General features: G+C 36.8%; 1 protein-coding gene across 2 annotated transcripts; it reads left to right on the top strand.

Moving 5' to 3' along the window:
- The first annotated feature begins 11,982 nt into the window (after nt 1-11,982).
- Nucleotides 11,983-53,093, top strand: LOC135673859 (alpha-mannosidase-like). 2 transcript variants are annotated; one of them, XM_065183242.1, is made up of 29 exons: nt 11,986-12,292; nt 12,579-12,662; nt 18,499-18,587; nt 18,665-18,839; nt 19,228-19,347; nt 19,422-19,508; nt 19,592-19,663; nt 19,846-19,959; nt 21,284-21,384; nt 21,468-21,561; nt 21,651-21,818; nt 21,919-22,002; nt 25,569-25,634; nt 25,734-25,790; nt 26,345-26,564; nt 26,819-26,955; nt 40,904-40,969; nt 41,057-41,116; nt 41,201-41,272; nt 42,582-42,629; nt 42,745-42,864; nt 49,257-49,322; nt 50,162-50,274; nt 50,372-50,456; nt 51,594-51,704; nt 51,776-51,871; nt 51,948-51,995; nt 52,061-52,129; nt 52,755-53,093. In XM_065183242.1, the coding sequence occupies exons 1-29, from the start codon at nt 12,077-12,079 to the stop codon at nt 52,944-52,946; spliced, it is 3,030 nt and encodes a 1,009-aa protein (XP_065039314.1). In that variant the 5' UTR covers nt 11,986-12,076; the 3' UTR covers nt 52,947-53,093. The 2 variants fall into 2 exon arrangements, with proteins under 2 accessions (XP_065039315.1, XP_065039314.1); XM_065183243.1 differs by lacking the exons at nt 50,162-50,274; nt 50,372-50,456 and having other exon boundaries at nt 11,983-12,292.
- Nucleotides 53,094-72,089: the final 18,996 nt, after the last annotated feature.

The following is a 72,089-nucleotide window of genomic DNA, read 5'->3' as shown; positions in this document are numbered from 1 at the left end:
CAACCTTCCAAAGAATAAGAAGGATTTAACACTTAGAACAAATAAAGATCATTCGAGCGAAAGCTTAAGTGATGATAAACTTGAACTTCTCTCTATAAAATTTGAAAGGTTTATTAAACAAGAATTAAAGAATAAAAATGAACTTAAAAAGAAGTTGCCAAAGAAGAAGAGAGCACTTAAGGCGGCTTGTGATGAATCAAGCTCATCCGATAATGAGGAGCAAACCGATGAAGACGAAACGACGAACTTCGCCTTAACGGCTCTCGACTATGAGGTAAATGACTCACTCAAAACTCCCTTAATTTATTTTAAAATTACTTGATGCATTTCATATGTTATTTTTAAATTAGTATATAAAATATAATAAATAAATAAAGAAGAGGGGATCATGCTAGTAATTTTGAAAAAGAAAATAAAAATTATATGTTTTATGATAAAGGAATAAAATGTTAGATTTAAATATAATGATAATCCTATGTATATTTTTTAAGAAAAAATAATATGTATCTTTATGATTTCTGATTTTGATTGGAAATGCTTGATGTCTTAATGAAAATGTTAAGAGGTTTGATATCATGCTAAATGTGAAATTGTGCATGTTGTACCTTAAAAAAACTTAAACCATGTTTTGATATTATGCCTAAAGTAATGATGCATAATGATCATGGTTGATAAGTTTATATTTCAAAATTATGCATCATGATTTTTGGGTAATTTATGGTTTATTGATCTTGATAATTTCTATGATGAGATTTACTCTTTCGATTTTAAATTATGATGTATGGTTTTTATACGAAAAACTTGAGCATACTTATATAAAATCAATCACGTAAAATGAAACACATAAAAAAAATGCATTATCATTGGAATTAAAATGATAAATCAAATCTCTTGTTTAAAGAAGTCTTATGTTTAATGTGTTATATTTTTTGTCATGAAAATTTTGTAATGAATCAAGTCTTTATCTTTGTCTTTGTCTTTTGGTTTTAAACGATGATATATATTTTGATTTGGCATAAAAGACAAAGACATACTTGTATGAAACAAACAACTTCAAATGAAACATATAAAAAAGGAATACATTTTCCATCTCTATCTTATTGATTTTTCGATAAAAGATTAATAAATCCATGTATATTATACTTTTATGAATATCTTGGACTATGAAAATGGTTTGATAAATTTGAATAAGTTTTATCAAAATCATAATTTCTCGAGACTTATAACATGAAATCTTTTATGAATCAAGATCGCTTATTTGATCTCTTATGCTTCTTTTTGTCATTTACTAAAGAGAAAAATTTTGTAGATAAATCATGAATTTTTTAGAATTATAAATATTTTTTTTGAATTGAAACATTATGCATGAATCAAGTTCTCATGTGAATCTATCTGTGTTGCCTTCATTGAATTTTCCGAAAAGTGATTTTGATGATAATTTTGGATCTATTTTCATATGACTAATGAGATAATATATCCAAATAAATCATTTATCGTATTTACGACTTGTGGTATATTCAACATGAAACATCTTTCTTGATGCATGTATGATTTAAAAGAATATTTATCAAATCGTGATAAGATAAGATTCTCTTTATATTAATCAAGATTTTTCATGATCTCCTAAGAATTCTTTTCATTATTTATTTAAGAGAAGATTTGTTAAAATGAATCATGGTTTCTCTTGATTTCTTAGAATTATAACTTGAGAATTATTTTTATAAATCAAGATTATTTACTATGAGTCTTTCTTTTTACTATTTGAGTTATCCGAAAAGAATCATAATAGATCTCTTGATATTCACAATTTGTCTTCATGATTTGTATATCTCATCATCAAATTTTTCTTGTTATTTTTCATGTGATGATATGAAATTATACATGAAATGTTGAATCTCGGATTTTGATGATGAAACTAATTGATTGTGTTTAGATGTTTAACTGCATTTTGAGTGATGCAGGTCTACTCGATCAGGATTAGACAGTTAACGCAAGAGGAATTGACGTTGCGCTGGAGGAGATCACGTTAGGATATTGGATGGCAGAAGGCTTCGGACGTCGGGCATCAGGCCAAGAGCGGAATTGCACTAAGGATATCGGGGTTGCGGAGGTCAACCGCCGATTGGGCAACAAGCCGCAAGAGAGGACGATGCGCTGAAAAATCGGACGAAGCGCCAACCAATGACATGCCGGGCAACGTAATGTCGATTCGCGTTGTAATAACTATCTAGATCGGAGTAGAGTTTTGGCTTGCTGTGCAGGATTAACTACGATAACGATGAAGACATAAAGCGAAACAAAGTGCGGAGTCAAGCACGAAGGATTCATTGGGAGTTCAAGAGTTCGACGGAAGTCCGAAGGTTCGTCGGGAATGCTGCCGGAACTAGCCGAGAATGAGTAGGGAGCTTGCCGAAGGGATTTTTGGAAGCTCGCCGGAAGGTTCGTTGGAAGTTCGCGGAGCTCGCCGAGAAAGATCGGAGCTTGCCGAAGAAGCTCGTTGGAACTCGCCAAGATCAAATCGTGAAGTCTAGGAGCTTTCCGGGAGTCCGCAGAATGGTTTCCGAGAGTTTATCGGAAGACCGTCGGAAGTTCGTCGGAAGCTCGCCGGAAGAAGTCTTGACTTACGAACTTTGTAATAGCTTAGAAAATGTCTTTAAATTCGTAGTTAGCATGTTAATTAGGGTTAGGATTAGGTATTAATCCTATAACCTAAGTAGGGGCCAATTGGGCCCGAGTTCGGATTAGTTTGGGCCAAGATTGAAGCCAAACTAAGTAGGCTGAAAACACTGTAGACGGGCTGAAAACACTATAGGCGGTGGCACCGCCTGGGCTGGGCGGTGGCACCGCCCAGTGTCCGAGAGCCAGGCGGTGGCACCGCTTGGCTGGGCGGTGGCACCGCCCAGCACTATCAGCTCGACAAGTGACAGGCGGTGGCACCGCCACTGACAGGCGGTGGCACCGCCAGCATCGGGAACCCAACGAGAATTCAAATTTTGGAGCCCAAATTTGAATCCTCTTGGAGCCTATAAATACCCCTCTATTCTCAGCTGAGAAGACAACTTTTTGAGCAGCAAGAGTTTGAGAGAAAGGTCTTAGAAAAGTGTTAGCTTGTCTTCTTTTCAATTTGCTAGTGTTCACCTCATCTCTTCTCGAAAATCTGTAAGAGAGTGAACCGCTTGTAAAGAGTTGTAAGAGGGGTATTTACCCTTCCATTTCAAGAGACTTGCTAGTGGAAGGTGGGAGCCTCATCGAAGAGGGGCCTCGCAAGTGGAGTAGGTCATTTGACCGAACCACTCTAAAATCGGCGTGATCCTTGGTTTGCATTTCATTATTGCTATTTACATTATTGCAAACCTTCTTATATGCTTTAGTTCCTTATTACTTTTGCTGCGCATATTTAAGAATACGCTTTCAAGACTAAGCTTTTCAAGTTCCGTTCTTATCGTACGAAAGATTTTCTAAAACCGAAGTTTTAATCCGCTGCACTAATTCACCCCCCCCTCTTAGTGCTGCTCCGATCCTAACATGAAATACTCATGAATTTATGTTGATGCATACAAATGAGAAGTTATGATCATGCATGGTAGGATGTAATGTAATTTAAAATTTTGATACCATCATGATTTGGAATGATACATGCAATACTATATTTTTTTAAATGATATTTTATCTTTGTCATAATTTATAAATTGATATAACGGGAAAAGAATTACAAAATTATATTCTTTCCTTCTCTTGCACAATGACAAAGGGGGAGAAAAGTTGCTAGTTTGCACATCATAAAGAGAAGCAAAAAGCATGCTAATCTCAAAATATGCAAAACTTTGCCAACTTTCATATGTGTAAAAATTGCTAGCTTGCATGTTCTAAAATGTTATAAAATTCACTAGCTTGCATGATATAGAACTTGCTATCTTGAGCATCACAAGAATTGCTATCTTGCAATCTCAAGAGAAGTAAAAGTGTTATCTTGCATATCTCAAGAAGCAAAACTTTAACAAGAGGCAAAAATGCTATCTTGCATTCTTTTTCGAAAACTTGCTATCTTTAACATTGCAAAGAAAAGCAAATATGTTAAACTCTACACATCTCTAAAACTTGCTAACTTGTATATTGATAAAACTTGAGATTATGTTTATTATACAATGATTTAAAATTATGTCTAAACACTTACTAGTTGAACTTCTCCTTTTTGTTGATGACAAAGGGGGAGAAGTGTGATGTTATATATGATTTTATCATGATATGTTGCTTGGATTTTTGAATCCAAGAGTTCTTGTTAGGATCAAGAGGTCGGTACTAAGAGGGGAGGGGTGGTGAATTAGTGCAGCAGTAAGATAACGACGGTTTAAAAACTTTCGTATGATAAAATCGTTTCTGATGTAAAACCATTTTCGGAAACTTAACTTGAAAGCGTGTTCATAAAATTATTGAAGGCAATAAGCACTTAAAGATGTTTGCTGAAAAGATAAATTGCACAAATATAAATAAAAACCATATTTTAGAGTGGTTCGGTCAACGTGACCTACATCCACTTTCAGCTTCCTCCTCCGACAAGGTCACCAGTGTCCACTAGAGGCCTTCCTTCAATAGGTGAAGGCCAATCACCTTTTACAACTCAATTCTCCTTTTACTGGGTTAGGAGATAACCCTTACACCCTCACTCACTCCTCTCTCAATCTATTCTAATACTTAGAACGTTGAGAGGAGCTCACACAAGATTGTAGTAGCATTTCTATACTTTTTTACTCTCAATACTTGTGTGTTTTAATTAAGGATGAGAAGGGTATTTATAGGCTTCAAGTTGATTCAAACTTGGAGCCTAAAACTTTCCTATCTCGGGTTCCCCGAGCACGGGCGGTACCACTGCCTACGCTGGGTGGTACCACTGCCTAATGTCAGTCTGACGCTGACATTGCCCTAGGTGGTACCACTGCCCAGGTCTAGCGGTACCACCACTTGGGGGGTAGTGATGGGCGGTACCACCACCTAGACTGGCGGTACCACTACCTGGCACCTTGCTAGGGGCGGTACAATAGCCCAGACTAGCGATACCACCACCTGACACAATCTCGAAGACTATGCCATGATGGTGAAACTTCTTTGGGCTTCTTATTGGGCCCAACATAATTCTTACATAGGCCTAGCTGGCCCCTAATTGGGTTGGCCCAAATCCAAGCCCAATTACGTGCTAACTACGAATCCTAAGACATTTGCTAAACAAAACAAGTCTCTATGTCTATTCTTCTAGTGAGCTTCCGATGAACTTCCGACGGACTCTTGGTAAGCTCCTGGACTTCACGATAATCTTCTTGGTGAGTTCTGACGAGCTTCTCTAGCAAGCTCCGAGACTTCTCGGTTGGTTCCTTCATAACTTCCGACGAATGTCCGGACTTTCGACGAACTCTCGAACTCCCAACGTGATCGCGTCCTTGACTCCGGGACTTTATTTTGCTCTATGCCTTGCCATCATAGTTAATTCTGCACATGTAAAACATACTTCGATCTAGATAATTAATACTAAGAATTAATCAAGTTGTTTGGCATGTCATTGGTTCCTCGGCGCTTCATCCGATCCTTTGGCGCATCGTCCTCTCTTGCGGCCTATTTCCCAATCAGCCAATTGACTTCGCAACTCTAATATCCTTAGCGCAATATCTGCTCTTCTTGGCCCGATGCTCGAATCCATGGCCCGAAGCCTTCTGCCGATATATCGACTGATCCACCAGCTTGACGTCTAATCTTCTGATATGTTCCTCCGGCCCAACATGATTTTTTCTGCTTTAATTATCTCATCCTGATCGAAGCATCATGCGTTACTCAAAACACAGATTAAAATATAAATACATATCAATTGGTTTTATCATTAAAATATGAGATTCAATAGTTCTATCAATATGGCATATTGATAGGGGGAGTTAAGGTTAACTCCATCATCAATTGGTTGTTATTATTAAAAAGGGGGAGATTGTTGAATCTCATATTTTGATGATGAAACCAATTGATAATGTTTATCTTATTTGTGTTTTGAGTGATGCAGGGAGCTTTGATCAGGGAGAGACAATTGAAGTAGGAAGAATCATGTTGGGCCAGAGTGAAACATGTCAGAAGATTAGACATCGAGCCAAAGGATCGGTCAATGTGTAGGCAGAAGACTTTGGGCCAATAATTTGAGTATCGGGCCAAGAAGAGCAGAAATTACACTAAGGAAATCGGAATTATGGAGGTCAACTAACCGATTGGGCAATATGCTGCATTAAGGGAGATAGTTTTGCTAGCTTAGATAAATTGGTGTAAAATTTACTTGATATGCTTTCAAACACTTGCATTGTTGAATGACTCTCCTTTTTGCCTATGATAAAGGGGGAGAAAGAACTAGCTTGCATGGTGCAAAATTTGTTAGCTTGCTTTGATACCAACTGTTAGGAATGAGTCGGCACTAAGAGGGAGGGTGTGAATTAGTACAGCAAATAAAAACGTCAGGGTACGGGTGGTACCACCGCCTACAGCCTGACACTGGGCGGTACCACCACCCAGTCTAGTGGTACTATCGCTTGGGAGACTATGTATGAGTGGTACAACAATCCAGACTAGCGGTACCACTGCCTGACAACCTCGGAGACCGGGTTTTTCGAGTTTTCCAACTCACAGGCAGTTCTACCGCTAATTCTGGCGATGCCACCACCTAGCCTAACATTTGGATAATTGAATGAGCCTCCCAATGAGCCCAAATTACTCCCAATTTAGACTCAATTAGTCCCTAATTGAGTTGGCATTGTTTCACCCCAATACTGACTCAATTAGATCTAAAACCTATTTCGATCTAGACAATTATTACAAAGCTCATCAAATGTTGTCTAGTCTTGTCATTGGTTCGACACTTCATCTGATTCTTCGGTGCATCATCTTCTCTTATGGCCTATTGCTCAATCGGTCAGTTAACCTCCGTAACTCCAATTTCCTTGGTGCAATTTCCACTCTTTTTGGCCCGGTGCCTAAATTATCGGCCCGAAGTCTTCTGCCGACATGTCGACCAATCCTCTGGCTCGACATCCAATCTTCTGACATGTTCTACTCCGGCCCAGTATGATTCTTCCTGTTTTAATTGTCTCTCCCAGATCGAAGCTTCCTATGTCACTCAAAACGTAAATAAGATAAATACTATCAATTGGTTTCATCATCAAAATCCAAGATTCAACAGTAATTATACTGAGTTTAAAAAGACATTCATAAATAAATCCTATTCCAATAAACACATCTTCCTTAGATGTTATAACTTTATATGCTTCTAAAATTAATATTATAGCCTAATTGTAATAAATTAATATTATAGCCTAATTGTAATAGAAAAAGGCACTAGTTAGGTTCCATTAGTTACTTGGTACGTGCATCACATTATCAAGAACAAGTATTTTTCTGTAAGTTAGCTTCAAGTGGATGCATATAGTTCCTAGCACATTCGTAGATGTCCCACTCATGGTCACACTTCTACTTAGATTTGATAAATGGAAAACTAGTCTCGACTAGTATAAACATAGATGATGACACCAAAATCTAATTACCATTTAGAGTCATGATAGGGATGGTTCAGTCAGTCATATTGACTTAAGGTCAAGGGTTGAGGGTCAACTTTTTCGTCTTTTAGTAAAAGTTATTCTCCTAGATGTGGGTTTGCTTATGTTGACTCCCTAAGGTCCATTTATTATACTGACAATGTTATTTTCTTTAGGTGAGTGACTGAGGTCAAGTAGTACTATCTTGATTCTCATCGATCATTTCTTAATTCTCCGATTTATGAGCTAGTGGGAGACTTTTGTGTCGTATAGTATATTGACACAATTGCTCTCAATTGATTGAGAGTAGGGCGACCCACGATAGTGTTATATACCGATGGGATATCGAAAACTAAAAACTTGATCTTCATAGTCTTTAAACAATTGTCAGCATCAAAAGTTACATAGAGGTCAATAGTCTCAAGGGGGATGATAGAATGCCCTATGAAGCCTATTAGGGTTGAAGATATTAGTTGAAGATCTCTTATTGTTAGATCAAATTTTGAAAGGCATCATAATATATGATGTCTGCGGAGCTCTCAATATCAATTAGGATTCTTTTCACTAGGGCATTTACAATAGGAAGGGAGATTACCAATGTCATCGTGCTTAGGATCCAGGTGCTCTACCTTCTCTTCTCTAAACATGATCAACGAGTCCCTGTTGAGGTAGAACCTCTTTACTTGGGACTCCCTTGCATACATCTTTCAAGCGAAAGAGCTAGCCCCCCACCCAACAGCTAGTCCTAACAATCATTCCCACTTGCTACTTGATAGGCTCTCGAGGCTTTGGTGATATCTCTTAGACATTGGAAAGGAGCTTATTAAGGTGTCCCCTTTGGATTAACTCTTCGATTTATTCTTTCACAGTATAACAATCTTCAATGTCATGCCCTTGATCTTGGTGGACGCAATAGAACTTTGCCATGTTCCTCCTAGTTATCAAAGCTCTCAAATGACAAGGCATATGAAAGAGATTATTTTCTTATATTTGCGTAAAGACTTATGTATGGAAAGTGTTCAAGGTGTAAAGACATATCGGGGAGAGACACGATCACTCCTTAGTCGATCACTGCACGACCTTTTTGGAGGGTTCTAATGTGAAGCACTTTCTTCTTTAGCTCGCTTCTTCAACTCAATCTTTCTTTTCCTAGCAATTATAGATTCAGTAACAATATGTTGATTGGATTCTTATAGAAGCTCTAGAAAGTTTAATGGGAGTTGAGTGATGACTTTGTAAAAAAAAATCTTTGAAGGTTGTAAACCAATAATATGAGTGTTTATGAGACCAAAAGGGGTTGGGCCAGCCACTATCTTGACCTCTTCATTAAACCTTCTTGATAACTCTCTAGCGATTCCTTTTCTTCCTGTCATATGGCCAAGAGAAAGGTAGTGGACTTTTTAGAGAGTCTAAAGTTGAAGTTTATTTCGAACTCTCTTGCCAACTGTCTAAATAAGAAAATTAATTCAGGAAGAATCTTTGCAAACCATTCTTGAGCCGCACCGTCAAGGTTATAGGGAAAGTCCCACATATGAGTAAATTAGTGGTCTCATAAAGCATCATTTGAGAAGTGAATACCAATACATGCTCAGATGGCTCAGACTTTTTATCATATATATCTATGTTTGGGGGTTGAATGTCTTAGGGAATTGGCTCATCATTTATGATTGTCACAAAGGGAGATCATATATACAACTCAGCTTCTAATTTTTTTCCTTGTTTTATCTTTTTTATGAATGTCTTCTAACTTTCGATCTATTTCATTGAGGTCATCCCGAACCTTATCTTCAAGTTCGACCAAATGAGCAACTAACTTGTTTTGGATTTCTCGTTCTAATGGAGGATTTGGGATTTGAACTAGTTGTGGAGAGTGTGCTACTTGTGATATGTTCGCTCGAGTTGGACACGATTCTATCATAAAATTAGAAGATGGAATGAGTGATGGGATTAGAGGTAGGAACTGTGAAGTGAATAGAGTAGGTTGTTTGTTAGGTTAATTGGGCCAGCTAAAGAAGGTATGAAACTATAGTTTAGACTATCTTGATTAAACCTAAACTTATTGGACTAGAGTGTGTAAGGTCTCAGTTTAGACTATATTGTGGAAGCTAAAGGAACATATTACTGGGGAGAAAGTGGTTGATTGAAGGAGTCCTAGAAAAGTCATCGAAAGAGAGTGACATTGGGAATCTGGAGAGGAGTGTTTAGGCGCTGGTCGACACCCCGAGTTGCCTAGGTCCTAGGATCATCGGGATCGGGGAATTCGATAATGGTGCATTTGGAGCTGTTGAGCTTGGCCCATTCGAGTTCAAGTCTTTAGAATTCAGTTGAGACGGTCTAGTGAAGTTCCCTTGAGATATTTTGGTTAATTCTCATTCTAGTATTAAATTGTTATGTCCATTTTTAGTTGTCTGACGTGAAAGCCGACTCGTATCCAACCTGGTCTACTTCTCGAGTTTGTCTCAAGCTGATCTCCTCTATCTATCATTTAAATCTTGTAATAACTATATTAGGGTACTGTCAACAATGTTTCTTCAATACTTAAGTCAATAGACTAGTCAGATAAGTTAGATATATCTATTTAGTGTCTTATGATACACATATGAGCCCTTTTTTGCGGTGGGTGATTTGTGCTATTACTTCCTTATGAAGTGAGGCTCATGTAATCCTAAGATATTAATTTTGGATGTATCTACCATCAATTTATGTTGAACTTGGGATTTTATCATCTCTTAACACGTGGCAGCATGGATCGAATGGTGGGGGTAACAAGTTAGCTAAAGAAGGTGAATTTTTAGAAAAACAATATGCATACCATGTGAGATCCATATGTTTCTAGCATACCACTCAACGAGGTAAAGGATTTTGTCATGTGATATTGACATGACAAATTATTATGTCGATGACATGGCTTGAGTACAGCTATCACGTGGGTCTGAGTTATCAACCATATGACATCAATAAGTTGGATGACACGTGGTCTCGATGTTGGTCATGTGGTCTCGACGTATTAACAAAATATTGTTGGTGGTATGGTATCACTGTATCGATCTTGTTATGTCCATACATTGGGCTCGTGATTTATTATTTTTCTATAATATATGATTATAATAAAAATATTTTGAAAATGATCAAACCATCTAGAAGATTTAATTCGACAACTCTTATAAAATTAAGCTGGATCAATTTGACGTACACTAATGTTCGTACTAACATATGGTTTATAAAAGAACTTTATTGCTATGAATTGGATGGAAATCTTTATCATTTTTTAAAATATCAAATTCACCCTATTGAACCGTACATCAAACATCTCAATTTTTCACAAAAGATTGGCTCACATTTCAGCGTGGGCACGTGTTCTATCGAGATGGGAAACGATAGATTAATCATGGGATAGTCTTTTGATCCTGATAGTCATGGGATAGTCTTCCCGTTAATCATCCCGTTAATCATGGGATGACTAAATGGGAAACGACAATCATGGGATGGGAAACGACAAAACAAGGTCATCTCGTTAATCATCCCGTTAGTCTTCCCGTTAATCTTTCCGTTAATCATCCCGTTAGTCTTCTGATAGTCTTCCCGTTTCACATATTGATATGGGAAAAGATAAAAGAAGGTAATCCCGTTAATCATGGGATAGTCTTCTGCTCCTGATCGTAGTCGCATCATTGGTAATTTAATAGGATGACAGATTAACGGGATGACCTTCGATTGGAGTCCCAATCGATCTCCTGCCCGATAATAAATGTCTGAAACAGACTAGCAGTGACATATTGACGGGCTGGCATGAGGTTCAGCTAAGGAAGGAGTCTCTTTCCAAAGCTTGGAGATGTGGTTTTGCCATCGGTGATTCTAATATAGTAAAAATAAATTATATATATTTCTATAAAGATATATCATTTTAGCTAATATTGGTCATTAGCATAATGACATTAAAACTTGAGTTAATTAAAAAAAAACAAATAACTAATAAAAGAAATAAATGAAATATATTTTTAAAAAATAATTTATTAAGACTAATAATAGATAGTAGTTGATGAATGATAATGAGAGCGCGTATGTGAAATATTTAAATATTTGAAGACATTTGAAATTTAAACGAGCGAATTTGCTATTTCAAAAGGATAAATATGTAAAGCCGTAAAATATATTTCCCTTCAGTAAAGGATAACATTTGATCCAAAGAAAACTCAGGTAAATCCTCATCTAGATAGTTTGAGTTAGCTCCATGAATCAAGGGCTGTAAGCGGTTACAACAAGCATTTTACTAAACTCGATCATATATATACTAAAATCAGGAAAATATATGTAATTTTCGAAAGAAACGTAAAACCCGCCCCTCGTTTTATCCTCTTCGGAAGGTGACAAAGAGTCAAAACAAAAGAGACCGGCGGAATTTTCTAATCTTGATTCCGTGCAGTGAGCATCTCCTAATCCCATCCTCCACTCCCACCTTGTCTTTTTCACCACCAACGCCCCTATCCCCTCCTCCCCCATTCGGCGCGATCCGGTGAGCAGCGATGGCGAGGCCTCCGACAGCGTCGGTGTTTCTTTGCGTCTCCTTGATGATTCTTGCTCTCGCTGGAGTCTCTCGGGGCGGATACATTGCCTATAACACCAGCGGTGGCACCGTGGTTGGGAAGCTGAACGTGCACCTGGTGCCGCACTCGCATGATGATGTCGGCTGGCTCAAGACGATCGATCAGTACTACGTCGGGTCCAATAATAGCATCCAGGTGTTAAGCTCTTCTTTTCGGAGGCGAATCGCCAAGTTTCTCTGGGTTTTAATTGGAAAATTTTTTCTTGGTAACCTTCAACAAAATGTGTTGCCAAGATAGTCTGCATTTTAGTGTACAAATAGTTTCTTGATAACCTTTAATGACGTTCTGCTCCAATTCCTTGTTCTTTCCAACATAATGTGTTGCCAAGATAGTCTGAGTCATAGTTTAATCACCTTTACTTAGTAATCTTTAATCTGGTCCGCTCTAATTCTTTCTTTCCTTTGAAATGGAACGTGATTAGGGTGCTTGTGTTATGAATGTGCTGGACTCGGTGGTGGACGCGTTGCTCAAGAATCCGACCAGGAAGTTTATCTTTGCTGAGCAGGTTTTGCATTTTTCATATTTGGTTTTATGATTTTGACGGTTGTTGTTATGTAAAGCGAGAATGAATTTTCTAGTCTTGTTACTTGCAGACTTTCTTATGACATGATCTTGTTGGACTCTATTTTGTTGGTATTATATTAAGAACCTGCTTAGATCAATGGTCTGTTAAGCCTCATATAACTAATTTCTGTAATGCTAACGAATGTTTTTGGAGTCTTCTTGTAAAAGGCGCTTATGCTGTGTTTGGTCGTTGTTAACTCTTTTATTGGTTTTAAATCTTTCATATTCATTGTCATATCTTTGTCATATACTCTTGGGATACTTTGCCCTGAAAAATATAAAGTATAAAACGGTACCATGTGTTGGCTCAATTTTCTTCCGGCATTTCTTCATCTTATCTGTGACACATAGACTTCTTCCATTTAATGTGGTTCTCTCCAGCAAATGCTTTTTGTGGGAGGTATAAGCACGCCTAAGAACACATGATCATTTGCCTTGCAATTACAAGTGCAGATATTGATCCACTTCTGTTTCTATTTGACTTGATTACCGCTGTCACAGAGAAAACACACATTTGTTGATGCTGTTAGTTGCTTTGGTTCTTTTCTCCTATGCATAATTTTTTTGCCATTCTGATGTATTATAATTTTGTACACAAGACTTCAAAATGACATTTAATCTTCTAAATGGAGAAAAGTCCAGGTGAAATTAGAACACTGTACAATAACTAAGACTGCTAAAAATTATTATTCCTAGAGGGAAAATATTCACTGTTTTTGCTACATGTTTGTTGTCAATTTCAAGCCAAATGGATCAATTAAACAGTCAAGGATTGATTGTTGCTAATTGACCCCTCTCTAATTGAGCTCAACTTTATTAGCGTCAACATGTACAACTCTTATTTTTGTAGGTAGTCCTCGTCCTAGTATGCTGAGAAGTGTTTCTAGTATGTGTTCTTTCATGATGAAAAACTTCTCTAGCATTTGCTTTAGGAGGAGGAGCTTTTATACCCAACTGTAAATATTTCATGTAGCAATGTCTTTGTGCTTAATTGAATTTGTTCCAAGCATTACACAAACTTGGAATCCTTGAAAGCTGACAAAGCAGACCCATTGGCTCCGAATCATGGATTTTGACAAGTGCAGATTATTTGCTGCATATTAAATATTCTTTGGTACTACTAATCCTCTCCCTGCTTGATGTTGACATGTTAAGCAAGCTACGTGAAACTCCTGACCTGTGACAGTGAGTTAAGCTGACCATCTAACTAATAAAAAACAAATCTGGTACTACTTATGCAGTAAGTGCCAATAATTAATTTGTGTAGAGCAGGCCATTATCAATTATAATAAAGATCCTATATAATTCTTTAGGATATGTAAAAATCTAGGGGCTACAAGCAAGGATCGGAGGAGCTTAAGTGTAAATGATGGTGGAGGCAAGGTTTACCGTATCACGGTGTACCGCTCGGTATGGGTGGTACGTACCAATCCGATAGAGAACTGGTATGGGTATTACATCGATATTCCCCATATACCATATGTTAGTATGCTTAGTATGGCTCGGTACAACTCGATACATACTATACCGATGGTCGATAAGATAAACCATGGGTGGAGGTTTATATTTTGACTCAAAATATTTCCAACTTGACCTTGATAGATGAATGGTGGTGGAGGTTTTTCTATGGTTTTGTGTCAATTTGGAAGCGGCATATCTCCTTCAAATGCTATAAGAGGAAGCCTCTTTTGGATAACTCCCTAGCTAGTTCCTCCATTTCTACTATCTAGAAGGGCATAACACACATCCAGACATGCTTTCAAAATCTCATGTTGTTTTATCCTTGTTAGTTGACTCCATATTAGGCATTGGAAGGACAATGATTAGTTAGATACTTCTTTTGTAGGCAAAGCCTCCTTTGCTTGCAAAATTTGATTAACAATCCTAATTAAAGTATGAAGTATTGGCCTGATCTCGATAACCTATTGAATCAATAAGATACTGTTGCACCAGGTAATCTACCAACCTGTACTACCAAGTACCAAGTATTATTAAATAAAAGAAAAAAATTAAAAATGAGCGATAACGTATTGGTGTTGACCTAATGTGTAAAAGTACTTGATCAAATTCCTAAATATTGGTCAGTGTGTAACAACCCGATAATTATTAAAACCTTGATGGCTTGATCCCAGAAAGACACTGACTTTCAAACTGCATTTATGTGCCAAGGGAAGGAGGCCCTACTTAGTCCACATTAATTGGTATGTTTGGTAGTACATCTAAACCTGGTCATTCTACTTGTGTTATCAGTTTAGAAGTGAACATTTTGTAGTTTTTGATAGCTTCCTTACACATATTCCTCAACTTTAGACGTTCCTTATATCCACTCTACAAATCTAATAAGCCACTTGCATTCCTTTAAAGTGGTTGACCTTTAAGAATATAGTCAATTCCAAGAAAGTTAATTAGAAAGATTGGCTTATAAAGTCACGTATTCCTTTTGCTCTAAGCCATTGGAGACAAATTATCATTTTCTTCTTCAATGTCTACTGACTCCTTCCATTAATGTCTATTGGAGTTGTGGCACCTTTATTCCTTCCCCTTAAAGTTGTAATGATTTAGTGATGGCTTAATCATGCTCCTACATTGATTCATTTGGAAGTAGCTACAGCATGTGAGTTTTTTGGGTGGCCTTTTGAGGAACCTTAATGAAATTCTAGATGGGTGTTAGTCTGGTTTGCTGATCTTACAAATATAGCTCTTGCCTTGGGATCTTTGATTTTTATAATTTTGTTACTTCAATCTCTCAAAGTTTGTTATTGAGATGAAGTTTCTCTTATTGCTACTTATAATATACTCTTTCTTCTTTATTTCTTTTTTGTTCTCATTTGCTTTTTTTCATCTATATTTAATTAATATTTTAATAAAATTAGTTTGCAGACTCGATGATTCGGCTCGAGAAAGTAAAAAACACAAAAAGCTGTGTTACAGGATTAAAAGATGATGTCCGTGTTACTTCTTGATCAGGAGATCATTGCCTAGTTATTTTGCATTATTTTGGACCACACTATTAATGAGTAGATCAATACACAGCTTTTACTTCTCTTCAAGTGAACCATTGTCGAGGCGACTCAACGTTGCCTTTTATGAAAATATTTATATATAAATATATATATAAATTTTTTTTTTTACTTTTATATATCGTTTTTCTAGATGACATCGCCGAATTTTTATTTTATTATATATGTATATATATGTATATATATGTATATATATATATCGAATGGTATACCGCTCGATATACAGTACCGTACTATACCGAGCGAATGTCGAAACTTCGGCATGGTACGATATTTCAATCCTTGCTTTAAATAATTCATTGGTCGTATTGACAAAAAGTTGACTATTATTAACAATGTTTAACATTCAAGAGAAAGAAAGGAGAGAGGAAGAAGCAAAGAGAAGGAGAAGGGGAGTTTGTCGATTGGGAGAATAGTCATTGGAGAGGGGGGTTATCAATTGGGAAGGAGGGGGAGGGTGGCGACAATAGGGGAGAAGAAAGACAGAGGGAACAACATGAGGGAAATAGAGGGGAGCAATGGTGGAGGAGGAGAAAGAGGGAGGGCAAGAAGCAAAGTGAATGAGAGGCGATAGGAGGAATGAGGTAGTGGGAGGAGGAGGTGGAGGTGGTGGAGGACGAGGAAGGAGAGGAGATGGGTGTTGTGAAAAAAGTGGGCAGTGTGTATAAGTTCCGAGAACAAATTCATCGCTTTATGGTAGTGATTTAAAAAGGTGCTCGGGCGCTTGCCTAGGTGCTCGGGCGAGGCGAGGCGAGCCCCGAGCGCTTCTCTTCATTTCCAGACGCGCGCTTCAAAGAGGCGTCGCTTGGGCGCTCTCCCGAGCCCAAGCGCCGGGGGCTTCGGGCGAGCGCCTGGGTTAAACCAGGTGACCAAACCAGCGTTTGAGGTCTGGTTCAGTCTTCAGTGCTTTAGTTGGTTCAATCGAACCAACTAAAGCACTAATATCAGCGTGACTTCCCCAACCCTAACCCTGCTCGCCGTTCACGCGACTGCCGCCGCTGCTGCTGTCGCCGCTCGCCGCTCTTGCTGTTGTCGCTCGCTGCTATCGCTGTCACTCCCACTATCGTCGCTCGCCGCTCCCGCTCCCACTCCCGCTGTCGCTGCTACCATTGCCACTGTCTCCGCTCGTTGCTTCCACTCTCGCTCCCGTTGCTCGCTGTTGCCGGTGCCACTGTTGCCGCTTGCCGCTCCCGCTGTCGCTGCTGCTACTCGTTGTTTTCGCTGCCACTATCGTCACTCGTAGCCATCGCTCTCGCTCTTTTTAGTCAACACCCTCGGTCTTCCGACTCTTCCCTTACACTCTTCTCCTCTTTCAATAGTATACTATTAACAATATACAATATACTGTTAATAGTATACTGTATGCTGTTAACTGTATACTAGTAATAGTATTTGTATTTATTAGATTAATTTAATAGCATATTTTTATTTAAAAAATTAAAAAAAATATATTTATTAATTATATTATATATTTTTATATTTTAGCGCCTCACTTCGCTCGAGCGAGCGCCTAGCGCCTCGGGCGTTTTTGAACCTTGGTGCCTTTTGACGCCTAGCGCTTTTTAAATCACTGCTTTATGGCTGATCGATGATTACTAGCGATTCTGGCTTCATGTAGGCAAAGTCTAACCTTTAATTCAGCCTCAGGATGGGGTTTTGGGTTAGCTTACCCTTATGGGATCATGACCCTTTATCATAGCCATCGTAGCACATGTATCGCCCAGGGGTCTAGGTGTGAGTAGTCCACATCTTCATAGACATGTCTATTTCACTAAGCCTCTCCTTGAGATAGATCAAGATCAGTGTTCGAGGAGGCTTGGTTAGGGGAGAGGGGCTGTTGGGGAGGCTTGACAAGCAACGACAGTGAAGGAGGGGGAGGAGAAAGAGGGAGAGCGACAATGGGTGGGAAGGAGAGATAGAGTCATCACAAGAAGAAGACGCTGTCGAAGGTCGTCGTGTGAGAGGAGACCACTTGTTGGTCACTCAACGACCACCTTTGCTTGTGTCACGGGAGGAAGACACCACTAATTCATTGCTAGGTTTTCTAGAGGAGAGAAGGATAAGTCTCGTTTGAGGGGAAGTGGGTGCCTCCTATCTAGTTCGATCGAATTATAATCAATGCGAGTGGCTCAAGCTGGTTCAGGCATACGTCTGGGCCATGTGCTATTGCAAGCATTCATCTGAATCCAAATTGAGGCACTTGAGCCTTTCCCAAGCGCTTAGGCAAGCATAATTGTTCTTGGTGACCTCACTTGTTAGCATCTAAGAGTAAGAGGGTATTTTGCAACTGACTTCCTTGTTTCTTTCTGAAATTATTCATTAATTTTTTTCACATGCGAGGATTTAGTGAGCAATAAATTACTGGATGCAGATATATACTTGTTCATTAAAGGTGGTAGTTGCAGCCAAAATCAGTTTTTCTAACCAAACATGTAAATATGTTTGAAGGTGATGCATTATACTTTATTCTAAAGTCAATATGCCCAGCTCAAAAACCTGGGTGGAAAATTCTTGTTTAAAATTAAAATAAATGATACTTCTTATTGGTCAAATTTTATGTTGAGCACATTTTGGATTATGTAATGATGTCTTAGATGATCTAATATCTAACTAAAGTTCAAGGATCCTTTCAGATAAAAGAGAACAATGTAAATACCATTTCTGACTGAACACAACTTCAAGAGATTTGGGTTTGTACTTGTGCATTCATCCAAGTTTCAGGACTGATAATTATTCCTTTGCCTTTCACCTTTTCAGGCATTTTTCCAAAGATGGTGGATAGAGCAAAATGATAGGACTCAAGAACTGATGAGAAAGCTTGTAGATTCTGGGCAGTTAGAGTTCATGTACGCACTAATTACTTAAGTGTTGCTTCTGATTATCCTAGTTACAACTTTCATGTTCTAAGACTCTATTGATTCAGAAATGGTGGCTGGTGTATGCATGATGAAGCCACAGTTCATTACATTGATATGATTGATCAAACAACTCTTGGTCATTGGATGATTAAGAACCAGTTTAACAAGGTTCCTCGAGCTGGATGGCAGATTGATCCTTTTGGGCATTCTGCTGTACAAGCTTACTTGCTTGGGGCAGAGGTGATGCAAAACCCTACCTCTTTGCTCTCTGTCTATCTATCCCTCTCAATTTAGTTAAAGTTTAATAAATGTTGGTTGTTGCACCTTCTAAGATGTTAAAGTTATCAAGTATTGGTTACTCCAATGATATTTCTTTAGGTGCTTGCTGTGGAAAATGACTATATTTTCTAGAGCTTGAGATCATCACTTACTAAAATCTGTTGATAGTATAACCTAATAAAGAATTGATCCTGTAATTTGTCATAGACAAAGATCAGTAATTCATTTTGTTATTGTTATGAACTTTAGAAATTGCTACTTGAAGTTGTAGTTTCTTTACTATTAGTGACATAAAACTATGTACTGTCATCATCACACTTTATTTATTATGCTTATGCAAAATTTGCAGCTTGGTTTTGATTCTATGCATTTTGCAAGAATTGATTACCAAGACAGACAAAAACGCAAGTTGGACAAATCTCTTGAAGTTATATGGCAAGGGTCAAGAACTTTTGGTCCTTCCTTGCAGGTTGTCAACTTCCTTTTTCTTGCCCCTTTTTCTTTTTTGAAAGTTCTCATTTCTTGACATAAATATTGGTCCAGATTTTTGCAAATGCCTTTCCGGTTCATTATAGTCCTCCAACTGGATTTGGCTTTGATATTACTGATCAAAATACCTTGCCAGTACAGGTAAGAAATTTCAGGTCCAAGAACTTCATAGTGAAGTTTATAGTTAAATAGTAATTTCTAATTATTTAGTGGAAATGTTGCAGGATGATCATCTTCTTTATGATTACAATGTACAAGAACGTGTAAACGACTTCATTGATGCTGCTATGACTCAAGTAACCTAGGATACTTCATTTTTCCCATTATAAAATCTTCATTTTAGATTTTCTATTTTCTAAAAGAAAAGTTAGGTTCCCTATTTTCTTACAGTTCTAGTTTCTAATTAAGTATGCATCTTCTATTATTTTTCTCATCTGCTTAATTTCTAATTATCCTGATCTCAAGATTCATGTATTAGGCTAACGTGACAAGGACAAATCATATAATGTGGACAATGGGTGATGATTTTCAGTACCAGTATGCAGAATCTTGGTTCAAGCAAATGGACAAGCTGATCCATTATGTCAACAAGGTACAATTACAATATAAGCACTTTTTCAGGATATCAACAATAAACAAACTTGCATTAATTAGTAAAAAATGCTGTGATTTCTTTATTCAAGACAGTGAGAAATAAGCATGCATATTTTGTAATACTGAGAATTCAGATTTGCTCTAATTTTATATTATTTATTAATTAATTGTTTTGAGAATACATTTCTAGTTGATACTTGATTCATTAATTTTCTTATATTAGCATTCCAGTGTTTCATCTGAAAATTGTATAACTATTAGAGGTTTTGAGCTACCTCCACTTAACTGTTCAGCTTATGCAAGTGCTGTGATACTGGAGACAATTAAGCAAACAACACAAATTTTACAGCTAAACCATATTGGCATTTCACTACATTGTTTCAAGTTGGCACCTTGTTTAACTGCTTTGTCAAGGAGAAACTATTGCAAAATTGACATGATAATAATTGATTTGTGTTTTTCTTCTTTCTGTTTGTTGCTGTTGTTAAACTGTTAATCCTGGTTGCTTTGCAGGTTCAATAATTTAGTACACATTTCAGTGTGCACAATTGGCACAACTTGTACAGAAAAGATAATAATTGAAATATGGGTGTTGAGAATTACATTGTAATGATTACTAGTAAAAGTTACTTAATTTGGGTTGGTATGATATAAAGAAGCTTGGTATTTAATGTTTTACTTCTATAAGTATATCAAACAATGAATAATAGTTCTAACAATAAAATGTAACAAAATATTTACTACAATGAAATTGGAGTCCCCCAAAATCTCTTAACCTATGCATTTGTACTATGTCAAAATTTTGGCATGTGTACTTTGTGAACCATGCTGCAGCATTCCTAAAGGTATCATGTATCCTATTTGTGTAACTGTGTTGCAATACAAATATTTTGTATTATTAAAATTTTAAAACAATTAAAAAATATATGCTGTTCCCACAAACTTAAACAACCATGCTATTCCTAACAATTTTAAAATGGTAAAAGTAATCCTTGTGTGATTCATGTCATTAACTATGTATATATTGATGTTCAAGGATTGTTGTTTACATGATCTACTTTTTGGCAAAATCCTAGTACTTTGATGGTTAATTTATGGCTCGGCTATGTGGGATCATAGGGATGACATATGTTATAAGGTGTTGAAACCTTGACTTTAGTGATTAATCAAGTGTCTGGAACATTCCTAGCTGGCCTATATTGTATGGTTTATCTTTCTTTTAAATCTATCTAATTTCTCATTTGTTTATATAGGTCCAACTGTCAGAATTAGATTTCTGACAATTTGGTTTAATGAAACTATGAGTTATATTGATATTACAGGATGGTCGTGTCCATGCACTATATTCTACTCCGTCCATTTATACTGATGCAAAAAATGCTGAAAATGAGACTTGGCCACTAAAAACTGATGACTACTTCCCGTATGCAATCCTCACTTCATTACTTTGATAAAATAAAATTAACATTCTTATAAGTTATTAATAGCTTGCTCGACTGCTTGCAGATATTCAGATTCAGAAAATGCTTATTGGACTGGTTACTTCACGAGCCGACCAACATTCAAGCGTTATGTCCGCACACTGAGTGGATATTATCAGGTAGGCTGGTTACTTGGGTTACACTGCTTATAATATTTGATAACTGGTCTTGTTCCTTATTTGCTAAAATGCAATATATTTGTTGATAGGTAGCACGTCAAATTGAGTTCTTGGGAGGCAGGACACTATCTGGTTCATCTACCTTCAGCTTGGGAGATGCTTTGGGCATTGCTCAGCATCATGATGCTGTTTCTGGCACAGCAAAACAGCACACCACAAATGATTATGCTAAACGTCTTGCTTATGGAGCTTCTGAGGTTTACAGCTTTTCGAAAATCCATCTTTTTGTTCCCATTTTCAATGTTAGTTTTTTATTATAATTCTTCTTACTTTTATATGTTGGCTTGTCTTTTATAGGCTGAAGCAGTTGTCAATTTAGCTCTTTCATGCTTAACCAGTTCGAGCAAATCCTGTGAACCTACAGCGACAAAATTCAGCCAGGTTTTATCTCGTTATATTGTTGCCTCTATCTATTTCTACTAGCCATCATGGGCATTTCCATGGAAATCTTTATTGATTTGGTCTATGGACATGTACTCTTGCTTAACAGTGCAAACTAAATGATGTATAAATATATGTAGATGTCCTTAATAGAAAAGACACTGGTAAGGTTGCCTTCTTGTTAATGTGGGTAACTTAAAGGGCCTTAATATGTGTTATAAACAAAACTTTGGTATCTAATTTGGGCAGAACCTAGACATGATCTGATAGATGACAATATCAAGTTATCAACAAGATAAAAACACAATGAAAAGTTAACTAGAGTGTTCAATGATTGGTCGGGAAACAAAACTTTAGTTTGAGATCACTCTATGTGTGCATTTAACACAATGAGTAATAGATTCATATCATAGCTATTGAAAGTTAACAGAATTGACTTGAGAACTACAAAAGAAAAACAAGGTAAAAATTTAACATTCCATATTCTTGAGATAAAGACGCAAGTCTCACAACAACTACTATTAGTCAGTTGCTTAGGCCAATCATGCAGATGCAGTTGATCTCAAAGACTGCCATTTCATGAACTAGCATATATTAATTGGTGTAAATCACAGGCCTTTTTCCACAAAGATTGCCATTTTGTGAACCAGTACATGTAAGTTGGTGGTAGGTCACATGCATCATTTCAATAAGTTCGATATTATCAAATTGTCAATGGTTTGTTTGTAGGCACAACCTTGATATGATATGACATCCAATTTGATAACCAGGTGGACTGGTATGGTGCTCAATGTGTCTTCATAATTTAACATGATTAGTTGGTCGTACATGATTAATTTCATATAATGAATAATGAAGGATGGACCTTTCAATAATTTAACATGCAGCACCATAGAGGAACAACTATTTAGTAAATAGCATTAGAATAAGTGCAACTATGAAGGATACTTGTACAGTCATTTAGGTGTAGTTTATACTTGGGTCTAAGTGCTAAAAGTTGTTCTTGGCAAGGAATAAATGTTGAGCAAAAACTTGTTAATAGCAAGGAATAAAAACTGTCAACCTTCAAGTTAGGTGGCTTTCCAGGGGTTTGAGTACGAAAATCTCATGCACTCATCCTTGCTACTAATAAATTTATCACTTTATAACGCACATTCATATATAAACTTTCTTTCTATAAGTGGCTGATGTTCATGGTATTGGAGTCACTCCAATGGAGTGGTAACAACAATTATAGGGTGAAGTACCTTCACAAGTTTGGGATTTGATCAATTATTTGATAGCTGAAGTTGTAACTCTAGAAATTTGGATCTTGTAGCAACAAGAATGATTCCTTCTGCACCTCTTTCAAGAGGACAGCATCTACTGAAGGCTGGAGAATATTGGCACTATCTTAATATGTTCCTGTTAGAATGGTCTTTGATGCTCCCTTTGTCGTCATCTTTGGAGGATCCTTACACCAAATGAGATCCTTGTTATCATGTGGTTGGTCCTTCACATATGATTCATATTGGAAGATCTCCACACTATCAAGTGTCAACCATTGGCTGTCAGTATGATCAACATTGTTATATCCGCCTCATTTCCTAATAGAATGTCAAATCCTCACCATTGGTGATCAGTGCTACTGAGAGTAGAGTATCCGCCTCATTTCCTAATAGAATGTCAATCAAAAGCGGAAGTGATGCGAATCTACTTGGAAGTGACAACTAAATGAAAAAAGAGTCGATGAGCAAATTTTGTGGAGGAAGGACCAAATACTTTGAAAGTTTACGAGGCGATGCTCTTTAAAGCTCCAATAAGCATCCACCCAGTTCAAGCAGCATAAGGCATTTGAGAGACTGGCGTATAGTAAGGATGGTCTTTTCCTTCACCTGGAGGATCCGTAGGAATTAACAAGGATCAACACAACTCAGCCAATCCCACACCAGAGTCAGAGTCATTGGTGAGTTGAAGCAGCATGACGGATCAAAGGTTCGATGGTGTTCAATGGAAATAAATTGAAAGAATGGTGTTCGATGGAAATAAATTTAACTAATTCTTCATTTATTTTTTCAATAGAGAAATAGAAAGAACGATTAGTAGGGTACCCAAAAATTTGAGTCTGGCTTTTGTCTAGATTGGCTTGTGTGGGATGTTTCACCTCAACATGCTTTCTAAACATTCCATACTCACATCCTTTAAATTTGTAAATTTGAGAGCACTAGTTGTAAATCACCTGAAACGAGTCATCAGAATTTTGGATCTTTTTGTAATGAAGCTTAAGAATATCTGACTTTATTGCTTTGGTTGTTGTATCGGTTTCCTCCAGCTCCATTGTGAAGTGTTGTCTTTCTTGAGTAGGACAATCGGGCTTTCGAAGTTATCCTCGGCCATGAATATCGAGGTTGGGTGCATTGAGCTTCCACTTACTGTTGAAATTAGAAAGAAAGCTTAGGAGAGGGGGAGAATGCTATTGTAAAGAATATTGCAATTATAGAGCTTATGAGAGTATTATGATTGCTTGGTGAATTGGTCTGAGGAGGAATGAGAAGTTTAGGGTTATTTATAGATATTTTGAGGTTTTTTCTTCCCAAAATGCCATATGACTAGCTATTATTTAGCTATGAAAAGGCAATATTTGTCTTTTTCTCATTTTTTTGTATTTTTTTGAATTATAAAATGACTAAAATACCAGTGAAATAGCCATTAATTGCATTATGATTGGGTAAATTCATCATTTGCCACCCCTTGGTCCAGTGCTGGGGCTACTGGGCCAACTGGTTGATGGCGTTGGGCCCAAAGGATAAGTTAACTGTCAATTTTGACCGTTGGCTATTTTCTTTTTATAATATGGCTAGTTTGAACCAGAATTGGAACCGAACTGGAACTACCAGTATTGGTTCTACTTTTATCCAGTTGGAACCAGAACTGAACCTCCTAGGCCTGGTTCCAGTTCTGTTCCAAATCGTCAAACTGCCAGGCTGGTTTGGTTCTGATTCCAACTCAATTTGGCTCTGGTTCGAATCAAAGTCAAGCCCATCTCTAGCCTTCCTCTCTCATCAAATCCATTTTCATTTTCCTTTACAGTTTTACCACCTTGCTGAAATTTTTTTAGTTCTATTAGTGAAATAAAGATTTGAGGCTATCCATTTCAAGGATTTAAATCTCAGTCCAATACCAGTAATGGTAACCTATTGGACTGATATGGTACCTGTATACCGTATGATACTGACCTGTACCATCTGGTCTCACTGAGAAAAATAAATGCCAACTGATACCAACCCATATGGTCCATAAATGGTCCTAGGTTTGATAAATAAATATAGGCCTGTTCTGACAGGGACAATCAAAATTTGATTCTTGGTCCAGACTCCAGTCTGCTCAATATATATACACTGTACATGAGATTTCTAAGGGATTACATGATTGTCCTTTTGATCATTAAAATTAAACCTTTGGGGATTCAATGTGCCTATGCTGAAAGAAAAATTGTATATTCTATTATTTTCTCTGTTGTTCTGTGTACGAGATTTTTTCCTCAGATCCTGGATTCCCTTTATTAAGTTTGGTTGTTACTTCTGCAGTGCAATTTGTTGAATATAAGCTATTGCCCAGCAACTGAGGAAGATATATCAGCAGGGAAGAGCTTAGTAAGTCAATTTCTTCTCTTTTCTTTTTCCTTTATCATGATATCAGAGACAATTTTAGGTTTCTGAAGTCTTGTAAGTTATTCTTGCTGTTCTCTCCAGGTGGTAGTGGCATATAATCCTCTGGGATGGCACCATGATGACTTTATAAGAATACCAGTAAGTAAGATTGGTATTGATGATCGCCTAGGTTATTATGTAAGCATTTGTAGTAATATAGAGATTTACTAACTAAATAGCAGCAAGTTTATAAAATTAAGTTGAATCAGCCTTTTGTCTCATCAAGCTATCTTCATAATCAGTATTCTCATGATTCTGTTGCTCAAATATAACAGTATTCATGGACTTTGTTCAGTAATTTCTGACATGTTATTTTGTACTTGTTTTGATGCATCATTGATTGTGAAAAATATTCATTTTTTTTGCTAAAGAGAAACTTGTTAGATGTCATTACTATTCTTCATTATTATGTTGATGTAATTGGCCAAAACCATCATCATCCTGATTTTGTCTCCTTACAAGTATATCTGAAGAAAGCTGTATGTGGCTAATAGCCTAATTGAATTGCATGAAACACATAGAAACAGTATGTGCTATTATTTTATTTTTTATTTTTTTCCACATTTCATTTGTTTTTTTTATTAGATGCAAATAATTTCATGGTCACATATGTATGCTTTATGTTTTGTTGTTGAGTTTCTCTTTTTTGTCAGGTCAATGATGACCAGCTTGTTGTGAGGGATTCTGCTGGAAAATATATTGCTACACAATTTGTAGAGGTGGACAATATTACAAGTAATTTGAGGAAATTGTATGTTGAGGCTTACCTTGGAGTGTCATCAAACAAAACTTTGAATTATTGGCTTGTATTCCAAGTATCTGTGCCTCCAATGGGTTGGAACTCTTACTTCATTTCAAAAGAATCTAGAAAAGGTGGATTTCTATCATTTGGGCTTTATATATTTTTTGCCTTTGCTTTACATTGTAAATATTTTCTCTTTATGCAGTAAGCTTTTTCCTAGGGCAGATCAGAAAAAAGATGAATTCCTAACTTATTATTGACCTTGATTCTTGGTTTTTTGATTCACAAGTGGTTAAACCTTTATCATAAATACACATATTTAACTCTGTTAGCATGAATGGTTAAGATAATTTCTGATTGTCCATTTTTCTTCTTGTGAACACAGTAACGACTCCGAATGCAGACACTTCTACTCATGCTGTTTTGGAGAATGAGACAATTGAAGTAGGGCCAGGACCTTTTAAAATTCAGTTTTCATCGATTAATGGACAAATGGAAAGAGTGATTAACCACAGAACAGGAGTGAGTTTGCCTTTTCTACATTCCAACTGTTTTAGTTTTAGCATGAGTTGTTCACCTGTCAAGTTCTTCATTATGGTAAATGTTAAAATGTGTTTATTTGTTACATTTCTTAACCATGGTTTTCTTACTCATTAATTTGTTTTCACTATCTACTTCCATCGATGTCACATAACTAGTGATGTTAGTAGGGCCCAAGAACCTAAAAAATCTAGAAGCAACTCAAAAAAATCTGACACCTTTCCTGAATCTGACTTGAAGTATGGATATCATGTGGATTTACAAGCTTATTGAATTAAAATACAGATCCTAGGTGGATTCGATACATAGCCAATCTCTTTGTAGAAACTGACTTGGTATCAGCGCCTATCTTTTTTTCCTCATCTTTTTTATTCTTCTAGCACATCTCTCTTTCCATGTCCTAACCATCATCTTAGTGGTGCCTAGTATATATATGAGAGTTTTAAGTTGCTACTTAGTTGATGTATGCTTCTGTAGCATGGACAAAGTGAGCATGTTTGAATACCATAAATAGTGTCAGAAATTTTAGAGCATGACCTCTATAGTTCAAAATATCAACTGGATCCATATGTGCTGGTCTGATCACACACCATGATGGAACCATGAGCTCCATGCCACATTGTCTATCATTTTTTTGGGTAATTTTCTAAGAAAAACATCAAGTTTTGGGTTTTTTCCGTATAGTGCACCTCACCAAAATGTCTAAAGCGAGCCCCTATTTTTAAAAATAATAAAAATATCCTTATTGACAGTTGATATTTAGTTTTTTGTTTCCTAACTAGTTAAATTGTTTCAATGTTAAACCAAATCAGTTACAGTATTTTTGAATAGGGGGTTAGTATTTTTGAAAGAGATTATAATATTGTTTTTGGTTACTGGACTACCCTAATTGTAACTCTTAATTAATTAAAATGACCAGGTTTAGGATAAATTTTGGTTAAATTTGACATAAAAATAATGAGTGACAATGAATCAAAACATGTTAGGAATATGGATTACAAATTGTATATACAGAAAAAAGCCTAGAGGTACTTTAAAGTCTTGAACATGACATTTAACAAAAAATTAATGTTATATCCCAAAATGATAACCTTCATCCAGGAGAGATTGTTTGAAATCCTTGAGTTGATTGTGTTAGGATCAATACGGCACTAATTAGTGCAGCAATAAAAGTTTCGTTGATTCAGAAAATTTCTTTCGATACAATCGTTTCGACAAAGCCCGTATCGGAAAGTAATGAAAATAATGATTTAAAGTAAATGCAAAGTGTAGAATGCAGCTAAGTAGTGAAAGAAAGCAGTAAGGAAAGAATACACCAGATTTATAGTGGTTCGGTCATTGTGACCTACATCTACTTCCGATTCCTCCTCCGTTGAGGTCACCGACGTCCACCAATGGTCTTCCTTCAATAAGCGAAGACCAACCACCTTCCTACAAAGTTTTCTCCTTTTTATGGGTTTAGGAGACAACCCTTACAACTCTCACACTTCTTCTCTAATGATTACAAAGCTGAAGAAATAGGAGGACTCTTAGCTCTTTTTACAACAATTTTACACCCCAGCACTTAAAGATTTTTTCACACTTTATTATAGCCTTTGTTACCCTTTCATGCAGAAAGGAGTGGGGTATTTATAGGCTCCAAATGTTTCAGAATTGAATCCAAAAAGTATCTCTTCCCGGTTTTTCGGGGTACTGGCGGTATCATCGCCAGTATTGGGTGGTACCACCGCTTGACACTCTGACACTAGGCGGTACCACCGCCTGACAGAGCCTCGGAGATTGGGCTCTAGCGGTACCATCGCTTGATAGAACAATACCATCGCCTAATAGCCTTTATGGCTAGCGGTACCACCACCCAGTCTGGGTGGTACCATCGCTCAGTCCTCGTTGGAGGCTGAGCCTCAAGCGGTTCCACCACCCACCCTAGCGGTGTCACCGCCTGGCATGGCTCCAAGTGGCTAAGTGGTCCTTCCATCCTGCCCAACTCAGCCCTGTCTTGGGCCCAATTGGCCTCTAACTGAGTTAGTGGGATTACCTCCTAATCCTAGCTCAATCTAAGTTCTAAGTTCTAACTACGACAATTAAAGTATTAGCTAAGCAATCTTTGTTCGGTATGTCAATCGTTCTTTCGGCAAAGTCTCGATGAACTTCCGATGAACTTTTCTGTATTCTTTTAGCAAACTCCTGACGAACTCTTAGCGAACTCCCGATGAACTCTCGGCGAGCTTTTGACAAACTCCTGACGAACTCTCGGTAAACTCCCGACAAACTCTCGGCGAGCTTCCGGCACATCGTTCGAATCTTCGCCATATCATTCGATCTTTGACTCCGGCCCAATATCTTCTTTGCCTTATCCATTATCGTAGTTAATCTTGCAACACTTATCTCAATACATGGATTAGATTATTAATTTATCAATTGATTTCATCATCAAAATCCGAGATTCAATAATCTCCCACTTTTTGATGATGATAACCAATTGATGATGGAGTTAACTTTAACTCCCCCTATCTATATGTCACATCGAGATAAAGTAAACTTAAATTTATAAGAAATCACAACCTTTGAATTCAAGTTAAACACTTTCGATCATAGTGATTCAATGCAATATATCATATCAAAATATCAATATGTTATGCATTATTAAAATATACACAAATTCAAATCATTACATTTCATCCTCACTTCATGCATGATAACAAAAATAAATCAACATCACTTTGGGCATATCATACATGATACTAACACATTAAAAATTTAAGCATTTATCACTTTATACATTAAATCAATATTTTGAACATGATACCATTCATCATTTCATGATACCAAACATTCATTATTTTTCATACTTAAATCAACATTTTGATACCAATCATCATTTCTTCCCCTTTGCCATTAACAAAAAGGAGCAATTCAACAATACAAGTGTTTAAAAATATATTAAGTAAGTTTTATACCAATTTATCCATGCTAGCAAAAATGAGAAGTTAAGTAAAAACTTTGCTTTAGATGTGCATGAGTTTTTTGGTTCTTCTTAAGATGTGCAAGTTTCTTTCTTCCTTTGTTATATAAAAAAAAAGAAGAACAGGAAAAAGAGTAAGGGAGGGATTCATTCTAAAAAAAATTAAGAACAAAATTCATGAAAAGATTTGAACCAAATGAAATCGATAATAAATGAGTTTCATTGAATCAAGCCTCTACTATCGCAAGGAGAAAGGATTCATTATAAAGGAACAAGATATGTTTTTTAAAATCAAATCCCTATTTTTGCAAATGATTATCACAAACTGAAAGTCCATGAATAAAAATTCTTCTTTCGTGAGTAAAGTAAGGAAGAATTCCTAGGAAAGGATCATCAAATGAAGAATCAAAAATCCATGAATAAAACTTCATAAATCAATTCTCTTTTCTTGTAAATAGAAGGAAAAAGGATTCATAGGAATTTATAAAAGATCAAGTTATTAATAAAAAATCCATGAATTAATGCTCTTCTTTTGTAAATAGAAAGACGATCTCGATTTAAAAAAAAAATTCAAGTTATGAAATGCTAAGAAATCCGAAAAAGGAATTCATGCATTTGGAAGATTTAGCATGCCTAATTCTCTTCTAATGAAATCAAACTGTTGTTCATTCAATGGTTTTGTAAAAATATCTGCTAATTGATGCTTTGTATCAATAAATTCTAAATATATATCATGATTATTAACATGATCTTTAATAAAATGATGCATAATATCAATATGTTTAGTTCTAGAGTGTTGAATGAGATTTTTTATTAAATATATTGCACTAGTGTTATCACATTTTATGGGTATGTTTTTCAAGTGAATTCCATAATCTTCTAAAGCGTTCTTCATCCAGATAACTTGTACATAACATGGACCTGTTGTTATATACTCAACTTCGGTTGTAGATAATACAGTCGAGTTTTATTTTTTGGAAGGCCAAGAAACAAGTGCATGATCTAAGAGTTGACATGTACCAAATGTAGATTTTATATCTATTCTACATCCACCAAAGTCGGCATCGGCATAGGCCATTAATTTAAATTTTTTTGATTTTGGATACCATAATCATAGATTATGAATTCCTTTTAAATATCTTAAAATTCTCTTAACAGCTATTAGGTGAGATTGTTTGGGTTTAGATTGAAACCTAGCGCGTAGTCCAACACTAAACATGATATCGGGTCTAGTTGTTATGAGGTATAATAAACTATCTATCATCAATATAAATTTGAACAATAAGAAAATCATTTTCAAAATATTTTACAAACAATAAAGTATCGATCTTGCCTTTCATAAAATTATTCTTAATTAGAAAGAAACTAAATCTCTCGTACCAAGCCCTCGGAGCTTGTTTCAAACTATAGAGAGCCTTAGACAATTTAAAAACATGATTCGGAAAAGTGATATTTTCAAATCCAGGTGGTTGTTTAACATAAACTTCTTCGGAAATAAAACTATCAAGAAAAGCACTTTTAACATCCACTTGAAATAACTTCAAATTATTATAACTAGCATAGGCAAGGAGAATCCTTATAGCTTCAAGACTAGTCACAGGAATGAAGGTTTCTTCATTGATACCTTCTTCTTAGTTGAATCATTTGGCCACTAATCTAGTTTTGTTTCTAACCACGATACCAAGTTTATCTTGCTTGTTTCTGAAGACTCATTTAGTACCAATTATCAAATGGTCACTAGGTTTAGGAACAAGCTTCTATACATAATTTCTCTCAAATTGATTTAATTCCTTATGTATTACAATAACCTATGAATTATCTTTCAGGGCCTCGTCAATACATTTAGGTTCAATCTGAGATAAAAAGGCTGCATTCGCATAAAAATTTTTAAGAGAAGAACGAGTTTGAACACCTTTTGAAGGGTCTTCAATGATTAGCTCCTTAGGATGAACACCTACATACTTTCAATCCTTAGGTAGGATTCTTTGGAAGAAGATGCATCCAATTTGCTAGTGAGAGGAGTGGATTCATTCAAATTTAAACCATCAAAATCAAAATCATCATCAAAATTATTTTTCTTAGATTCGAAAATCTCATTGAAAATAACATGAATAGATTATTCTATAACTAAGCTTCTTTTATTAAATATACGAAATGCTTTAGAAGTAGAAGAATAACAAAGAAAAATACCTTCATCGGATTTTGCATCAAATTTTCTTAAGGCATCTTTTTCGTTTAAAATAAAATATTTACAATCGAAAACTTTAAAATATAAAACATTGGGTTTTTTGTTATTCCACAACTCATAGGGAGTTTTGAAAAATAATGGTCTTATTAGAACCCTATTCATGACATAACATGCCGTGCTAATGGCTTTGGCCCAAAAATATTTGGGTAGGGTATGTTTGTTTAACATGGTTCTTGTCATTTTTTGTAAGTTCCTATTTTTTCTTTCAACTACTCCATTTTGTTGTGGGTTTCTTAGAGTAGAAAAATTATGGTTGTACTCATTTGATTCACAAAAGTTTTGAAAATCACAGTTTTGAAATTTACCACCATGATCACTACATATAGATGCAATCATAAAGCCTTTTTCATTTTGAACGAGTTTACAAAATTTTAAAAAATATTTAAACAATCACTTTTGTGTGTCAGGAAGTATGTCCAAGTGTATCTACTATAATTATCAACAATTATAAAGGCGTATTTACTATCTCCTAGGCTTGTTGTATCAATTGGTCCAAATAAATCCATATGGATCAATTGCAATGGTCTAGATGTGCTTATTTGATTCTTTGACTTGAAACTACCTTTTATTTGTTTGCCTAGTTGACATGCATCACATCTTTGACAAACTTGATGTTAGAGATTCCTCTTACAAGTTCTCTAAATGAAATTTGAGAGATTAGTTTTATGCTAGCATGACCTAACCTCCTATGCTAAAGCCAAACATCATTGTTTAAAACTGAAAAGCCAGTTTCATTACAAAACTCATCAAGATCAATGGTATAGACATTGTTGGTCCTTAAGGCAATTAAAGATCTATTCATGTATGATATTTCTATAATGTAAGTATTAGATTTGAACTTGATATTGTAACCTTTATCACATAATTGGCTAATGCTTAAAAAGTTATGCTTTAAACCAAGAATTGAAATATCGAATCATATCGGTGTTTCGAGGTAGGCTCGGTATAATACGATACCGTGTACCGAGTGGTACGCCAGGGCGTATCGAGCGGTACACCTATATTAGGCGTAAAATCCTCCGAAAATACCTAAAAAAAAAGTTAGGATAGGGTTTTTAAATTAGAAATAAATATAGTAATAATATAAGTTTAGCAAAATCAATGTAAATTAGGTAAAAATAGTATCATATATCTTTTTCGGACTTTGAGAAATAGTTTTGTGCAAGATTCGTATTTCAGTCCGTTACGAATTTTTCTTCTGTAAATATTGAAATATCTATATAAAAATCATTTGAATTATTAGACTATTTTATTATAATATAAACTCTAAAAATTAAATAAATTAAATAATCACATATGTAGATGTACCTGATTGTTGATTCTATCACCAAAATGAACGACGAGCCTCCACAGTTGGTGGATTGGGGTCCTCAATCCTATACATCTACATATCAATATGATATGTTTGTTGGACCCGATCATGAAATTGATCCCACGATATAGTGTATTGATACACTATATGCCATTGGTGCATCAATGTAGTGATGATTGTAGGCTGATCATCATGAATCATATTTGTTTGAGGTAGCTCCTGAGGTATATATTGGTGAATATCAGAGCTTTTACTTTCGCTATTGATCTACTGCTCTGGATCATACTATTTTTTGGAGAAGTATGACCAACTATCACCGTACTGCGATTCTTCATAATACGATTAAATTTTGATTAAATCATCATTAAAACGATTAATCGTAGCATTCAATAACTTTAATAAAACTTAATTAAATTTATTTTACTATCATAAATATCTTTCAATATTTAATATATATGGAATATAAATATTTGAGTTATTAAGTGTCTAATTTCGAATTACTCAATATTAAATACACTAATCATAATATTAAAGATATTAATTGCTCTCTAATTAAAGAAACTTCTTTCTCTTAGTCTTCCTAAATTAGCCTTCATTCAATTTACAAATCGTTGTTTTCTAGAGTTTAGAGAGTGTAAATGTGATAAAAAAAGAGTTTGAGATAGTTAGTATGAGAGTGAAATAGAATAAAATAATAGTGAAGAAGAGTTTAAAAATCTATGAGAAAGGGCTCCAATGATCAACTAATTGGTTGAAATCGGCCGTCAGTAAGCTGTGTCGGGCGGTAACGATCGAAATTTCGACTGTTACCACCCGATATAACCCTGTATCGTCTGATATGGGGCGATATTATGTGTTCCGCCCGGTAGCGGGCGGTCCGTGTACCGGTATCCTATCGTTCTGGTCCATCCCGCCCGTACCAGATGGTATTATTCGAAACTGTATTCTTTGCTTTAAACCATCTACTAATAAAATATTTTCAATCAAAATGTTTGGTTTGTCATATATATTTTCTTTTTTAATAATTTTTCTTTTGTTGTTGTCTTCGACGGTGACAAATCCTTCGTCTTGGCTAGTAAGTTTAGAGAAGTATGTTGGATCTCCGGTTATATGCTTTGAGCATCTATTATCAAGGTATCATCTCTTGCTCCTAGTTTATGATTGTAAACATATCTACAAGAAGGAGGGTTTTTTTTTAGGTACTCATTTTACCTTAGGTTTCTCATAAATAGATCTATCTAACTTATCATTTTTTATTGAGTCATTTAAGGTTCCTTTAGGGACCTAAATTAACTTATATGGATTATACCTCTTAAATGGACATTTATGAGCATAATGTCCATATTTGTAACAAAAATTATATTTGTTTCGGGGTGAAACATGCAAAGTTGGGCCTTTAACAAAGATGGTTAGGTTTTGGAGAGTGTTACTTACAAAGTTGATTTCATCTCTTCTATGAACATGATCCCTTTTTACAAGGATCATGTTTAAGGATTTGTTTCCTATTTCAAATTTTTCTAAAGTTTCATGTAGTAGCAAATTCTCCTTTTTAAGCATATTTAATTCTTCATATTTTGTACAAGTAGGCAATATTACATTATCATGCTTAATGTTCAATCTATTTAATTTACTAACAAGAGAAGAATGCTCATTTTTTAATAATTTATATTTTTTACTAACTAATTTACATTCATCAAACAAATCATTAAAAGTATTAGGTAATTCAGTATAAGATAAATGAGATTCGTTTAGGCCACTTACCTCGTCATTGAGTGCCATTAGAGCATAATTTACGACTTCTTTGTTGGTTAGCTCATCGTCTTCGGATGCGCTCGAATTGTCCTAAGTAGCTTTTAGTGCTTTCTTCTTTTTTGATTGCTTCTTCTTCACTTGGGGACATTCACTTTTGAAGTGCCCCGGCTTTTTGCATTCATAGCAAATTATTTGATTCTTTTTAAGTTTATTTTTATTTTTAATGTCATGTTTAGTTTTGTTTCTTTTTATGAATTTTTTAAATTTTCTTGTTAGAAGTGTCAAATCATCATCATCATCACTTGAGTTTTCTCTCAAGTGGTCTTCTTGAGTTCTAAGTGTCAAATCTTTTCTGTTATTTGGAAGGTTGTTCTCAAGTTTTTCATGTGCATTGTACATCATTTCATAGGTCATCAAAGACTAGATAAGTTCTTCGAGTGGAAAGTTGTTCAAGTCCTTGACTTCTTGAATTGCGGTTACTTTAGGATCCCAACTCTTTAGAAGGGACCTTAATATCTTGTTAACAAGTTCAAGGTTAGAAAAACTTTTACCAAGTGCTTTTAGACCATTGATGACATTCGTAAACCGGGTGTCTATGTCTCCAATGGTCTCGCTTGGTTTCATGTGAAATAATTCATAACTATGAACTAAAAGATTGATTTTTGACTCTTTAACTCTAGTCGTGCCTTCGTGTATGATTTCAAGTGTATGCCAAATATCATAAGCCGTTTCGCAAATAAAAACTCGATTGAATTCATTTTTATCTAATGCACAAAACAAAACATTCATAACTTTGACATTCAAAGAGAAAGTCTTCTCCAAATCATTCTAATCGTTCATTGGAAGAGAAGACTCTTGAAATCCATTTTCGACATAACGCTATAACTCGAAATCAATAGAAATCAAGAAAATCCTCATTCTAGTTTTCCAATAAGTGTAGTATGTTCCATTGAACATGGGAGGACGTGTGATAGAATGACCCTCATGATTGTTGACAAAAGCCATCTCTCTTGGGTTTAAAAATAAATTGAGAGTAACCTTGCTCTGTTATCAATTGTTAGTATCAATACGACACTAAGAGGGGAGGGGGGAGGGGGGTGAATTAGTGCAGCGATAAAAATTTTGTTGATTCGAAAAATTTCTTTTGATACAATCGTTTCGACAAAGCCCATATTGGAAAGTAATGAAAATAATGATTTAAAGTATATGCAAAGTGTAGAATGCAGCTAAGTAGTGAAAGAAAGCAGTAAGGAAAGAACACACTAGATTTATAGTGGTTCGATCATTGTGACATACATCCACTTTTGATTCCTCTTCCGTTGAGGTCACTAGTGTCCACTAATGAGAAGACCAATCACCTTCTTACAAAGCTTTCTCCTTTTTACGGGTTTAGGAGACAACCCTTACAACCCTCACACTTCTTCTCTAATGATTACAAAGCTGAAGAAAGAGGAGGAGGACTCTTAGCTCTTTTTACAACACTCTTAAACCCCAACACTCAAAGATTTTTTCACACTTTATTATAGCCTTTGTTACCCTTTCATGCAGAAAGGAGTGGGGTATTTATAGGGGCCCTAAAGGTTTTAGAATTGAAGCAAAAAAATCTCTTCCCGGACTTTCGGGGTGTTGGAGGTACCATTGTTTGATACTCTTGACACTCGACGGTACCACCACCTAGTTTGGCGGTACTACCGCCTGATAGAGCCTCGGAGACTGGGCTCTGGCGGTACTACCGCCTGACAACCTCTATGGTCGGTAGTACCACTGCCCAGTCTAGGCGATACCACCACCCACCCTGGTCGGTGCCACCGCCTGGCATGGCTCCAAGTGGCCGAGTGGGCCTTCTATCCGGCCCAACTCATCCTTGCCTTGGGCCCAGTTGTCCCCTAACTGAGTTAGTGGGATTACCTCTCAATTCTTACTCAATCTAAGTTCTAACTACGATAATTAAGGTATTAGCTAAGCAATCTTTGTCCGGTATGTCAATCATTCTTCCGGCGAAGTCTCGAAGAATTTCCGGTGAACTTTTCTGCATGCCTTTGGGGAACTCCCGACGAACTCTCAGCGAACTCCTGATGAACTCTCGGTGAGCTTTTGATGAACTCCCGACGAGCTTTCGGTGAGCTTTTGACGAACTCTCGATGAGCTCTCAGCGAACTCCCAACGAACTCTCGGCGAGCTTCCGGCACATCGTTCGAATCTTCACCATATCATCCGATCTTTGACTCTGGCCCAATATTTGCTTTATGCCTTAACCATTATCGTAGTTAATCTTGTAATATTTATCTCAACACAGATTGGATCATTAATTTATCAATTGATTTCAGTATCAAAATCCAAGATGCATGAAACTCTTCTTATGGTATTTGATGCTAGTAAATAGTGTGTTATTAATAGAATAACATGTTAGTAGTCAATAACCCGTGTTGCATCAGGCTCCTATGGCAAAAGCAACTATGCAAGTATGACTCTGCAGGATGTACTGCTGTAAAACTATGATTGTCATAACTGTACTAGTGTTGTGCCAAATGACATATCCGACTCCAAGAAAAATAATCAATTATCACCATGAAACCGTTAGTTATGAAATCCGTGCTAGTAGAAAGTGTGAATATGAGTGTAAATTTTCATTTGAGGTCATATGAATTCTGTCTCATCTTCCATAGTCATCCATTGTCTTCCTCTTGCCCTTATCTTTTTGGCCATAAAAAAAGTCACATGGATCCATGTGCACCATGATCTTCATCGTGGATGATTGACATACTGTTCCTTAGGCCAAGCTCCACTTATCTGTCTACCGATAGTCCAAAGTATCAATTGACTGTGAGGAACAAAATTTTCTCTTACATGATGGCTAAATTAGTGATTTAATGTGCTCTGCCATGAGCCATGGAGGACTGATTTATATCATGTCCACAACCTGACATTGGATGTGCTCTTCTGTATCCTGAGCAGCCTCCTCCTATGACCTTGTCATTCCTCTTCCTCAATTGCCTTTGAAACAAAATGAGATGGACAATAGAAGTGGATCATTGACACTCTCTACTGCACATTCAATCTGTTATCAGTTCAAGTCATATACTATTAAACTCCTATTTCTTTGTCCAGTTCATGGGAGTCCAACTTGGGATTCCTGATAAACAAACATATGCAAGTTTCTCCAAGCATCTTTAAAAAAACCAGATGTTAACTTTGGTGTGCATCAAGGTGAACATGTGTCAGTTATATCTTGCATCTGCTGATGAAGTGGTCTATGATCGGATCCACATTGCTGCTTTCTTTGAGTTAAATATGGATCATCTAAGTTTGAGGCACCACTCAACTTCAAAAGGTAATTATTAAATTTATATTTGATATTCGATGTTAAGGTCAGATCCATTTAGATTAGGCCTCTAAATGCATAGGTATAGTTCAGATCTCAGCTGGGATTATATGGATTTTAGTTTGGATACACATGGATTTGGGCTAGATTAATGTGGATTGAAGTTAGATCTACTAATATATAGGTCCAATCTGTGCGGATTTTAGTCTAGATTTACGAATATCAAGGTCACATCTATGTGGATCTAGGTAGGATCGACATTTAATATATGTTAGATCCGAACAGATCTAGACAAATTTTTAACACATTCCTAATGAATGCTGATTGGATCCATTAGATATTGGCCAGAACTAAATGAATTGTCCTCAAGTTGCAAAAAAAAATCTCATTTCACATATGGTATTCATCCATAAAATTAACAAAAAACCTAAAATTCTAGTCCGAATCCACGAAATCATGACCTTAAGGAGAAGCTAAGAAGCATGGACATGTGATTTTGGTGGACGTGTCTGTGTTTGACACGTGTTGGACACATACATCATCGACATGGTTGGACACGTGTCCGTCACATGTCTAGTCATGACTTTTTTTATTTATTTTCATTTTTATTTGTGGGACACGACACCGCTCTCGTGCACTTCGTCGTGTGACCCTCACATGCAGTGCTATGCTTGTGTGGCCCTCATGTGAGGGCCATCTGCTTTGGATTCTACATGGAGACGGATCATCAGCATTGTAAGGAAACAAAGGTTGAGATCATTGCAAGGAAATATATATCTATTATATCTAGAGATTGTAAATATTATTTGAGGTACTCAATCTTTATTTTGGATACTTACATTTAGATGATTTTAATTGTTTTGATTGTATGATGATATTTATTTGTTCAAATTATTGAGTTTAAAAAAATTAAGTATAAATACCATAAAACTTATATTAATAGAGTATTATATATATAGATTAAAAAAATCCATGTGTTCTTGTCGTGTGATATCTTAATTTTTTTTAAAATGATGTGCCGTCATGTCCATGCTTCTTAGGAAGAAAATACATGAATATAACTTTACTCAACAAAATATAAGTGAATAATTTTAAATTTTGGATTTTGATTTACCTTTCTTGGGATAAAAGTGAGATGATTTCTTGAGAATGGATTTTCAATTGCTTGAGACTGGCCTCGAATTTGATAACTGAGTATGAAAGTGCGATTGAAAGTATTTGATGAAGAAATCAGAAAAGAAGAGGCTGAAATTGAGATGGGGTAAAAAGACTAAGAAAAGGTTTGAAAAGAGACTTAATGGCTGGAAAGATGGATTTGGAAACCAGGTGATATTCTGACTGTCCAGTTTCTTGGCTCTAATAGTCAAAAACTGGACTGTATGCATGGTAGGAGAAGCATATCTGCTGGCACACCTGGTATAGTAAGTATACTATGCGGTGTGCTCAGTTTCTTGTTGGATGGCATGAAATGGCCCAATCTTTATGCCTCTCCTTTGACGGATTGGTAAAAAATGGACTGTAATGGTGGTGCAGTTGTTATTTGAATCATTGATATTTACAGCAATATAAACAAAAACTTTAGATGCATAATTTCAGAACTTTCTCCAACTCTCATATTACAAATACACTTAGTAGAGCACTAATTTTGCTAGTACTGATATGTTCATAAAGCAGCTAATCTGGTTGTCAGTCCCTTAGCACATGTTTGTTTTATGAACTAGTGAGATTGTGCATACCAGACATCATCCAGTTAATTATCATTCTATAATGGACAGGCAAGAACTCCAAAAGTATTACTGAAGCCAAGAGATATAATATTTAGTTCATGGATTTTTCAATCAGGAATTCTAGCATTGCATCGTAGTTCACATTGCCTTGCCATTTAATTCATGCAAGCCATCTTTGTTCTAGATGGAAAGTTGGAGTTACTATGAAAAGCAATTTAATTTTAGCTATTTATATGCTTAAAACCTCAATAAAATCTCAAGTGGTTCTGGAAAATTTTATAGGATCCCCTCTTACATGATGCTGAAAACTAAATGTTGCAAAAATGAGAATCTTAAGGTCTCTTAGGTAGCTATTCCCTTATCCTAATCTAGACAAAAAATCTTTTATTTGGTTATAAGAAACTATATTTGCTATCCTGATAGCCAATAAATCTATTCCTTATCCTTTTTTTTTCATTGTTTATTGTATTAATGTGAATGTTTATTCCTAATTCCTTGATACATATGTATTCTCAGGTAAAGCTTCATTGTGTTGTTTGAAAGTTGAAACTTCAGTCAAATTAAATCTTACTGTTTGTACTTTGTCCAATGTTTTTTTCTACATAAGGTGGATATATCCATACAGCAAAACTATCTGTGGTATGGAGCAAGCAGCGGGGACACAGATCCACAAGTATATTACTTGATTTTATTGATGTTGAGAAATCATGTATGCAACTTAATTGTTTGATATCTTTCACATGCATGATGATCTTTTTAGGCATCTGGAGCATATATTTTCAGGCCAAATGGGGCTCCACCGGTCCCTTCATCAAGATCGGTATTTCAATTTACATATGCATTTATTACCAAATATTTGTTAATATACAAAATTAATCATGACAGATTTGTATGAATATTTTAGGTACCATTAAAGATTATGCGTGGACCATTAGTGGATGAAGTCTACCAGCAATTCAATTCATGGATATATCAGGTAGTAAAATTTCACTTTCTTTTAAAGAATACACTAGTGAAAAAGTTTAGTTGCTCAATTAGACTCTCCCATGATGTTACTATAATCATTGCTGAGTATCCAGATCAACTCTATGTATTTTTCCAGATCATTTAATAATGGAATTATGGAAATATGCACTTATGACTTATCTTACCAAGCAATGTAGTGAAATATCATAGAATTTTCAGTACACATGCAGAAGCCAATCACCCATAGAGCTGCATAAAAATATTTTGCTTGCAAACAAAATTTACAATATAGAGACCAACTTTTTAGATGGACTGACTCTTAAGGTGCACTTGCTTCTCAATGATTTTAGCAACTTGAAGTCTTGAAGATGTCTACACCGCTCACCCAACACTCATTCTGTCTCTTGCTTATTTACAATGATTGCAGAAATAATGTCACTTGATCAATTTTTAAGCTCCTAATAGAAAAGCCCAAGTACTTAAAATAGTCAACTTATCAGGTCATGATAAGTATTATGCTTTTGTTTGTCACTTATTCAACCTGTGAAAATATTGTTTTTAGGAACACAGTATGTCAAGCTTATAAAAAAGATGACAAGAATTGATAAATAAAGTAAAATGTCTTTCCATTATAGTCACATGTTTAATCCAAATAACTTATGAACAATCTACCTAATTATATATCCACCTGTACAAGTAAAATAACAATATTAAATTACAACAAAATTCTTCCAGAAAGTATGAAAGAACCTACTGTCCCCGAAGTATCCTAAAAGTATCTAATATTTTTGAATGATTATTTTAAAAAATTGAATACTTCAAGAACATATCTGATGTCTCTAAGAAGTATCCTAGAAGTATCATGATTTACATGCATTCAGTATGAATACGATAGGTAATTAGAATCATTCATGCTTCACTGTCTACATTGTACAGGATTCAAACGGTGATTACTTATGTTGTTTAATTCATTTTCTAGAGCTTTAAGTTATTTATATATTTACTCAAAAAGGAAAATGTCAAAAATTACTATAGTCACAGGTGCAAAAATACTTGATCTTGCAGTTGGTTAAACCATGCTCCCATGCATGCCCAAAAACAACCATGCATTCATCACTTTCATCAGTTGATCCCAAAAATGCACAAAATTGTTACCACATCCAGGCATGCCCACCATAGTTTAACTAGTTATAAAGAATAGCATACCTAGTATGGCTGATGTATATCAAGGCTATCACAATTTGTTACCCTTTTTTATCATACAAGTTGGATTTTATTGTTTTTCTTAGTCGAAATCATTAAAACTCGATTTATTTCAGGTTACCAGACTATATAAAGACAAAGAGCATGCAGAAATAGAATATACGGTAAGTTAAGCAATGGTACTTTACAGTTTCATTACAAAGGTAATGTCTATTATATTCTAATAAATGTAGTATATATTTATGTTCACTACTGAGTTATCTACTACTTCTAATGAAGATTGGGCCAATTCCTACTGATGATGGTGTGGGAAAGGAGGTCATAACCCGATTGACAACAAATATGGTCACAAATAGGACATTTTATACAGATTCTAATGGGAGGGATTTCCTAAAACGGGTACTTCTGATCCTTTACATATAAAAATAAATATAATGCATATTGTTTTTTGTGATTCTACTCATTTGTGTTTACACTGTCATTTTGCCTAAACTAGATTACTCAGTAAGAATGGTTTTTGCCTTTTTGGTACAATAAATATTTTTAATTGGGACTTATGGCGTTGTTGTTGCATATATTTTTAATTGTAAAAACTTATTTCTGGAGTGGCTGGTTTAACATATTCTCAAAGGTTAATTTGGGAAAATATGGGTTTGCTTGGGCTGATGCTTTTGAACCATTTCTTAGTAGCATTTCTAGTATTTGCACATGGGTTCTTTCTTACTAGCATTACTGGTCTATTTTGCTTAACATAAACTCATGTCTTATGCTACATGTTTTATGGTACATGGAACAAAATTACAAAACAAGAGCCTCTAAGAAAATAATGAAGAACAAACTGCATGGAAATGCTTGGGAACATAAGTATTACCAAGGTTAGCAACATTTTATGATCTAGCTTTAACCATTAAGTTTGTATAATTTAGATGTTTTCTTAGAGAAGAAATATTCATGGTCTGCCATACCGGATCGTACCGCCCGGTACGGGTGGTATGTACCAGTCCGACAGGCCAGCGGTATGCAGACCGCCCGGTACCGGTCCGCACTGTAGCAGTGCTACAATGCTCGGTGCACCTGAGTGTACCGCTCGGTACACCTGGGTGTACCGTTCGATACACCGTACCATACCGGTACCGAGCCCGGGTCGAAATGCTGGTATGGTACAGTACGACAGACCCTGAAAATATTAGTGAAAATTGTGGGAAATAGGAAAACATCATTTGTCATGATCATCGCATCCTTATTTTTTGAAGTTACTAGAACTTCTAGAACTAAAGTTGATAAGATAAAGATTGACAGCAGGCCTACCATTGTCTATCACTTCATCCCTCTCCTTCCAGTAGGACATTCTTCGCTGAAGTGTTTAGGGTGTCACTTCATCCCCAAAACATGATCGTGATTTTACTGCTTCCCTTTTAAATGGCATAAATACTCATTTTGTTGTTGCCTTGTTGGTTAAATTTCATTCACCATTTTACCTGACTCTTAGTCACCTTGAATCTGTTGAGCCAATTTACCATTCTAGCTCTTTTCCAACAGACTCCTAAATTTCTGTTCGATCCCCATCATGATCTATCTAAATTTATTTTGCTCCCTCTGAAACCATACATCTGTTAACATCAAATATGAACTTCCACATCTGGGTTCATTAAGCTCACTTTCACATTTTAAAAACATTTACTGATTGTGATTAATTGCCTTTTCTAGGTTCTTTGTTCAAAAAGCTCATGTAGATCCAACTTTTCGAGAACACTTGATGTTCTTCTAGTCATCTTTTTCTACCTTCTTAGCTTCCTCTTTATACCCACTTTCATGTATGCCTTGCTGTTCAACATCACATTAGGTTACTGTCCTATACTTTTGCCACTTAAGCAATATGCACATCATAACTCATGTTTTCCTTCGGCCTCATCAGCTCTGTTCATGCTTCCCAAAGACATGTTCTTTGGGAGCCTTCTTGGATTCTCCTTTTCTTCACTTATATACATAAAGTGGACTTGGCCTATTTATCCAGGATTTGTCAAATCCTATTCCTAATGGACTTGGGTCAGGCTCCATTATTGGAGGATGCTATAGAACAAACAACTTAAATGGTCCTAGCTCTCCCATTATGACATGTCAATACTAACAATGAAGTGGAACACAATTAATTGGGTCTTAGGACATTATCCATTAGATGCCCCTCATTGTGCAAAATTTATTCTGGGTGATTTGATTGACTCTTAAAAGTTCTGCCAAGCACATATGGGTCACTGTTCATATTTTATCTTTCTTCTTTCCCCCCAGATGTTTCATTATCCTCTTATAAGGGCTCTATCTTTAGTTTTGTAAAGCCTTTTTCAACTTCTCAATGAGCCAAACCTATGATTTCATAAAGATTTTCTTGGAATGTTGAAGGTCTGAAAGAGCAAGAAAAGGAAGGCTGTTGGGAAAATGTTTATTACACTGGAGAAGCTTGATATCATTTCCATCTATGTATCCCAACTAAATCGTTTGAAGCTCTCTTTTCTTATGTCATAGCAAAAACATATATTTATTTCTATATATTGCACTGTGGAACCAATATAATGACTCTCATCAACTACTATGAATTATATGGCTAAAAATATGATACATGGGCCACTTCTCTTGGGAAAACATTAACCTATTGAATCATGAACTACCTAGTGAGTGTTGGTTGTGAGGTTTTATATTTTACACGTGGGTTGCATGCCAGTGATGCCTAACATGATACATGCAAGAACAATGCCAAATTCCTTCTTACTGCATAGACAATTATATAGATACCATATCATCATGATATGATACAATTGGCAAGTACTGATATGGATCGGAACTCAAATCTGTTGTTCAATGTTCTTCAAATTATTGGTGGTTGCAGGTTGCAACATCAATATAGTACCTCAAAATAAAAATGGAAATTTTTAATATTTTCAATAGATAGGATGATTTGGTCGACCTTTGTATTTTTAGCAGGACCTATATTAGAGAAATATAAAAAACAACTGTTTCTCAATCAGATCACTGCCATTTGTCATTTGATTAGAAAATATACACAATGACCACATTCCAATCTCCTTTGCGCTTCCAAGTGTTTTAAATTATAAAAAAAGGCAAACTCAATGTACGTGGCTCTCACCAATATGGGGTCCCTTCACAATAATCTAGTAACTATTATTCATCTATAAGTATTTGTTAGGATCCCTTTTATTTTCTGAGCTTTGAATAATATTTTATTGAGTTTATCTAGTTTAGTAAGAATTAGATAGGGGCTTATTTGAGATTTATTTATTTATTAGGAAGTCCTGATGCGCTCAAAGGTGGAACTCTATAAATATGGATGTATCTGATTTTTTTCATCTATCTATAAAATATTATTCCACCTTTTGGCTTCCTTGATCACTTCCAAGAAAAATTCCAAGAAATATCAACCAGGGTTGATAGTCATTCAATTCCAAGCACCACTTCGAAGTCATCTAATGGTAGCAAAAAGAAATCCACAAGCAACTCTTGGCCCTGTATAATCAATTTTATCTTCAAACAGTTGTTATCACAAGTTAAAATCTGTCCATCAACGACTTTTACTTCGAATTTGTCATAGCCTTCAATGTAGTAGGCCAATCGGTCAGCAACCTTACTGTCCATAAAATTGTTAGTACTACCGGTATTAATCAAAACTGTAACAGGCTGATGTTGGAAAATTCCTACAACTTCCATTGTTTACGGGTTAAAGTAGCCGACTAATGCATGCATTGTATGTATAATAGGCCCAACATCTTCATCAGAATCCATACCTTCATGATCAAAGTTCACATTATTAGCTTTTGGTTTCTCCTCGATTGGTTCAATCATCAGCAGTTGCCCCTATTTACATCGGTGCTCCTTACTCCACTTTTCATCACATTGTCAGTACAAACCCTTCGCTGATCTTTCCTTGAGTTCTTCTTGGGTTAGTTTTTGAGTGTTAGGGCCTCGGTTGGGGATAGATGGGGTGGGTGGCTTGCTGATCATCTGTTTGTTGTCACTTCTGTTTCGATAATTCTCTCTATTGATTTTTTCGTCATTCAAATGTGTAAATGAGATTGCGATTGTTATAATGTGTGGTTAGCGAGCTTTGGCTTCACATTGGATATCTGGATTAAGTCCTTCGATAAATGTTCTCACCAGTTATCGTTTCAACCAGTCTCTGGCTTGATTTGACAATTGTTCAAATCTGCATTGATATTCTAATATTGTAGAAGTCTGACGAATTTTAACAAGCTGCCTATCAACATTCTCATATTCAGTCCTCTCTTGAATTGCTCACATGAGGGGACTTCCTGACAGGTTTCATACCAATCATACCATTGGATTGCATCTCCATCTAGTTAGATTAAAGTTATTTTCACCTTGGATTCTTTTAGAGTTCTTTGAAAACGAAAAAAAATTTTCTGCCCTAGAGATCCAACTGGTCAGATCTCCATCTTCCCATCTTGGGAATTTCACCTTCGTGCGGGGTTAGCTTGTATCCTATTCTTGGTTCCTTTTTTCGGTATCTCCAGATTGGTTCAACGTAAGACTTGAACTTTCATCTTGTTGAAGCTTGCTGAAGCTCTCCAATAGGCTCATTTTGAAATCATTAAGTGTTTCTTGCAACTGGTTCTGAAATCTAGTTTCCAAGGCTTCTAGTTGAGCTTTCACTGAATTATCGGCAGCTATTGCATAGGATTGTAGATCTGTAATCCCTGATTCTTATTTCTGGTGTCTAGTCAAGGCCATCAGCACTGCCCTATTCGGTGTGGCTGCTGTGAAGTTTGGCCCGAGGCAACGTTAAGGGCGTGAGGGATCGCGAAGCTGCCGAGGAAGCGGATGCCGAGAGTAGCATGAGGGCTCGCTGTGGTCACTGCAAGGAGGACACTGCAGCCAAGGATAAGAGGCAGCGGTGGTGGCGCAGCTGGGAGCAGCATTGTGGGCATGAGGGATCGCTGAGAGGCTGCCGAGGAAGCGGACGCCAAGAGCAGCTTGAGGGCTCGCTGCGGTTGCTGCGAGGAGGATGCTGCTACTGAGGCTGCCCTGTTTCTGTCAGTGCATTAAGGAAAGGCTGTTGCCGAGGCTGAGAGGCAGCGGTGGTGGCATGGCTAGGAGCAGCAAGAGGGAGGTCCGCTGGCTGGGAAACAGCGGCGATCGGCGTGGGGAGTTGCCCTGTTTCTGTCGCTGCGTGAAGGAAGACTGCTGTTGAGGCTAAGGAGAGAGATGGTGGTTGTGGCGGCTGGGGTGTGAAATGGTGACGGAGAGGGTTGTAGATGCCAATCGTGCACGGTCGCTGCATGCGCGGCTGCTGTTGCGACCCAAGGGGAGGTAGTGAGGGTCGCGGGCGATGCTGGGAGTTACTGGCGGTGGCATCTTTGGTGGAAGAAACAGTCTCCTTCTCCGCACCGATCGCTTGGCAATAGCTGAGAGAGATGGTAGTTGCGGTGCACATTATTCAAAGCGCAGAAAATAAATTGGATCCTGACAGTATTATCCAAGAAGATCTCTTTTGCAACTGCAGGATCACTGAGATTGACAGGCTTGAAGGGAGCTTTGGTTTCCTCACTAAAAACCATATAGAGGACCTAGTTCACAAAGACAGTTGATGTAGAAAGTGGTCCATGATCAGCTGGTTCAAAATAGGATTACCTCAGCACTGAATTCTTTGGGTGAATTGGGATTTTTTTTTTGTTTTTTGTTTTTTAGGCAAGGGAAGGAGAATAAATTTATTTTAATTTTTTTTATTTCTACTATGATGATAATTGTCCATTAAAGTCATTATCTATAAGCTCTTCAAGCCTCCTGAAGTTCATTGGTAGCTGATTAGGTCTCTTTATATTTTTTTTATCACATCCACCAGCTCCTATACTTGAAAAAATCTGTAGGTCCTGAGCTTTTGCAAAAACAAAGCTTTGGCCCAAATGATTTGGTCTCTTCTTCTTTCAACTGTTCAAGATTGCAGATTTTTGTTCTTTAGAATGTATTATTGACTATGACAAACGAATAGTGGACGTTATTAAGTTTGACTGCTCTATCAATCTTCTTCCTAAATTCACATTCATTTCTAAGGCCTTACATTATGCTTGTTGTGAGACTTCTCTACCTCTCTTTTCCTTTGAAATTTAACTTTTTCTCAGAGGAATTTTGAATTACATGGTGGCATTGTGAATTTCTCTGAAGATTAATTTTGAGCTACATGGTGGCATTATGAAATTTCTCTGCAGATTAATTTTGAACTACATGGTTGCATTATGAAATATCTCTGTACAGCAGAGTTGCTCCAGTATCATTCATAACAATGATCTACTAAATAAATGTCATGCAATGAACTGGTCTAGTCACTTGCCATAAATTACTGAAATACAAGTAATTGAACATAGTAGAAGCATTGAAATGCCATAATTTGTCCCCATTAATTCTTTAAGGCACCAGTATTGCACCACAGGTAGCTTAGAATTGTTCTTTCTGGTTGGTGGAGGATAAAAACCTCTTTGCATCAGAGTCCATCCTTATTCTTTGAATGATGACACTACTTAACCTGCATTGAATTCATATCTTTGGCTTCTACAACATGATTGGATTAAATATAATCTAAATGTTAATGTGATACATAGTTGCAAGTGCGAAGATTCTACTCTCGTAGGCTTACTTTTATTTGTTTTTGTTACATGCATAGTAAAACCAAGTGTCATTAATGATGTAGTATGAATAATTTTAAGTTTAGCATTATACTTACCTTTTAAAGATTGCTCAAAATCATGGTTTACTAAAATCTGTTTCAGGTCCGAGACTATCGAGAGGATTGGAATCTTGAAGTGACTCAACCAGTTGCAGGAAACTATTACCCGGTATTTCTTCAGTGCAGGAAGCACTTCTATACTGCAAAGAGACTATTGGTGCTGATGTGAAAAACTACAAACTATATGTGACTGCTAGTAAAGTTTATCAAACAACCTAAATCCAGAATAAGTAAATCCCTTTAAGAACCTCATGTTTAATAATGTGACATGTAAACTGGTTTAGCTAACACATAATTTTATCATAATCATAAGGTTTGTCCCAGCATTTTGCATTAATTCTAAAATTCGATCCAACAGTTAAGCCATATAAAGTTTGCTCCAAAATTTAATGTTGACAATAAAGTTCTCCCCAATATTTAACTTGGCCATAAAATTTTCTAGTTAGTTTTCCCACTTGATTAGGATTAGGGTATGAGAGTCCTGTTTTTCTGACCATTAAGGAAATAAAAGAGTCTAAGGTTGTTCATCTAGATACTAGGCCAAATGCAGGCGATTTATCTCTTTAAAACTTGCTTCATAAAGGAATAGTCTGTCAGTCAGACGTTATCTACTCTAGGGCCACTGCCAAGATCTTTTTACTGGATTCAAAACTCATTCATCTTTTTGGGATTTTCTAAATCATTTTTTTTTAATATGACTTCACACTCCATTGACACACCATCTATTCTTCTTTATATTGCATGTTGACAAGATTCTGAATCATGGAGTCTTTTGATCATTTGGTTCAAAGAGAATTGAAGAGCTTTTATATTTTTTTTACAACTTGTACTGGCATAATTTAGCTTATTTACAGTTTACTATGTTAGTTTTTTCTTGATTTTCTTGTGTGAAGTAGCTTGGAACTTGTTTATAGTGTCTATTAATTATTATTATTTGTTAAATTACAGCTGAACCTTGGAATATATATGACGGATGGTAAATCTGAACTCTCTGTTCTTGTGGATCGTGCTGTTGGAGGTTCCAGCATTCAAGATGGGGAAATAGAAATTATGCTTCATAGGTTCTAACCTAATATATGTACATTGGTTTCTTGATCAGTACTTGTTTGAACTTCTTTTTTTCATCTTCTGTAGTCCCCTAACTAATTATTTTTTTAGGCGCTTATTGTTTGATGACTCTAGGGGTGTTGGGGAAGCACTTGATGAACAAGTTTGTGTGAGTAATGCTTGTGAGGGCCTTACGGTATGGTCTACATTATTATTTAGTTACTATAGGATATTGTTTTGTATCTTTGTCTGCTCTCTTTCAACTGTATGAATTTTTGTTTTCTAAATGTAGCCATCTTTGTCTCCTTTGAGTGTTCAAATTGTCACCATTGCTCTTAACAACAGATACAATTTTATGTCAAGTGGAACAGCTATATAAGTTTAGAAGTCATAAGATGGACAATTATAATAATACAAAGTCATAAGAAAAAGGGAAATAAGTTGAGCAGATTTCCTTAGTTCTATCTCATTTCAGAGGGTTCTATTACATGTAGATGAAAGAAGTCATTAATCAGATGACCATCTTTGAGGTCTTTTATCATGGTACCTTTGATATTAACAGGCTTAACAACTCTTTTATTTCATTATTCCCTGAAAGAGAGGAGCCAACACTATCAAAGACTGCAGTCTGGTTAGCTTTTTAAGTTGCTTTTTCTTAACATTGTTTGGAAGATTGGTATCAACACTAGGATGGGGGAATTGACAGGATTAGTCAAACTATAGAAATCAGTTGAATTAATAAGATGTGAGTAAAATGTCCAAATCAGTCAATTTGACTGCTGAGAAATCTTTTTAACAGATGAATGATTCTGCCTAAGTTGGGTTTGAGGCAGAGAGATCCTTTATCTCCCTTAGTTTTGTATCCCTCAACTAGGCTAAGGTAATCTCTCTGGGAGAGAACCATGTACCTCTCCAATTGTCTCCTTGCACTTTATAGATGATCCATTACTCTTTCGTGTAACTAAGTTACAAGTCATTTAAAATCTTATGGCAATCTTCTCTAGTATCTGGGTTTTCCATCGACTCCAAATGTAAAATTATATATTTATCCCAAATAGGGACTTTAGCTAGTCCTTGGCAAATGTTCTTGATTGTTCATTTTGTGACCTTCCTAAACCTACTTGGGCTTTTCCACCTGCTTGGCCCACTAGTAAAACTCCAGGTCAATTGATTATAAATAACTAATATTTTAATCATTATTTCTTATTGTCCTTATATAAGATTTAGCTTTTATTCCTTTTTTTTTTTTGGCTTCCCTCAAATTAATTTTAGGAATCAGATACACTAAACGGTATCCATGCTTAAGTTTATGCTAATATGAAAAACATAATAGGCACGAGGAAATTACTATATAAGTGTCAACAAATTTGGTAGTGGAGCATATTGGAGGCGAACATGTGGACAACAAATTTATTCTCCACTTCTTCTGGCATTCAGTCAAGAGGTACTCTAGGTTTTGATATATGCTTATGACTATAATTCTCTCCGTCATTTTGTGACATCAGGATTTTGTAGGATGAGGAAAGTTGGAAGTCATCTCATGTGGCAAAATCAACTTCAATGGACGTTGGGTATAATCTGCCTCCGAATGTTGCAATTATCACACTTCAGGTATCATTATATTTTCTTGAATTCCCATTTGATCTTCGAAGAACACTTTTACTAAACGAATGAGATTGATCTTCAGGATCTGGATGATGGAACTACCCTTTTCCGTTTGGCACATTTGTATGAGGTATGATGTGAATTAGTTGTAGGATATATTTTTCAACACATATTGAATCCTTTGCATTTTCATAGGCTGCAGAGGATCTTCAATATTCAACGATGGCTGTGGTCGAATTGAAAAAGGTCTTCGCAGGGAAAATGGTATATTCATCACTTTCCTAATCATATAAACTATTTTGTATCATCCATAAACACATAGGTTCTTATCAAAGGATTATAGTCTTTAATGTCTCAATATTAGATTTAAGTAAAAGGATTATAGTCTTCAATGTCTCAATATTAGATAGGTCCTTATCAAAGGATTACTTACCTTTTTACAAAGGTAAGTAACAAATAAGGGATTCAATCCCAGTACCTTCCTATTAAGAGTCAAGATCTTTAACAGACAAACTTGTGAACACCATCACATTCTATTCCATATATTATTCATTTAAGCTTTCTTAAGATTTGATAAAAAAAGAATTTTTCTTCTCGGATTTTAGAATGAAATTTTGGTTTGTCAGATATCGACATAAACATCGGTCTGTTAATTATAGGATATATCTGCCCTCTATTAGATTAGCTATTGGAATTTGATTAATAATATCAACAAAGGATTATTTTAGTCCAGGCATGATGTATTAACTGTGATGGCCCAATATCTCACAATCGAAGATACAAAGTGTTGGTCTCATACCATAACCAATAAAGCAGCTTCCATCTCTTCATACGCCACTTGGAAAATGTTAACTTTAGATTGTTGACTTCAATGTTTTCTGGATTGCAGATCAAAGAATTAAGAGAGACGAACTTATCAGCAAACCAAAATAAGACAAACATGAAGAAGATGAAATGGAGAACCGAAGGAGATGTTGGAACTGTTTCAGCTCCTATCATCAGGGGTTCCCCAGTCGACAATACTACACTTGTCGTTGAATTGGGACCGATGGAGATTCGTACCTTCTTGATAAAGTTTTGATTTACGATTTCCCCTATAAATTAGTCTCTTATTTGAACTTATCAGTTGTTGGTTGTGCTCGAAAATAAAAGAATAGATGAATCATTGTGTTGCATTCAACCTCATTGTAATCTAATTTTGTTTCTAGTTGGGAAGTCTTTCTTTTAATGCTTCTTCTGCTTCTGCTTCTGCTTCTTTTAATGAATACGTTATTTAATAATTTTGATACTAGATAATGTTCAATTTTCATCCTAGAGTGAGTATTAATAGTCTCCCTCAAACTGCAGGTGATAAGTTATTACGAAAAGATCCCTTCCGTTGACTAATGTTTTACTTGGTGAGTTACTAAGTAGCGGGTGATATGAGTTGAACTATATGATTTACGGGCTTGATGTTAAAGCTTACGTGCAACATGCATTTATAGGATATGTTGAGACCTCGAAAGCAATCCCATGACGGTCTTAATTTCCAATGTTTTTTTTTGTTTTTGTTTTTGTTGACACATTCATCTTCGGTTAGCTTTGCCTTTCATCGAAGGCTCATCATTATCTTTCGTTCCTGTGTATAATTTTGCTGTTTTACTTTCTACAATGTTAATTTTCTTTTTTTCCCCCCTCTTTACTGGGTTTTTCGCAAGTTGTTCTGCTGTCGGCCGGCCCATCATTATCTCTTTGGACTTTCTGCCTTGTGGAAATCATCGATGCTTTATTAATTTCTCCAATTGATAATATATTAGATGTTCTCCATCTTAAGGAACATCTTCATTAATTTAAGGATTACATCAGGTATCCCATCCCATCCCATCCCATCCCATCTCATCATATCATGGATCAACAAACTCTCTAAATGCAATAATGGAGAGGAATTGACTGTCAACGCCCTTCTTCAAGTGAACAAAGCCATCAAATGCAATAATGGATTCAAATGGCCAAGCAACGTACATGGACAATTACTTGCTATTGCACCAACACAGTCTTACCTAATTAATCAATGGAACCAACACCCATGCAATGCAAAGGCATGGAGATCACTCTGCAAGAGGTTATCAAATTAATGTAATCTTTTTATAGAAATGAAATTTAAATGACAGGTAAAATTTGACATGCTTCATAGAATTGTTGTAGCGTGTTGGCTGTGGCTACTAAAGGGCTCTACAAGTCAAGATATATTGCAGGTATATTCAAATAAAATAAAACCAAGGCATTTTAATTGTCGTAATATTCATACGAGCTCGAAATCAATAAACTTTATGGTGTTAGAGATTTGTTTCATCATCTTCATTATCGGCATACCAAAACTCTACAAGAGATTGGAACACGTTTCAAGGAAACGGTCTTCCTTGAAATCCTTGTATAGCAAGTAACAATCATTTGTGTATTTGCAAATAAGTTAGTAGTTGGATTTTCTTTATATATATATATATATATATATATATATATATATATATATATATATATATATATATATATATATATATATATATATATCAATTTGAAATGATGTACGTCAACTTTGAACATTAGTTTGCAATCCAACTTAGATTTGGTTTTGTGCAATATTTTTTCACATGTCGCTTTTTTTTGTCATTCTCTACCTTAGTCTATACAACTGTCATCCAAAATTCCACCTCAGTTTATAATTATCTACAACATAATACCCTTAAAAGAAAATAATTTAATATGCATTGCCGCTGGAATTTAATGAGTCATAATAAAACAATCATATTGAATGAAGTTTAAGTCTCATTAAAAGTTCGACGTAGTTTGTATTCATTAATTTAATATGCTAATTAAGTTCCTTCCCTTTATGGTTATTGGAATAACTTTTAATATAATAGGATGGTATTTTTACGCGTGACGGTCTCTCCCTCTCCTCCCCACCCCCCATGTTCCACCGAAACCTCTAGATTCGTGAGATGGCCATTGGAAGCCGACTTTTTATCTCTTTCATTTTAGTTCTGATTCAAACGCCCGATGGCCCTTGGAATCTCCGAGGGGATGTACTGCAGTTAACTCCATGGAAGCTAAACTTCCGACTAACGGCCACCAAAATTGATACAACCCCTATTTGGGTTTGTAGTTATCGAAGTTATTTTGAGGGGAGATTATAAGAACTAGATTTAAAGGATATTCTAGAGAGAATATGAAAATGAAAAAATATATCTTATAATCACATTAGAGTCTTTGCGTGTCAAGCATTTATTCATATTCCCAAAATGAGAGGTCCAAACTTGATAATAAGGGAAAATCATGTATCTTCTTAGGATATGATCATGAAGAGTTTGAGTATAGATTATGGGATCCAATGAACAAGAAGATTATTAGAAACAGAGATGATGTGTTTCTTGAAGTCCAATTGTTTGATGTGGTGATAATGTTCAGAAGCCAAAAATCTCTATTTATATTTCTTGGAGTTTGGGTCCAGTTCCTTCACCTGTAGTTTATGATGATTATGGGGAGATGAACAAGAAGATTGTGGTGAGAATGCCAGTAATGATACTCCTATAGTTGATGATATTGAACCAACTAAACAAGCACCTCCACCATCAGTTGAGATTCCATTGAGAAGATCCAAAAGAGAGCAATAACTATTACTAGATATCATCCACATGAGTATGTTATGCTTACTAATAGGGAAGAACCAAAAACTTACCAAGAAGCTATTCTACATGAGCATAAGAATGAGTGGGTTAAACCCCTACAAGAAGAGATGAGATCCTTGCTTGAGAACAACACTTATGACTTGTAAGTTACCTAAAGAGAAGAAAGCTTTTAAGAATAAATGGGTTTACAAATTAAAAATCGAAAATAATAGTTCACAATAAAGATACAAGATACGACTAGTTGTAAAAGGATTCAGTTAGAGAAAGGTATTGACTATAAAGAAATATTTTCTTCTATGATGAAAATATCCTCTATCAGAGTTGTTCTTGGTTTGGCTGCTCACTTGAATTTAAAAGTTGAACAACTTGATGTGAAAACAACATTTCTTCATGGTGATTCAGAAGAAGAAATTTATATGGAGTAATCAGAAGGTTTTAAAGTCTAAGGGAAAAGAAAATCTAGTGTGTAAGCTTACAAAAAATTTATATCGACTCAAATAGATACCTAGATAGTGGTACAAGAAGTTTGATTTCTTTATGATGAGCCAAGGATATAATAGAATCACATCTGATTATTGTGTATTTATGAAGAAATTTTCAGATGATGATTTTATTATTCTCCTACTATATATTGATGATATGCTGATTGTTGGCCCATGATGCTGGTAAAATTAAAAAGCTTAAAAGAGAGTTAAGTAAGTTTTTTATTATAAAAGACTTGGGATCGGTGAAACAAATACTTAGCATGAAGATTCTTTGTGATAGGAAGAAAAGGAAGATTTGGCTATTTCAAGAGAGTTACATTGAAAAGATTCTTGAAAGATTCAACATGAGTAAAGCCAAATCAGTTTGTTCTCCACTTGTAAGTCATTTTAAGCTTAGTTCGAAATAATGTCTTACAAGTGAGAAAGAAAAAGAAGAAATGTCCAAAGTGTCTTATTCATCTGTAGTAGGAAATTTGATGTATGCTATGGTTTGTACTAGGTCAGATATAGCTCATGTAGTTGGAGTTGTCGGTCGATTTCTTTCTAATCATGGTAAGGAATATTGGGCAGCAGTGAAATGAATATTACGATATCTAAGAGGTACTTCCAGGTTATATTTATGTTTTGGCAGTGATGAACCTGTGCTAGAAGGGTACACAGATGCAGACATAGCAAGTGATACTGATTTCAGAAAGTCCACTTCGAGATTTTTGATGACATTTTTAGAGTGAGTAGTCTCTTGGTAATTTAAGTTACAGAATTGTGTTGCTGTATCAACCACAGAAGTAGAATATATAGTATTTATTGAAGCTTGTAAGGAAACTTTATGGATGAAAAAGTTTCTACAAGAATTGAGCTTGAAATAGGAAGAATATTCATCTCTCCAAGAATTCAACGTACCATTCCAGATCCAAGTATATTGATGTGAGATATCACTGAATTCATGATGTGCTTAAGATAAAAGAATTATAGTTAGAAAATATGCATACCAATGAGAATGAATCAGATATGTTGATAAAATCTTTACCTAAGGAGAAGCTTAAAACATGTAAGCAAAGAGCAGGCTTAGTACAACCCATCATATGAGCTAGAATGGGAGAATTGTTGGGTCCAACCCATACGTGGGCTTGGACCAGACAATTGAACTTTTTAAGCCCAAATCAATGATGAAAAGAAAAAGGGGAAGAGACGTGCACAGTGCATGTAGTGAGAAATAGTGAAGGGTTTTGGTGCGTTCAGCGAACGGTGGCGATAGATAGAGAGAGAAATAGGATTTTGAGTTTTTTGACGATCGGTAGTCAAACATTATTAATTTTAGCCCAAATTATATGTGGAGAATTCTTGCAGTAAGCTCTACAATCCTAACGGTGCTGATTTGAAGTTTATTCTCTCTGAGGTATTTTTCTGCTATACCCACTTTGTGAGACCTAAACTTTTTTTTTTATGAGATCCATTCATGTGATGATGATATAGTCAAGATCTGTAGTCTTGATGTTATTATGATCCTCTTGTTATTTTAGAGAAGACTTATTGTAAACATCTTATCATTAGTATTGATAGTGAAAGTTTGAGGTGGACTATGGTCCCGTGATTTTTCCCGAATTAGGTTTTCCACATTAAAATTCAGTGTCTCATTTTATGATTGATTCACTGTTATACGGTTTATGTTTCTGGTTCATATATGCTTTTGATATTAAGTTGATATTATGTTGAAGAATAGATAAAGAGGGAAAAGAATTATTCCGCTTTAACATGATGATATTATTAAAAAAGATTAATTCTCACTATCTTTCCCAGGCGAGTAGACTTGTCTTAATTAAATCTGTTCTTACCTCTACACCAATTCATACCTTGAGAGTCACTTGGATGCATGATTCAATTATCAGAAAGATTGAATCCTTGATACCTTGTAATACCATTAAGCTAAAATGACAGAAACCAACTGTGGGTTGGTATAAGCTGAACATGGATGGTTCTTCTTCTTTGCAAGGGAGAGCTAGCTGGGTTCGTGCTACAGGATTCTACGGGAAGCAACAATGTTGTTGGACTGAAATATTTACCAAATAAGATACCTTTTTAGTGTGAAGCAATGACAGTGGAGGCTGGTTTGCTGTATGCTCTCAACAAAGGAAGGCATCACAAAGCTGCAAATTGAAACAGACTCTTCAATCCTAGTTGACTTCCTCAATTCAGATAAGCAACCTCATTGGCTGTGAAGCATCTTATTTCAGATATCAAGCACTTATTGTTACAGCTTGGTTGTTTTATAATATTGTAATTGGTGAATGTAATCAGGCAGCCAATTGGGTTGCCAAAAAATTCAGGATGGATAAACTTACAACTGTTTGGGAAGATTCCTTCTCCGAGGACCTCTGTAACTCTTTAAAATGACGACTTCTTCAGGTCTTTTGATAGAGTAATAAGATCTTAATGAATTTTCTTTTGCAAAAAAATAAATAAATAAATAAATATATATATATAGTAGGATGGTCAGAAAATTAGATAGTAGAGCATATGATAACTAACAATAACGAGATTAGACAGGGAGAAACTAAAATATTTTTTTCAAAACAAAACTCCAACCCAACACTCTTTAACTTTGAACCTATTTTCATCGATTATAGAGAGTACGTCTTCACTATTAGGATACAAATCCATAAAATTATTATCACAATGCAATGCATGAAAAGTACAAGCATGAGATGAGGAGAGGGAAGCCAACCATCCACTTCCCTCGAGCCATTTGTTGCACCCACCAACACTTGACCGATGAAGTATAACAGTATATATAACTCCCCGCATGGATTGGAAATGGCAAATTCGGATTTAATGCATCGAATCTGTCTTATATATTTATATCACTAAAGTAAAACAGTAAAAAAAGGGAAACCGAATTGAAGAGAGAAGAAGAAAGATTACTTCCTTTTTCTTGTTCTGAAGGTGGCATTACCTTGCAGTGGCGGAATCTCCTATGAGCACAGAAGGCAGCGTCACCATAGAACTGGCTGAATATAAGATTGGAAACGGGCCTGCAGTTTCTTTCAGAGTGAATTTTAAGCTGAGTAATTAGTCATTTTTAACACATCATTCGTACAGAAGAAAGTTTGACATTCTTCAAAAGCACAATTATTTTAGCAGTATTTTGCTGGCATTATCAAAATAAGATAATAATAAACATATTTAGTCCCATATGAGAAATAGTGAGAACCAATAACTTAGCCATTATTGTTGTTGTTCCATTTGATGCGCATCCTACGTATTCCACTAGAGTTAGAGGAGGACTTGATCGGCTCAAAGGATTCTCCCCAATATGACGGGAGGAGCCTGATCGTCAGCTTGAGCTAGTGAGGTTGCTTCATCAACCCGTCAACATTGAGTTGGTGGTGGTGGTGGTGGTGGCGCTAGAGGATCCGATCAATATTTGTTTGCAAGAAGAGCCCTCTTCTCTTCTTCAGGATGGTTCCCGATCCGAGGGATAAAAGTAGTGATGCTACTCATAAGGTTAGTCACTAGCCAAGCAATAATTAATTTAAACTTAATTAGAATTATACATAACCTCCAGATGTAATCTAGGTCGAAGGCCAACAATGTGTCTAGCCTACTATTCATAGGGGACCCTCTAATTACTCTGAGCAAGGCCCTTAAAGATATTATGTAAGGAGGGTGTCAAAGTTATCATTGTGAAATGTGAGGAATCAAATTTGGGCAGATCCCATGGAATGGCCAAAACCACATGCATGCCAGTGAAGATGGTGGTATCGAAATATCATTTTGGCATGATGAATAAGGGAAACTACTTCACTTAGAGGGACACATGCACCATCGAAAGGCCAAATTGAGTTAGAGAATTGGAAGTTGTATCGAAATATCATTACGTCAAAACTTAGATGTCGAGCCAAAAGATTAGTAGATGTAGATGTCGAGCCAAAAGATTAGTAGATGTACCAGATAATATACTTTATGCTAGAGGTTTAAACATTATATCAGAAGGAACAAATATAATGTTAGAAGATAGGATGTCATGATAAAGTTGACATGCTAGAGGATTGGATGATATATCAAAGGATAAGACGATATGTTGAAGGTTTGGATGAGATGCACTAAGATTAGATGACATACCGGAAAAGTGGACAACATGATGAATACTTTAAAAATGTGCCAAACGAGTGGTTATGAGCCAAGATCTTAGTTGAGATCATTTTGGAATAATTTGATTCGGTATCAAGTTGAACTAGAGCCCAAGTTTGTAATGGTTATTGGGCTTGAAGTTGAACTATTATTAGACTTATTAGAAGGCCAAATATGTGGTCTAAAAATTTCTAGAGTAGTGGTACCACTAGGCTTAGGCAGTAGTACCACCTGAGTCACCCGACAAGCATTGCTTATGTTTTATTAACATTTATAATAGTAGTACCATCTGTTGAATCTCGGATTTTGATGATGAAGTCAATTGTCATTTGTTATCTAATCTATGTGTTGAGATAAGTGTGCAGGATTAACTACGATGAGAGTAAGACAAGCAGCAGGAGTTGCGCCGGAGTCAAGATCATGATCACGTTGGGAGTTCGAGAGTTCGACGGAAGTTCGGACGGTCGTCGGAGGTTCAGAGAGAACAGATCCGAGAAGTCCAGAAGCTTGCCAAGCGAAGCTCGTCGGAACTCGCCAAGTGGATCGTCGCAAAGTCCAGGAGTATGCCGGATGTCCGCAGAAGGATCACCGAGGGTTATCGGTTGATCGACGGAAGTTGGCAGGAAACTCGCCGGAAGAAGCGATTGACGCATCGGAGCAAAGCTGCAGAAGTTGTCTTAGAGTTAATCGTAGTTAGCATGATGATTAAGCATGAAAATGGGAGGTGATCCCATTAGCTTAATCTTGGGGCAATTGGGCCCCTGAAAAGATTCAAAGTGGGTCGAATGGAGTGAACCATTCGGACCCTGATTGCACCAGGAGGTGCAACCGCCCCAGCCAGGAGGTGCAACCGCCTGGGCTGTGGGGTTGAGAGGTGCAACCGCCCCAGCCAGGAGGTGCAACCGCCTGGGCTGTGGGGTTGAGAGGTGCAACCGCCCCAGCCAGGAGGTGCAACCGCCTGGGCTGCGAGGCTGGGAGGTGCAACCGCCCCAGCCAAGAGGTTGCACCGCCAGAGCTCAAGTTCCGAGCTCTGCCAGGCGATGCAACCACCAAGCTCAGTCTTCGAGCTCTGGCAGATTGGTGCATCAGCCTGAGCTCAGTCTCGAGCTCTGCCAGGTGATGCATTCACCAAGCTCAGTCTTCGAGCTTTGGCAGAGAGGTGGATCAGCCTGAGCTCAGCTTGGAGCTCTGCCAGGTGATGCAACCACCGAGCTCAGTTTCGAGCTCTGCCAGGTGATGCAATCACCAAGCTCAGTCTTCGAGCTCTGCCAGGTGATGCAACCATCGAGCTCAGTCTTCGAGCTCTGGCAGAAAGAAGCAATCGGCAGAGCTCAGTCTTCGAGCTCTGCCAGGCGGTGCCACCTCTCCAGTCGAGAGGTGCAACCGCCTGATCCCAGAATTCTGGGATTTGATCGATTTGATCGTTTTGAGCTCGAATTTTGAATTGGGTTGAGGCCTATAAATACCCCACCCATTCAGCACTGAAAAGATACAGACCTATACCGAAATCATGATCTTTTCTGTGATTCTAAAGAGCTCAAAAGTGTTGTAAAACCTTTAAGTCTCCTCCTTCTGTTCTTCAAGTTTTCAATTGTAAAGTGAGGAGAGAAAGGTCTGTAAAGGTTGTCTCCTAAGCCTGCCAAAAGGAGAGAAATTGTAAGAGGGAAGTTTGGCCTTCGCCCATTGAAGGAAGGCACCTAGTTGACGTCGGCAACCTCATCGGTGGAGGAAGCCAAAAGTGGAGTAGGTCAAGGCTGACCGAACCACTCTAAATCTCTGGTTTGCGTTTATTTTCGAGCACTTTATCATTACTGCAAACCTCCCTCATCACTACTGCTCTCTGCGCTTTCACGAACAAGTTCTAAGTGCTGTTCTTCCAATCTGCATTCAGACGTAAATTCGTATTTTCATACATTACAGTTTACGTTTACGTTTGATTCTGCAGAACTGTTTTCCGTGCTTTTACGAATGAGCTTCTTTGCAGTTTACGCTTACATTTTAATCCTATTAATAACTGCAATCTGTCCTCTACGATTTTACGAACGAGTTTCAACATTTAGACGTAAAACTGCATTCAGACGTAAATCGGCTTTCCTCGCTCAATCATCAGATTTCAGTTCACGTTTACGTCTTGTTTTCAACTGCATACTGCCTCCTGTGATTATACAAACAAGTTTCAAAGTTTAGACGTAAATCTGCGTCTAGACGTAAAACTGCGTTTAGACGTAAATCTGCGTTTAGACGTAAAACTGCGTTTAGACGTAAAACTGCGTTTAGACGTAAATCTGCGTTTAGACGTAAAACTGCGTTTAGACGTAAATCTGCGTTTAGACGTAAATCTGCGTTTAGACGTAAATCTGAGTTTAGACGCAAAACTGCGCTTAGACGCAAAACTGCGCTTAGACGCAATCTGCGCTTAGACGCAAAACTGCGCTTAGACGCAATCTGCGCTTAGACGCAAACTGCACTTAGATACAAACTGAGAATTTGCTTTTGCATCATAATAGTTTTTGAACGAACGCAGCTTTTGGTTTATAAATTATTATAAGATTTCCGCTGCACTAATTCACCCCCCCCCTCTTTGTGCTCTTGATCCTAACAATTGGTATCAGAGCAAGGTTAACTCTCTAAAGGATTAAAACCCAAGAGAGATGGCATACGCCGGAAACCAAGAGGGGCATTCGATTACACGTCCACCCATGTTCAGTGGAACGGACTACACTTACTGGAAGACCCGAATGAGGATCTTTCTTATTTCTATGGATTTTGAACTGTGGAACCTTGTTGAAAATGGATTTTCAAAATCTTCTCTTCCAATGATCGATTGGAACGATTTGGAGAAGAAGGCTTTCGCTCTTAATGCAAAGGCTATGAATGCCTTATTTTGCGCTCTTGATAAAAACGAGTTTAATCGTGTTTCAACTTGCGAAACTGCTTTTGATATTTGGCACACACTTGAAGTGACCCACGAGGGCACAAGTAGAGTGAAAGAGTCAAAAATCAATCTGTTGCTGCATTCTTTTTAACTTTTCCGAATGAAACCGAGTGAAACCATTGGCGACATGTTTACCCGTTTCACGGATGTCGTCAACGGTCTAAAAGGACTCGGAAAGAGCTTTTCGGATTTTGAGCTTGTTAATAAGATACTAAGATCCCTTCCTAAGAGTTGGGATCCTAAAGTCACCGCCATTCAAGAGGCAAAAGATCTGCAAAATTTCCCTCTTGAAGAACTAATCGGGTCATTAATGACCTACGAAATGACCTGCAAAGCTCATGAAGAGCAAGAAGACATCCTTCCAAAGAACAGGAAGGATATGGCACTTAAAACTTCTGAATGCCACTTGAGAGAAAACTCAAGTGATGAGGATTGTGACGATGACTTGGCACTTTTGACAAGAAAGTTTAAGAAATTCTTCAAAAGAAACAAGTTTAAAAACGATGTGAAAAATAAACTTGAATCAAAGAAGGACCAAGTGATCTGCTACGAGTGTAAAAAGCCGGGACACTACAAAAGTGATTGTCCCCAAGTCAAGAAAAGAACAACAAAGAAGAAGGCGCTCCAAGCAACATGGGATGATTCGAGCGCATCTGAGGAAGAGGAGTCCAACACCGAGCAAGTTGCTCATTACACCTTTATGGCCATCGAAGAGGAGGTAACGGATTTATTAAATGCTGATTTATCTTTCGATGAATTACTAAATGCCTTCCATGATTTATTTGATGAATGCAAAGTTATAAATAGAAAATACAAGTTGCTAAAAAAGGTACATGATAATCTTACTTGTGAGTTTGATAAGTTAAAAGTCGAACATCATGATAGTTTAAATTCATGTATCAAATGTCATGATTTAGAAACTATACAAAAAGAAAACTTGCTACTTAAGGACACCTTGAAGAAATTCGAGATTGGTAGCAAGTCATTAAACATGATCCTTACAAACAAGGGTCATGCTCCCAAAAGAAGTGGGATTGGATTTGTGAGGAGTCCTCACCAAAATCCAACTACCTTTGTAAAAGGCCCCATCTTACATGTTCAAACCAAGTGCAACTTTTGTTGCAAATCTGGACACAAGACACATTGTTGTCCATTCAAGAAAATAAGTCCAAACAAATTAATTTGGGTTCCTAAAGGAACCATGATAAACTCTATGCAACATGATAGAAAATGTAGATCTATTTATGAGGCACCCAAAAACAAATGGGTACCTAAACATCATCCTTTCTTGTAGAAAACTAAACAATCGCAAGCTAGGAGCAAGAAATGGTACCTTGATAGTGGATGCTCAAGGCATATGACCGGAGATCCATCTCAATTCTCTAAGCTCTCTAGCATAGACGAAGGATATGTCACCTTCGGAGACAACAACAAGGGTAAAATCATTGGCAAAGGAACCATAGGTAACAAATCCAACCTCTCTATTGAAGATGTTTTACTAGTTGATGGTTTAAAACATAACCTCTTGAGCATTAGTCAATTATGTGATAAAGGATATATTATAAGATTTGAATCTAATGCCTGCATCATTGAAAAACCACACAAAAATATATCTATGATTGCATTAAAACAAAACAACGTATACACTATTGACATCAATGACTTATGTGATGAAATGTGCTTTGCCGTTATGAATGAGGATGCTTGGCTATGGCATAGAAGATTAGGTCATGCTAGCATGAAACTAATCAATCAAGTATCATCTAGAGAACTTGTAAGAGGAATTCCTCATATCAAGTTCATCAAAGATAATGTATGTGATGCTTGCCAATTAGGTAAGCAAATTAGGGGTAGCTTCAAAGCTAAGAATCAAATAAGCACCTCTAGGCCCCTACAATTGATCCATATGGACTTGTTCGGACCAATCTCTACATCGAGTCTAGGAGGTAGCAAATACGCCTTTGTCATTATTGATGACTACAGCAGATATACATGGACCTACTTCTTAAAACAAAAAAATGAATGCTTTAGACATTTTACCAAGTTTTGTAAACTTGTTCAAAATGAGAAGGAATCTATGATTTCGTCAATTAGAAGTGATCACGGTGGAGAATTTCAAAACCATGACTTCCAAGAATTCTGTGAACTCAACGGATACAACCATAACTTCTCTACTCCAAGAAATCCTCAACAAAATGGGGTAGTAGAAAGAAAAAATCGAAATTTACAAGAAATGGCAAGAACCATGTTGAATGAACATAGTCTACCCAAATATTTTTGGGCCGAAGCTGTAAACACTGCATGCTATATTTTAAATAGAGTCCTAGTAAGACCCTTACTCACCAAAACTCCTTATGAGTTATGGAATAACAAAAAACCCAATGTCTCATATTTTAAAGTCTTTGGGTGTAAGTGTTTTATCTTGAATGAAAAGGATAACTTAGGAAAATTCGATGCTAAATCTGATGAAGGAATCTTTCTTGGTTATTCTTCGGTTTCTAAAGCTTTTCGCATCTTCAATAAAAGAACCTTAATTATTGAAGAATCCATCCATGTTGTTTTCAATGAGATTTCAGAAATTAAGAAAAATGATCTTGATGATGATGTTAATTTTGATTCCTTGAATTTAAACGAATCCCCGTCTCCAACCAGCAACTTGGTTGCATCCACTTCCAAAACATCCTTACCCAAGGATTGGAAGTATATAGATGCTCATCCTAAGGAGCTAATCCTAGGAGACACATCAAAGGGGGTTCAAACACGATCTTCTTTTAAAAACTTCTGTGCCAACGCCGCTTTTCTCTCCCAAATTGAACCCAAATGTGTTGATGAAGCCATGAAAGATGATTCATGGATTATCGCAATGCAAGATGAATTAAATCAATTTGAGAGAAATGAGGTGTGGACGCTTGTTCCTAGGCCAAATGACCATTTAGTAATTGGTACTAAATGGGTCTTTAGAAACAAGCAAGATGAAAATGGTATCGTGGTTAGAAACAAGGCTAGATTAGTGGCCAAAGGTTTCAACCAAGAAGAAGGTATCGATTACGAAGAAACCTTCGCACCTGTGGCTCGATTGGAAGCCATAAGGATGCTCCTTGCCTACGCTAGTTGCAATAATTTTAAGTTATTTCAAATGGATGTTAAAAGCGCTTTTCTAAATGGTTTCATTTCCGAAGAAATTTATGTTGAACAACCTCCGGGATTTGAAAATAATGGCTACCCTAATCATGTGTTTAGATTAACTAAAGCTCTCTATGGTTTAAAACAAGCCCCAAGGGCTTGGTATGAGAGACTTAGCTCTTTTCTAATTGAAAATAATTTCATAAAAGGCAAGGTTGATACCACATTGTTTATCAAAAATTTTGAAAATGATTTTCTCATTATTCAGATTTATGTTGATGATATTATCTTTGGTTCTACAAATGAATCTCTTTGTGAATCCTTTGCGAAAACTATGAGTCATGAATTCGAAATGAGTCTAATGGGAGAGTTAACATTCTTTTTAGGCCTACAAATCAAACAACTAAGCAATGGCATCTTTATTAGTCAAACCAAATATGCTGTGAGTCTGCTAAAGAAGTTCAAAATGAATAATTCAAAAGCCATTGACACTCCTATGAGCACCTCCACTAAGTTAGAAATTGATGAGAATGGAGAAAGCTTCGATCAAAAAACCTATAGGGGTATGATAGGAAGTTTACTTTACCTCACTGCCACCAGACCAGACATCATGTTCAGTGTAGGACTTTGTGCTAGATTTCAATCAGACCCTAAGATATCTCATCTCAAAGCAGTCAAAAGAATACTCAGATATCTTAATGGAACTACCAATCTAGGATTATGGTACCCAAAATCAGAAAACTTTGAATTAACAGCTTATGCTGATGCGGACTTCGCTGGCTGTAGACTAGACAGAAAAAGCACATCAGGATCATGTCAATTTTTAGGACATGCCCTTGTATCCTGGTCATCTAAGAAACAAAACTCGGTTGCCCTATCAACAACCGAAGCTGAATACATTGCAGCAAGTGCATGCTGTGCACAAGTTGTATGGATGAAAAACACTTTAGAAGATTACAAAGTAAATCTTAAAGATATTCCCATTAAATGTGATAACACGAGTGCAATATGCTTAACTAAAAATCCTATACAACACTCAAGAACAAAACACATTGATATTAGACATCACTTTATACGAGATCATGTCTCTAATCATGATGTAACCATAGAGTTTATTGATACCAAACATCAACTGGCTGATATCTTCACAAAACCCCTATGTGAAGAACAATTTGATTACATAAGAAGAGAATTAGGAATGTTGAATTGTCCGAATACTTTAACTAGTTAAAATTATTTTTCGGATGTTATTACTATTACATGCCTTGACAAACGCTTGATCAAATAACATGATGCAAATTATGTGACAAATATTTTTAACCAAATGCATGTAAGAAGTTCATTTTTCGGGTTGTATACTAAAAATGGGATGTTCCCGTACACTCTTAAGAAAACTCTTTGGAAAATGACTTTCCTCCGTCAAGCAAAAACAATAAAGAAATATATGTGTCATGACTTCCTTTATATGCTTGATAATGCTATCATGCTTTTTGTTGATGACAAAGGGGGAGAAAAATATGAATTGATAAACACTATGTCATAGCTGAACTGCCATAATCATATCTATGTCATAGTTGCAAATACTTGAGTGATGCTATAAACAATGTTATGCCATCCTTGCATCACCAAGAGATATGTGAACATGTACTATAGTTTGCATCATATCTTGATTTGATATTGTGAAGAAAATGCAAACGTACTAGAAAATCTCAAATGTGAGCATCATGTAAAAAGTCCTTCGTAGCTTTATATGATTACATGATGAATGGTTACAAACACTATCATACAAACTTGATGATGTATGTCATGCCTTGACATAATTCTTGAAGAGATACATCATGATAGGCATCATGATGGGAGCATTGATAAGTTTAACTGATCTAACTTATCAATACGTCACTTGAATTCTTAGGTCTTGAATTCAAGGTTGACTTATCTCAACTATGGCATATAGATAGGGGGAGTTAAGGACAACTCCTTTATCAATTGATTGTCATCATCAAAAAGGGGGAGATTGTTGAATCTCGGATTTTGATGATGAAGTCAATTGTCATTTGTTATCTAATCTATGTGTTGAGATAAGTGTGCAGGATTAACTACGATGAGAGTAAGACAAGCAGCAGGAGTTGCGCCGGAGTCAAGATCATGATCACGTTGGGAGTTCGAGAGTTCGACGGAAGTTCGGACGGTCGTCGGAGGTTCAGAGAGAACAGATCCGAGAAGTCCAGAAGCTTGCCAAGCGAAGCTCGTCGGAACTCGCCAAGTGGATCGTCGCAAAGTCCAGGAGTATGCCGGATGTCCGCAGAAGGATCACCGAGGGTTATCGGTTGATCGACGGAAGTTGGCCGGAAACTCGCCGGAAGAAGCGATTGACGCATCGGAGCAAAGCTGCAGAAGTTGTCTTAGAGTTAATCGTAGTTAGCATGATGATTAAGCATGAAAATGGGAGGTGATCCCATTAGCTTAATCTTGGGGCACTTGGGCCCCTGAAAAGATTCAAAGTGGGTCGAATGGAGTGAACCATTCGGACCCTGATTGCACCAGGAGGTGCAACCGCCCCAGCCAGGAGGTGCAACCGCCTGGGCTGTGGGGTTGAGAGGTGCAACCGCCCCAGCCAGGAGGTGCAACCGCCTGGGCTGTGGGGTTGAGAGGTGCAACCGCCCCAGCCAGGAGGTGCAACCGCCTGGGCTGCGAGGCTGGGAGGTGCAACCGCCCCAGCCAAGAGGTTGCACCGCCAGAGCTCAAGTTCCGAGCTCTGCCAGGCGATGCAACCACCAAGCTCAGTCTTCGAGCTCTGGCAGATTGGTGCATCAGCCTAAGCTCAGTCTCGAGCTCTGCCAGGTGATGCATTCACCAAGCTCAGTCTTCGAGCTTTGGCAGAGAGGTGGATCAGCCTGAGCTCAGCTTGGAGCTCTGCCAGGTGATGCAACCACCGAGCTCAGTTTCGAGCTCTGCCAGGTGATGCAATCACCAAGCTCAGTCTTCGAGCTCTGCCAGGTGATGCAACCATCGAGCTCAGTCTTCGAGCTCTGGCAGAAAGAAGCAATCGGCAGAGCTCAGTCTTCAAGCTCTACCAGGCGGTGCCACCTCTCCAGTCGAGAGGTGCAACCGCCTGATCCCAGAATTCTGGGATTTGATCGATTTGATCGTTTTGAGCTCGAATTTTGAATTGGGTTGAGGCCTATAAATACCCCACCCATTCAGCACTGAAAAGATACAGACCTATACCGAAATCGTGATCTTTTCTGTGATTCTAAAGAGCTCAAAAGTGTTGTAAAACCTTTAAGTCTCCTCCTTCTGTTCTTCAAGTTTTCAATTGTAAAGTGAGGAGAGAAAGGTCTGTAAAGGTTGTCTCCTAAGCCTGCCAAAAGGAGAGAAATTGTAAGAGGGAAGTTTGGCCTTCGCCCATTGAAGGAAGGCACCTAGTTGACGTCGGCAACCTCATCGGTGGAGGAAGCCAAAAGTGGAGTAGGTCAAGGCTGACCGAACCACTCTAAATCTCTGGTTTGCGTTTATTTTCGAGCACTTTATCATTACTGCAAACCTCCCTCATCACTACTGCTCTCTGCGCTTTCACGAACAAGTTCTAAGTGCTGTTCTTCCAAATCTGCATTCAGACGTAAATTCGTATTTTCATACATTACAGTTTACGTTTACGTTTGATTCTGCAGAACTGTTTTCCGTGCTTTTACGAACGAGCTTCTTTGCAGTTTACGCTTACATTTTAATCCTATTAATAACTGCAATCTGTCCTCTACGATTTTACGAACGAGTTTCAACATTTAGACGTAAAACTGCATTCAGACGTAAATCGGCTTTCCTCGCTCAATCATCAGATTTCAGTTCACGTTTACGTCTTGTTTTCAACTGCATACTGCCTCCTGTGATTATACAAACAAGTTTCAAAGTTTAGACGTAAATCTGCGTCTAGACGTAAAACTGCGTTTAGACGTAAATCTGCGTTTAGACGTAAAACTGCGTTTAGACGTAAAACTGCGTTTAGACGTAAATCTGCGTTTAGACGTAAAACTGCGTTCAGACGTAAATCTGCGTTTAGACGTAAATCTGCGTTTAGACGTAAATCTGAGTTTAGACGCAAAACTGCGCTTAGACGCAAAACTGCGCTTAGACGCAATCTGCGCTTAGACGCAAAACTGCGCTTAGACGCAATCTGCGCTTAGACGCAAACTGCACTTAGATACAAACTGAGAATTTGCTTTTGCATCATAATAGTTTTTGAACGAACGCAGCTTTTGGTTTATAAATTATTATAAGATTTCCGCTGCACTAATTCACCCCCCCCCTCTTAGTGCTCTTGATCCTAACACCATCAATATCGATAATAAGCAATAACGGTAGTAAGATCGCCATAGTTCAAAATGGCATCTTTGTTTCAAAGTTTGTGGTGATAGTACTACCTAAAGTCAATAGTAATATCACTTTGTACTTTAAAATTTTGAGAATTTAAATTTTTGGTTGTGTTTTTGAAGCCTTTTGGAGGTTATAAATATCTCACTTGAGCTTGGTTAATGGAGCATCTATTTTTGAGTTTAGAAAGTATTGTGGCTCTCTCTTTGAGTATTCTCTCTTGAGTTTAATTATAGTACTAAGTGATAGGAGGTGTGAGGTCTCTTAAATACGAGCAAGTGAAAAAGTTTTTTCCTAAGCCAAAAAAAGGAAAAAATTATAACAATGGTAGTTGATCTTCACCGGTTCGAAGGAAGTTCGTTAGTATAAGTCGATGGCAGTTCGTTAGTAGAAGTCGATGGCCTCGAGAGAAAAGAAATCAAGATTAGATATAGATCAAGAAAATTGAACTACTGCATCCATTTAACTGAATTAGCCCTAAGCATATATTAATGACATGTGTAACTAAATTGGCTCAAAATATATTTTAATGGCATGTATAATCGAATAAGCCTAAAGCACATTTTGATGGCACATGCAGTCGAATTATTCCAAATTGCAGATCAACGTCATGTTCAACTGATCAACCCAAAGCGTATTTTGATGATATGCATAGTTAAATCAAATAAAAACACATTTTGATGACATATGTAGTTGAATTGACCCAAGCATATTTTGATAGATGCATAACCGAATCACCTTAACATGCATCTCAACTATAGACACGAACAAGATGGTTTGACACATGAAAGAACTCATGGTTTGCTTCAATGTCAACCGATCAATATGGGTACTTAGGGCAATTGCTATAAGGATAAAGACACAACCGATACCTTAACATCATATGACTAACACCTTGTGCCATATGGTTGGTACGTGCCCGATAGTTTAATTGTATATAGCTGACACCTCAATGCTTGGTCGAATCGATAATTATTCCCCATAATCAATATTGGTTATAGGTGTTGATATGGCAAAAAATGGCAGACCTCACTTCTGGCAACGTCCCCCGCACGTGGACAGGCGCGGCGCCCCAGGAAGAGCAGCGAGGGTGACGGTCTGCGTCCGGACATCAGCTTCGTTGAAGCCACAGCCCCTCAGTTGACCCAACACAATAGGACAAGACAGAAGTAGGTAGCGGTTGAAGCTCGCCCATACCCTGCGATTCCCCGGTCCCCTACGCAACGTCCTCGGCGATGTCGGACGCTATCAGAAGTACGGCCCCGACTGATGGGATGGCGCGCCCGGTAATGCCGAGTCCCCCTATAAACACCCCTGAGCCAGAAGGAGAAAGGGGGGCGACCTCTTGGAAGAAAACCGACGTCCACGTCACTCTCTAACTTGATCGTCGGAGGGGTCGGGTGGAGCATCCCGACCCGACCTTTGTGCAGGTATCGAGCCAAGGCCCCCGTCCGGACACGCCGAATCCCCGCCCGGAGGAAGTCACAGCGTCGCCCCGAGACCAAAGCCGCACCCGACCGCCT

The sequence above is a fragment of the Musa acuminata genome, chromosome BXJ1-5, assembly GCF_036884655.1.
Source record: "Musa acuminata AAA Group cultivar baxijiao chromosome BXJ1-5, Cavendish_Baxijiao_AAA, whole genome shotgun sequence".
Classification (NCBI taxonomy): domain Eukaryota; kingdom Viridiplantae; phylum Streptophyta; class Magnoliopsida; order Zingiberales; family Musaceae; genus Musa; species Musa acuminata.
This window is presented reverse-complemented; position numbering and strand designations above follow the sequence as displayed.

Bases quoted from the DNA above. Each gene is read 5' to 3' on its own strand.
- LOC135673859 (XM_065183242.1), top strand. From the start codon at position 12,077: ATGGCGAGGCCTCCGACAGCGTCGGTGTTTCTTTGCGTCTCCTTGATG. The intron at 19,664-19,845 runs GTAACCTAGGAT...TTCATGTATTAG, and splicing joins TTGATGCTGCTATGACTCAA to GCTAACGTGACAAGGACAAA. The intron at 42,865-49,256 runs GTACTTCTGATC...AATCTGTTTCAG, and splicing joins GGAGGGATTTCCTAAAACGG to GTCCGAGACTATCGAGAGGA.